The sequence below is a fragment of the Dipodomys merriami genome, unplaced genomic scaffold (genome assembly GCF_024711535.1).
Source record: "Dipodomys merriami isolate MVZ:Mamm:240054 unplaced genomic scaffold, mDipMer1.0.p SCAF_8, whole genome shotgun sequence".
Taxonomy (NCBI): Eukaryota; Metazoa; Chordata; class Mammalia; order Rodentia; family Heteromyidae; genus Dipodomys; species Dipodomys merriami.
In genome coordinates this window covers 20389490-20461578 of record NW_027206401.1, presented here as the reverse complement: position 1 = coordinate 20461578, position 72089 = coordinate 20389490, and the positions used below count along the sequence as shown (strand labels likewise).

The 72089-nt window shown below is 41.6% G+C and overlaps 1 protein-coding gene and 1 long non-coding RNA gene across 4 annotated transcripts; one reads left to right on the top strand and one right to left on the bottom strand.

The window, feature by feature from the left end:
- Positions 1 to 24190: 24190 nt before the first annotated feature.
- Positions 24191 to 58225, bottom strand: Il20ra (interleukin 20 receptor subunit alpha). 2 transcript variants are annotated; one of them, XM_070010411.1, is made up of 7 exons: positions 58078 to 58225; positions 37742 to 37877; positions 33726 to 33904; positions 31894 to 32069; positions 30945 to 31086; positions 27665 to 27804; positions 24191 to 25282 (listed from the first exon to the last, which is right to left on the bottom strand). In XM_070010411.1, exons 1-7 carry the CDS (start codon positions 58187 to 58189, stop codon positions 24545 to 24547), a joined length of 1623 nt encoding a protein of 540 aa, XP_069866512.1. In that variant the 5' UTR covers positions 58190 to 58225; the 3' UTR covers positions 24191 to 24544. The 2 variants fall into 2 exon arrangements, with proteins under 2 accessions (XP_069866512.1, XP_069866513.1); XM_070010412.1 differs by lacking the exon at positions 58078 to 58225 and adding an exon at positions 57945 to 57971.
- Positions 24481 to 33076, top strand: LOC138819133 (uncharacterized). 2 transcript variants are annotated; one of them, XR_011369322.1, is made up of 4 exons: positions 24481 to 24539; positions 25240 to 25458; positions 29960 to 30033; positions 32926 to 33076. It is a non-coding gene; the product is annotated as an uncharacterized lncRNA (long non-coding RNA). The 2 variants fall into 2 exon arrangements; XR_011369323.1 differs by having other exon boundaries at positions 32902 to 33076.
- Positions 58226 to 72089: the final 13864 nt, after the last annotated feature.

Below are 72089 nucleotides of genomic sequence, written 5' to 3'. Positions count from 1 at the left end.
GCATGGGAAGTAGGTTATGTGGTCACTTACCGTACCTCCTCTCCATTTCACTGTGAACCTACAATTGCCTAAAAAAAAATACCTTTTGGAAAAGGTAAGGAGGGCGATGGAATAGGAATCAAATAGGGTTTGAATTCGAGAGTCTCAAGATGGCGGGAGGTGGCTCCTAAATGATGACTAAGATGGAGTTCATCCCCCAGAGGCAGGCCAGAGCAGAGGTGATAGAGGTCTGAGGCTGGGGGTTTGCCTTTGGAATGTAGCCAAGGGAAGGTCAGGCATATGTTAGGCGTCTGAATAGTAAACATTTTAGGCTTTGCAGGCCCTGTGATTTCTGTTTACCATTCTAGTAACAGACAACTCAAATGAATGAGTGTGGCTGGGTGCTGGGTAAAGCTTTATTTATAAAGACAAGCAGAAGATTGGCTTTGAACCAGGCCTCAGTAGGTTATGATAGAGTTAAAGCAGATATGAACCATCTGTGGGCTTGTACGTTAACACAAAATGGAGTTGGTATCTAGAGGAGTATAAAGACAGAACAGCACAAAACAAGCCAGAGCATCAAAGAGTGAAGAAAGGTTTATTCTCTGAAGCAGGTAGGGACAGAGAGAGAGAGAGAGAGAGAGAGAGAGAGAGAGAGAGAGAGAGAGAGAGAGAGAGAGAGAGAGAGAGAGAGAGAGAGAGAGAGAGAGAGAGAGAGAGAGAGAGAGAGAGCGCTATTTCCAAATGACCTCAACCAAAAAAGAAAGGAAGAGATGTTATTTATTTGGGGATCCTATGCAGAATTGTAGGGTCAAGCTGTTTGCGGGGGGGGAAGGAGGGGACACATTGCTGGGTGTGCTCTATTTACAATCATAATTTAAGAAGATGGAAGACACATTATTGGTCATACTTGGCCCCAGATCAGGGAGCACACGGGTGAAATGTTGAACTGGTTGACAGGAACGCGTCTGGGCTTGTTCAGCTTGCATCAGGAAGTTTTAAGCTGGAAATAAAGGCAAGAAGACACAGGAGTTGTCCCTAAGGTGTCTGCCTTGCTTAGTGGCTACCAAGCCCAGGGAAAATAGTGGCAGAAGTACTAGGAGAAGCTGTAAGAACAGGTGGTTTTGAGAGAGAGAGAGATGGGGTTGCATTTCAATTTATCAAGAGAGTTCCAGGCCAGCCTAGAACTAATTCGTGAGCCTTTGTTTCAATAAACAAATAACCTATTAATAATGTCTTTTGGAGACCAAGTGTCAGGTTCTGTTGTGGTATGTTTAAAGTATTGTGGGGACTAAGTTCTTATATTTATGTTTATTGAAAAGGCAAAGCAAGTTTCCAGTTCTTTATTATTATTGTTATTATTTTAAAAGACAAGGACATTCATGTCAATGAAATTAGAGGAGAGGGGCGAGCAGGAGAAAGAGGAAGGGAGAGGAAAACCTTGTTAGGATTCAGAGAATGAAACCCCCAAATATTGGTGATAAGAAAAGCGGAGAAGTAACATCAGCCTAGTTTTCTCCTGCCTTTTCCCCCAGAAGCATGGTCATAAAGAATTCCCAGCTGAGTGTTAGTTGCTCACACCTGAAATTCCAACTAGGCGTCTGTGAAGTTGCTTTTTGCTGGCTAATTAGCTTGGGGTTTCATGGGCTTTCCTGCTTGGGCTGACTTCCAGCCTTGATCCTCTAGATCTCAGCCTTTTGAATAGTGAAAGATTACAAGCATGAGCCACTGGTGCCAGGTCAGACATGTCTTTACGAAAGCAAAAGCAAAATCATTACAGTTTCACGATTCTAGAATAATCGTATATGTGAGAGCTATTTAAATGTGCATGTCCCAGAGTCACCTGAAGCCCTGCATTCCCTTTTTAAACTGACCTGCTCCTGGCTGATGCCAACCAGATCCTATTTCCAAACTGTTCATGGAGTTCCTAATCCACAAAATAAACTAGATGGGAGAGGGTTTTTCCTTAGGCTTTGACTTGCATTATTTTAACCTTTCTCTTTCCCTCCCAGAATACCACTCATTAGCAAATGGCACCTAAGTGGCACTTCCTTTGTGACTTCACAGCTGTCATTGTTCTGCATTTATCAGGGCCCAAAGTGCTCTTCTGTGTATTTCTGGAAAGCTATTCATCTGCTTTAAACAAACGAAGCTGTTTAAGCTGTTAAGATACAGTGCCATAGTTATTTGTTTTTTGCATCTTTAAATTGCATCTAAATGAAAGGTTGGGGCTAATTGGGTCTAGGAATAGTATCCAAAGCAGTCCTAGAGAATTTCTCCTGGTGATTAAATGGAAAGCCCTGGGCTCTGCTCCTAGGGAAGGGCATGTTGGCTTGCTGGCTTATCTGCACCAGTTTAGTGGTTGTGGGTAGTGGGCTGGGTGGTGAGAAGAGGAGGAGAAAAGTTAATTATGGCACAGCGCATTGCAGACCAGAGCAGAGGCGCTTCTTCCAAGAACAGAGAGGAACCAGGACAGAACGCATGGCTTGAGCTTGACCGGAGCAAGACTGCGGAGTCCCTGTGCCCAGAAAATGGGCCCCGCGAGCTCATGCCTGCCGTTATTCTCTTGCAGTTGTGTATTGTACTCGAATTTTGTTTTTGTTTTTTGCTGGTCCTGGTGCTTGGACTCAGGGCCTGTATACCTATCCCCGAGTCTCTTTGTGCTCAAGGCTAGTGCTCTACCACTTGAGCCAGAGTGCCACTTTTGGCTTTTTCTGGGTAGTTTATTGGAGATCAGAGTCTCAGGGGACTTTTCTGACCAGGCTGTCTTTGAACCACGATCCTCAGATCTCAGCCTCGGAATAGCTAGGATTACAGTCATGAGCCCAACTTGAGTGTGTTTTAAGCCAAGTCCGATTAGGACAGAGGTGCAGCAGGGCTGGGGTGGCCTCCCTTCCCAGCACTGATGATGCATTGATCATCACCCACCCACTGCCACCACCCTTCCCTCCCCTGTCCCTACCAGCTGCTGAAGCTCTGCTCCTGGGGGGCGGAGGGTGGTGTTAGATAGTTTGCAGAAATCACCAGGGAAGAGCAAGAGAGGAACAGTGAGAAAGCATGAAAAATTCCCGAATTTTCATTTTGCACTGGGCAGAGCAAGTTAGGGAGCCAGCCTGAGCCCCTGTTGAGAGGATCCACCAAAGCAGACTAATAAGTCATCAGGATGCCCCCAAAATAACAACATCGACACCCAGATGCTCCCTGGAGGGGCACACACTGGTGAGCACAGTCTTCCCGCCCGAGAGAGGGACAGTGAGGAAATCAGGTGAGGCAGGCAGAAGCCATCACCCGATCAGGACCAGAATCAGCTGGTGGGGATAGAGGACGGGCTGCGGAGAAGCTGAATGATGGAGAGCACAGGGAAGCCGGTGGCTGTGCTCAACTCCATTTCACCAACTAATGTACTGTGGCCCCACGACCTCAGCTACCATCCGTTCTGAGGCCTTGTCTGCAGGGTGTTTACTCATCTGTTTCTTATTTTCTTTACTTCTCTCTTTAAAATGATCATAGAATTAGGATTTAAGATTCTCCAACTTAGCAATATGTATCGATTGTAATAGGTTTACAATGCCTTTGTCCTCTTAGGGATATCACCTGTTGCATGAAAGAAAATGGCATTTTTATTAAAAAGCAACTTCCTGCAAGGACTAAAAGCAAACAGAAGTGAGTACATTTACATTCTTGGGGAAGAGGCGTCCATCCATGTGTAACACCTGGTAATGCTCCATTAAAGACTGGGTCAGCACCATATTAGACAAAAGTTAGTATCAATACATAAAGAAACCATTCCAATCAACAGGAAAAGGCTATTTCCCAGCAAATTAAACTTTATTAATAAACTTTTAACACAATATTCAACAATTAATATATCATATATAAATCATATATCAGTATATGCATATATAATACATACAATAATATACATAAAATACATGATATTCAACTATCAGTATACATATATTTCCTCCCACTCCCCACCCCAGGGCTTAAAATCAAGGCCTGGGCACTGTCCCTGAGTTTTTTTACTCAAGGCTAGCATTCTACCACCTGAGCCATAGCTCCATTTCTGACTTTTTGCTGGTTAAATGGAGAAAAGATTTTCACAGACTTTCCTTCCTGGGCTGGAAAAACTGTGATCCTCAGATCTCAGCCACGTAAGCAGCTAGAATCATAGGCATGAGCCTCTGCTGATCAGCCTTATGTTTTTAAATGTGTGTTTTGTAGTTTGGAGAAGCAGTACAGTCTAGTGGCTTAGTTCAGGAAATCAGAAAGCAGACTGGTTGATGGAATCAGTGGCTTTCCCCCTTCCTGGCTTCTGTCTCTTACCCCATAATGAGTAAGTTGCTTAACCTTTGAGCGAGGGCAAGACACATGGAAGAATGGGCATGAGAAGCAAAGCTAGGATTCAAATGCAGTTCTGGACCCAGAGACTACATTATTAACCACTAGGCTATATTGAGCAAAAATAAACAAAGGGGGTAGAAAGATAAAGACAAATAGATAAATATAGGGCAGAGGAGGGTGTACACACTAAGTGCTTAATAACCCTCACAAATGTATGGAGGAATAGGCTCAAAGGCCGAATGCAGAATAGAAATTTGTCTGAATAATGGGGCTATGGGTTGGACATTCAGACTTGTAACTCAAAAGAAAGAGAAGAATAGACCAGAGACCATGCTAAAATGAAAGGGGAGTGCTGAGGCAGAGTGTGGAACAGGGCGCGTGAAAGGGTGAAAGGATCAACGTCTCACAGACCCATAACCTCTTCCCTTTATTAGTGGTTCCTGGACATCTAATTAGAATCCTGTTTCCTTCTGTTTCCTAAAGGGTTGGAGAAATGCCCTGAGGGCTTGTCACCCTGGGCCTTTCCCCCTTCTAATCAGCCAGATGGCAGCTGCAGGAAGTGGCTTCTGAAGCAACAATCACAATTGTGGTGTTGACAGCAATGCAGCTATAAGAAGCAAGCATGTGCTTGGAGTTTCTGAGCTTCGGACAGCAGAACATAATTCTATCATCTAGACTTTCTGGAATAAATAGAAATTAAAACAATAGATATTTGATCATCACCATTCACCAGCTTCAAATAGAAAGCTACCTGTAAAAAAATCCTTTTCGGTGAAAACATCCTTTTTGAACCATTTATAATTCATCTCTGTTGGTAGGAATTTCAAGATTTATAAGTGGCTCTTGGTGAATGCATGTGGTGCAGCATGGGCTGCATATTTAGTTTTTTTATTTTTATATGGAATAGAGATAAGGAGAAAATGTACTTTGACATGTTAGGAGCATTCTATACATTTCATGATCCTTAAAGAATAAGGCATGGAGAAGTATGTCCAACCACCATAGATTTTCCTGATGTTACAGGCCTCAGCACAGCCTCTGGCCTCCTTGCAAGGGAAACATCCTGTGCGGATGTGTTCATAGAAAGAGAGCAGAGAATCCAATGAAAATGCCAGTGAGCCCTTTAGGAAGTTGGCAGATAGAATGTGCTGTTTCTGTGCACTCAAGCTGCAGACCCCTTCACCGGTTTATTGTTAGAATTGTTACACAATGCTCAACCATCCTGAATTGCTAAAAGACGAACAGCTGGTGCTTAATTTCCTGGCTGTCACCTGTAAATCATCCCGAATAGTAGACAGCAAGGATTTTTGTTCATTCAGGTTCCTTCCTGTTTGTCCACTCACCCATCTATCCATTCAAAACATAGAGTGTGATCATTTAAAAGTAAATACAGGCAGCCTCTGGTGGTACAAATACTGCCTCTTGGAAGCCATGCAATGACATTGTTTGTGGTTAAATGGATTACATTTTCCTATCAAGGCAACATTATAATGGATGGCTTACATCTGCTCAAATTTTTAGGGGAATTTACAAATAGAACTCAAAATTTTTAGCTAAATAATATAAGTAAAACTCTTTTTACAAAAAGGTGTGGCTCAAGTGGTAGAGTGCTGCAAGACTCATAAACTTCATTACTGCCAAATAGATGCATAAATAAGTAAGGCCTGAAAGTTAAACACTGAAAAGATATCCACAGTTCTTTTTCGTAGTTGCCTGAGAAAAGTACTTAGGGAAATAGCAATGTGTGTTGTAAGAGCTTAATATAGTACTTTTGGACTGCTGATTTATTCATTAGCTTTCTGTATTTTTTAAACACTTTTCTTGTAGTTAGTAGGACTTATGAACTAATGGTGGGGAAAATAAAGTTATTTTAAGGTTGGCAAACTTCTGGAAATTGCCCAGAGGGGACTTTGGTAGACCAGTTGTCTATCATCTTCCCCCCCCCCCCCCAGGCTGTGGGGGAGGACAAATGGGAGGAAAGGAGACCAGATGTGAGGGAGCCTGCATGGACAGCAAGCAGCACAAAGAATATGGAGGAAGCAACCACAGTGTGCATCTTGCAGCCATAAATGCTGTCCAACAGGGACCAAGCAGCTCCTCACCAAGGTGGAAGTCTCCATCTCTAGAGGCTTCTTTGCAACCGACCTACAGACAAAGAAAGTCGCTCTACATTTGTGCTATTGGAGGCATCTGGGTTTGTTAAAGCAGCTTGAGTGGATGTAGAGAATGATTGAGAAAACGGTTGTTTATACTTCTTTCAAGAAGGGGTAATAGGATGAGGTGGAGAAAAGGAATGGAGGGAAGAGAGACTGTGGTACAGAAATTGTGCCCATACTCTGGGTCAACGCAATGCTGGCTCGTCTCAGGTGTTATCACTCTGCCACCACGGGGATAGACATTGTGCTGCAGGATTTGTCATGAGTCCACGTGGTATCTGAGATCACAGAGGCTGGGAGAGGGGAGGGGTCTGAAGAGAGGAAGGAATCTGGATGCTGCTTCCTCAGGCATGCTGGCTCCATGAATGTTTTCTTTACCTATTAATAAGTAGTTGTACAAAGGGGTTACAATTCCATAGGTCAGGTTCCACTAATAGGAAAGCCAGATGATGTACATTTCCCAACCATTCCTTGGCAGTCCTTCCGATCATGCACAGACATAAGAGAGCTGCCACAAGGTGGCAGCACTCCGTCCTTGTGCTCAGCCCAGGGGGTGCTTCTCCCTTCACTGCTGGAGGAATTTCCTTCTCCCTTACTTTGAGAATGAATCTCTCTTTGAGAGAGCTAAGGAGCTCGAGACAGAGTACTTCAAGAATCTCTCTCTCTCTGTCTCTGTCTCTGTTTCTCTCTGTCTCTGTCTCTCTCCCTTCTTCCCTCTCTCCCTCCTTTCTAACTTAAGACCTTGCACTTGCTAGGCAGATGCTCTACGCCTTAAGCTGTACTCCAGCTCTTTATGCTTTCCATTTTTTTTGTCCAGCTAGTCTGTGAGGTACAAGGCTTCGTGTGTATCTGGAATCATAGGTGTGTACCTTCACCATGCCTGGCTTATTGGTTGAGATGAAAATTTCACTAACTTCCATCTGGGCTGGACTTGAACCAAGAGTCTCTTGATCTCTATCTTTTGAGCAGCTGGGATTATAGGTGAATCCACTATGCCTGACCCTTCACAGAATTTTCTTCATGTTTCTCTTTGCTAAAATTGATGTCTTAAGACTATGAAGTCATGCATTCACGGATACATTTTTTGTCTTTTCCTACTGATCAATATTTAAATCCAGCTCACTAGATCTGTGAAGCCTGTGGCTGTCCCACAGGGCTGGGAGGGGGTGGGGGGGACAAGGAAGGTGAGCAGGTGCTCTAATTGAGTCAGGCTGTTTTGGGTTCTGGCGATGAGCAGGTGTTCTGGATAAAGTCCCAGTCCGTCTCTGCTGTGCCCCTTATCTGAACCGAGTTGATGAACTGGCTCTCTTCCAGATGTGAATGACCAGCGCAGAGAGGGATCTGGAAACCAGGAGTGACAGAAACATGTGGAGGGAAGAGGGACATGTGCAGAGGAGGAGATGACAAGACAGCTAGTTAACGATCGGCAGGGCAATCATGAAGAGATGGTTACTACCACATTGGTTGGATGCTAGCTTTGGAAATCCCACTGAAGAAACTCCTCATTTTCCAACAGAAGGAGGAAGGGCTAACAGGTGATTACACTCAGTAGCACACAGTTGGCTGGCAAGAGTTGGGCCTGCCGAGTGCTGGTGGTTTGTGCCTAGCTACTCAGGGGGCTGAGATTTGAGAATAGTGATTTAAATCCAGTCAAGGCAGGAAAGACCCTGTGACTCCTCTCTCCAATTAACCAGCAAAAATGCTGGAAGTAAAGCTGTAGTTCAAATGGTAGAACACTAGCCTTGAGCAGAGAAGTCCAGGGACAGTGTCCAGGGTCTGAGTTCAAGCCCTAAGTACCAGCACACACAAAAGCTGAGCCTGTAAAACAACCCCTTTAACTATACCCCAATTTCCTGTAAGTTGTAGGATGAGAGGTCTGGAATAAGAGGGCGATTTCTGGGCAGTGTGAAGCAGAAACTGGATGTCCAGAGACTCTTAATTGCCCCTAGGCATGGCCACAGCCCAGTCTCCTCAAAAACTCTGTGTGGGATCTCCCCAAGATTCTTTTCTTAACTGGTAATAATTCATGGGGTTGTGAAGTTTGGCTGTGCAGTCAGGGATGGGGAGAAGCTGGCCCTAGGTAAGTTCTGGCTTCTAGAAAATATGTTTTTGGGGTGGTGAGGAGGAGATTAGAATTCCCTGGTGAGCAAGGGCCACAGGCTCTGAGTGGAGCTTCCTTGACCAGCTTCCCATGGCTTCACTCTTGTCTCTGTCCCTGAATGGGCCTTTCTAAGTAACACCTGCTCAGCATCTATCCTCTGAAAACTGAAATGTGAAATGCTCCAAAAGCTAAAATGTTCTGACACCTTAGTGGAAAATTCCACACCTGAGCTTACATCACAGTATAGTCAAAATGCAGGTGCACTGAAAACATGGCCTAAAATTACCCCCACGCTATATGTATATGGTATAGGTGAAGCATAAATGAATTCATGTTTGGACTTAGGTCCCATTCCAAAGGTATTTCATCATGTATGTGCAAATATTCTAAAATGAATGACCCTCTCATCTCAAGTATTTTGGATAAGGGACAGGCAACCTTTATGTGGTGCATAATGTTCTGTCATGTTTCCAAACATTGATTGGCTATCTTTGTCCATGTCCTCATGTGATCTGGGTGTGGTTTGGCCTCACCATGTGTGGCGTGGCTCTGGATGGGAAAGAAATGGGTGCAGGCTGTTCTCCAGATCTGAAACACTACACTCATTAGCATCTAATGTCATGGGGCTTGCACTCTGGGCCTGGGTGCTGACCCTGAGCTCTTCAGTTCAAGGCAAGTGCTCTACCACTTGAGCCACAGTGCCACTTCTGGTGGTGCCACTTCTGGTAGTTTATTCTGGTAGTTTATTGGAGATAAGAGTCTCACGGACATTCCAGTCTGAGCTGGATTTGAACTGCAATCCTCAGATCTCAGCATCCTTGAGTAGCTACTGTTACAGGCATGATGTCCGGCAGCATCTAATGACTTTTTAAACAGTGACTAGGAATGGGAAGTGGTGCTGTGGCTCAAGTGGTAGAGCGCTACCCTTGAGCTGAAGAGCTGAGGGACAGCGCCCAGGCTCAGAGTTCAATCCCCATGACCAACAAACAAACAAAAAACAATGACTAGGAATGATGTAGTACACAAAGGAGAATGAGGTCCTATGCTTCATTCCACTGAAACACAGACAGGTAAGACCAGAAGAAATGACAGCAGTTAACTTTCCCAAGTGTGTCATGAGCATTGTGGGTATACTGAAATGATTTTAAGTATGAGGAATATTTTCAAATGGAATTATTATATGTATATCTTCAAATGTAATCCCGAATGCAGTTGTTCATGTATGAAACTTCTTTGTTTAGCCTGGTGTTAAAAATTTTAAAAATGAGAAAAGGAATACTGTTACTAAGTGCTGAGTGTTCATATATACTAAGTGCTTTGTATGAGGTTCTTCTTTTAATCTCCACAATATCCCTGTGAGTTGAATTCTGTTTTAGAGGAAACTGAATGGAAGCAAAGCAAAGTTGAATAATCTACCCACAATCTCACACAGTTTTGAGGGGGTACAGACCTGTTTAAATCCAGATAAACTCCTATCTCTTGGAATTCAAAACCTAGATTCCTAACTAGAAGATATGGCTCTCTAGAGCATAATGATGACTCTGAACAGAAGGGTTTTGGTCTTGCTGCTCTCCTTCTCTCTTCCCCTCCCCTCATCTCCTCCCTTCTCTTCACATCCCTTTCTCTCTTTTTTCCTCTCCTCCTCTCTCCTTTCCCTTCCCCTTCCTCCTCTCTTCCTCTCTCTCTCTCTCTCCTAAATGGTTTGTTTTAAAATCTAAATGTATGAGCTGTTGCAGCAATAAAGATAAAATATGTTGGACTAGTCTTCTGGAGGCTCCTCTGGGATGGAGGGTGTTCTATGGGTCCCTGAGGCCTTCTCAATCTTTTGAATTTACAAAGACCTTCAAATCCATTCTCTCTCTTAGATCTGTAAATATCCAGGGTTGTCTCAGTTGCATTCTCTCTGTCTCTCTGTCTCTGTCTCTCTGTCTCTGTATGTCTCTGTCTCTGTCTCTCTTTCTCTCTCCCCTCTTCTTTATTTAAGGTACATAAAGTACATTTCTGACGATGAGACCGAACACCCTTCTCTGGACACATGCACTATCCTACATGGGGAAGCATCTACTTTTGTTCTCTCGGAACCCCAAGAGGTCACTCAGTTCCATCTAAAAAAAAAAAAAAGAAAAGAAAAGCAAAAAAGGTTGAACTCAGCATTAAATAATCCCTAAGCAGAAATTTCCTTCCATCCCTATGAGTCTTTAAAATTAATGGAGCTTTTTATTGGGATATTTTCTAAACCAAGCTATGTAGAACTTTAGAATGACTAAGATCCAATGCAGAAGTGGGAGCCCAAAAGGAATGTGTAATTGAGAAAGCTCCCTTAGGATAGGAAGATATTTCCCATTGTGTTTCCTCCCTACAGGAAGAAGCATTGTGCTCTTCTGGCATTGAATTGAGAGAGTATCTCTGCTTCTTTCTGTCTGTGCCTCTCTTCCCCAACCAACCAGGCTTGGCAGGGACAGGTAATCAAATCACTCCAGATGGCTGCACTGAGCCATCTGCTCCTGACCTCAGCCCTTAGAGGGAAGTGTTGAGAAAGGGCCTCAGAGTTTCATCTTGAGACTCCTCGCCAGTTCCAGGCCCATTTTCTCAATGAAGGTATTGACTTTGGTCTTTAAAAGCAATTACCAGCCTACTTGACATCAAAGTGATGTCACAGCATCAAGATGAAAGAAAACCACGTTTAAAATAAAACTGTTAAGTTTTCTTTTACATGCAAAATGCAACTCAGAAATGTAGCTCTTAATTGTCCAACAAGAAAGGCCAACAAGATTTTCGGGAGATCTAGGAGAGGATGTGAAGATGTTCTCCCAGAGCCAGCTTCCTGCTGGAGTGCTCCTACTAATACTGCTCTGAGCTGTGCATACTTTACCAAGTATTGTTGTCATTATGATCATTATTGGCAGTACTAGGGTTTGACTCAGTCCTTTGGTTTCTAATTGGGTTTCAGATAGGTCTCCTGGGCAACAGCCTTGGTTTTCTATACTTCTTTCTACCTTTCTGCCTCCCACCTAGCTGGGATTACAAGTATGTGCCACTATGCCTGTCAACAAATACATGTTCTGTATTCTTGTGTGTATTTCATCCATCTTATTGTTATCAAGATGGGAGCATTCTCTTATACTAAGTGTACTTGTGTTATATTTAAATCAGGTAAATATATACTTACCTGAACTATCAGACTATATTGAAACTACAAAAACATTCCTGGTCTCAGTTGCCATGTGAAAATGGGTGGAGTTATTTTATACTTTCACTCCAAATGGAGGCAGAGGAAGGAGGATTGTGAGTTTGAGGCCGGGGCTGTCTATATAGAGTTCCAGTCAAGCTTAAACATAGCCAGTCCTTCATCACAGATGAACAGCAAACAAAACCATCAAATAAGCAATAACAGATTGTCTACCCAACAGTGATTTTTTTCTTTTTGAGTTTAGGAAAAGCAGTAGGCTATGTGCCTGTCTGAGGGATGGTTGCAGAACTGCTCCCTGATGATGAACCTGTGACCTGCATTGTTGCGCAGGACCCTGAGCTCAGAGGGCTCCTCTGTTTGACATTATAGCCTTATCTTGCTGGCTTAAAATTATGGATAATTTTATCTTTGGACTTGGGTATCCTACGTGAAGTCTGACTGGATGATTGTGAGAGGAGATAGGTTAGATGAACTGTACACCCTTCAGCTCAGGACCATGGCCTGGGCGTGGCCAATGCACAAGTCAAGCAGGAAGCCTGGCTGTTCCTGTAGGGGTGGGGCCCAAGTCTAGCCTGTCCTTGGCAGTGATGACAGTGCCAGAAGCCACTACAGCCCAGAAAAAGATGAAGCTCTTCATGAGGAGATCCCACTTTGACATTTGGTCCCCGGGCAACTGCATACATCCAAGCTTTTTGGTCAGAAATTGCTGTTGCTGGTCTGGGAAGGTGGCTCAGTGGTAGAGTGCTTGCCTTGCATGCATGAGGTCCTGGGTTCAATTCCTCAGCACCACATAAGCTGAAAAAGCCAGAAGTGGTGCTATGGCTCAAGTGGTAGCGCTAGCCTTGAGCTGAAGAGCTGAGGGACAGCTCCCAGGCCCAGAGTTCAGGCCCTACAACTGACAAAAAATAATTGCTGTTGCTGGTTCCAGGCAATAAAATAGTAAAGCTTGGCCAACAAAATGATTATAAAATGAAAATTAAAATGCCCATGTGGATGTTCTAAGCAATACTCAGAGGGAGTTACTGGGACTCCTCAGAGTCTAACATTTTTTGGTTTTGAAAGCTACCACAACATTGCAAAACAAATGTCCACAAGTTTAAAAACAGAAATGAAATTTAAACACCATTTCATTTGATGGCCAAGAACACTATTTTCATAGGAAGCATCTGATAAATCAATTATTAATGAGGCAGTTTTAAAATTAGATTTCTCTTGTAATTAATGATACTGTGCCAGAATGTATAAACAAATATTTGAATTATGCACAGATCATGAAGCCCTATTTCTTATACATGTTGCTCAAACTATGGGAAATGCAAAAGGAAACATTAAAATACCATTGTACACATTTGCATTTAAAATTAAAACCAGGCTTACATGGAATTGGTTTGTATGAAGAATTATATCGTGTTTAGAAAAGTCTGGAAGAATCGCTAGTCTAGATGTCCTTATATTCACATTTGAAAACAATTTATCAGAAATTTACCTACTGTTACAACCCATAAAACATAACAGTTCCAGTAACCATGGCATCAGCAGAAAGCATTTCTTCAGCATTAAAAATTACCAAACATTGTTGTAATCTTTTACTTTCCCAAGCAACTCACATCACTTTTAATTATATTGATTGTAAATAAAGTTGTATCAAAATAAATTTTGATGGCCTATTGAATAAATGTAGAGAAATGAGCCAGAAAAATCTTATGATCAGCCAAGAGATTATAAGAACAAAGTATTATGTATTATATATAATCTATAGTAAAAATACTACACCAAAATATTTCTTCCATTTGTAAGTCGATGTATCACTGTGATGATCATTTGTACGGGCTAATTTTGTACCCCTCCCTCAATCATTTTGAATTCCTACCTCCCCTCCCCCAAGTTGACTGGATTTGGAGAAGAGGTCTTTATTGAGTTCATTAACTATAAATGAGGTAATAAGCCAGAGCTTTCTCAGCAAACACATGGAGACCAGTGACATGGTGGAGGGCCATGTGTAAACTGGGAAGAAAAGTCTCAACAGAAACTGCCTCTGACAGCGCCTTGATCTTGAACCCCCTAATTCTGTCTCAGATACCTAATTCCAAATGTTTATGAGAAAGAATCTAGTTAGCTTAGACCAACCTAGGGACTCAGATCATTGGTTCAGTGTCCATGCTAGGGCTACTACACAGGTAGCACTGGTCATACAAAAGGAACTCTAGAGGGGGAGAGGCAAGAAGAAGTTTAGTGATAAATGATGCTGATGGGACACCAGATCTAGAGGCGCATGCTCTCTCTCTCTCTCTCTCTCTCTCTCTCTCTCTCTCTCTCTCTCTCTCTCTCTCTCTCTCTCTCTCTCTCTCTCTCTCTCTCCAGGCTTCCAGCTTCCTATGCAAGCACTCTACCACTTGAGTCACACTCTTAGTCCCTTTGCTTTCAGTTTGCTTTGTAGATAGGGTCCCACACTTTTGTCCTTCCAGTCTTAGACTGAGATCTTCCTATTTTAGCTTCCTGAGTAGCTGGAATTAGAGACATGCATGATCGTGCTCAGCTCTTCTTTCTTTACAATAACCTGGAGTTGAGGACTTATCATGAACTTCTCACAGTGATATATGTACAGGATTCAGAGTTTTAAAACTCAGGGCCTTCCCTTGAGTTTATAATCAAGCATAAAGACGAATACATTAACAGACAGTAAGTAACCCTGTAGCATGACAATGATTGAATGCAAAATAAGACTTAAGACAGAACAATGAACTAAATTACATTTCAGATCACCAGGAAAGAGGGTTGAAACTAAACTAAGACAATGCCTACAGAAACAGATAATGTAGAAAACCCACGAAGTCACAGGAATATAATCCCCACTGCAGGATGAGTGATTGGGTGTGAAGGGTGAGGGAGAAGAATGCACTAGGGTGTCCTTCAGAGTTCTGGTTGCTGTGAACAAGTGTAGGAAATTCTCTCTGGAGAGTGACACTGTCGTACGGCTGACAGTTGAAATGAAGACTTGAGAACCACTGACACATGGTCAGGGAAGTGTGAAATCCATTGGCAGTGATTTTCTCTGCCATGGAAGGAAACATCTCATTGTAAATGATGGGGACACAGAGAAGGTTTTGTAAGTTCCTTGAGGCAGGGCATGTATCATGCCTGTATTCTGGTCTCCTAGTGGATGCTTAATAATAATGTATTGATTTGATTTATAGAAACCAATTCATGTCACCTTGACCTTTGCTTCCTAGTTCCTGTTAGAGAAGAAGATACTGGCTGAGGAAATTTACAGATGTCTTTTGTCCTTGAGCAAATAGCAGTTAGCTCCACACATATTTCTCTTTCCAACTGTTTTTCTGCAGGGAATTGAAAAGACCATGTTGACTCAGTGGATAAGACCTTCTCAAGCAGACCTGACAAGCAGCCTCTCCTCACTGCAGCTTTATTGGTCGACACTCACTAGTTGGCTCCTTGGTTCAAAAGGGGCGTGGAGAGGGTAGGCGAGGTACATCAGGGCCCTGAGGAAGCCTTCATGCCTTAGGTAGACAGCAGGCCTACAGGTCTAGACCAGAGCTGTGGTTGCCTCAAACAGCAGAGGCTTTCCTTGGCCAATTTCAGAGAGAAAATTGTTCCCTGAAGCCCATTCATGACGCTTAGAAATTTCCCCAGGGACTTCTACTCAGAAAAGTAGCTCATCTTCACTTGAAAACATGGAAGTCAAAATGCCTTAAAACAAAACAAAACAAAACAAAACAAAACAACACCCTCAGAATTAGGTCAGGTTTGGACAAAAAGAACAGTCTAGATCACTGATGGATTTTTTTGGAAAAGAATTTGTGTGTGTGTGTGATTCTAATTACTGACATCTACTGGAACAATGGTCTTTACATTTTTATGTCAATGTTTAATTTTCAAAGCTAAGCTTGAGGAGTAGAAGAATTTTATTCTTTAACCAATAGCTGTGACTCAAGGTTAACATGTCTGAAAAAACCAGTTTTAAAATCTCAGTGGGGGCTAGATGTGGTCACAGACACACCTATAATCCCATTACCAGGAAATGGAGGTGGAGGAAACTGGTCCAGACTAAGCCTAGAAGAAGTTAGCACCTGAGAAACAAACTGACAATGTAAGAAGGAGGGGGAATGTGGCTCATTCAGTGAAGTGCTAGCACAAGTGTGGGGCCTTGCATTCAAACTTCACTGCTGCCAAAAAACAAAACAAGAAAGCTGGGTGCTGGTGGCTCACGCCTATCATCCTAGCTACTCAGGAGGCTGAGGTCTGAGGATCGAAGTTTGAAACCATCTCTGGCAGGAACATCTGTGAGACTCTTATTTCCAATTAAGCATTAAAAAAAGAGAGAGAAAAGAAAAGATAAAAACAAAAAAGAAAAGAAAAAAGGGGGAGGGGCAGGAAGTGATGATGCCGTGGCTCAAGTGGTAGAGTGTGAGCCTTGAGCAGAAATGATCAGGGACAGCACTTGTCCTGAGTTCAAGTCCCAAGACCAGCAGCAAGCACACACACACACACACACAAATAAATCTCACAATCATACAGAAAGCCTTCCCAAAATGTTCATCCTCACCTATGAAGTACAGTTTTCTATCAGCTCATGAGAAAAATCTCCGGTTGGATGTGCACCAACCCTGCTGTGTGCTGACAGAGACCTCTGAATTACGCTGGGCCCTGGGCTCTTGGTTGAAGTATGTGTACATGAAGTATGTGCACATATACGAAGTATGTGAAATCATCTTGTTGGGTTTTTCCCCCCTTCTCTTTCATTTGAATCCTTCTGGAACGGCTGTTAGTTACTTCTCTTGCAGCCTCTTTCCCAGGAGATCATTCTGGAAGTACTGATCTGGGTGTGGGGGCGTGTGCAGAGCCGGGGCCTCGCAGGAGGCGGGACCTTGGCGGGCTGTCCTGGAGCATGGCCTCTCTGGGTCTTGCTGGCCCCTGACCCGGAGCCGTGGTGACCACCAGAAAGAACTTACTGGAGTGGGAAGCCGAGCGGGCGGCCTGAAGACAGGGAGGCGCAGGGGCGACCAGCCCTGCTCCATTGGTCCTGATCCTGTAATCGAATCGCCCTATCGTCGGATCCGTGCCTCTGTGGAGGCTGATGAAGGCTTCACAGACTTTTCTGGAAGGCTGTGGGATTGAATCGAGCCATTTTTGGCGATCAATGCCTGTGGCTCTGCCTGCCGCAGTTCGCGGGAGGCGTAATTGTGGGGCGCTGCCTCGCTGCGAAGCTTTCCTGCACTTCACCGCCCACCTCCCGGTGCATCTGCCCCCAGCCTTCTCCTCTCTCCTGGCATGCGTGAGCACAGCCTTCCGGGGTCTGCACCGGCGCGGAGGATCTCCAGCCGGCACGGGAGATCAGGCGAGGGATCTGCAAGGCAAAGCACCGTCTAATGCCCAAGACCCTTCTTCGCTACAGAGATGCAGGGCCAGAGCTGCTGATTGCGGTTTGAAGCCAGCTACGGCTAGAAACACTGTGACCCTTATCTCCAATCAATCACCAAAAGTGGAGCTGTGGCTCAAGCACCCAGATCCTGAGTTCAAGTCCCAGTATGGACACACACACACACACACACACACACACACACACACACACACACATTTATAAATCCATTGCTTTCAAGCAAAATATCTTTGCTTGACATACCATGAATATTTTCTTTTGTTTTATGGTGTCCTAATTTTGCCCAGTTACGGATAAAATGAAATGTATTTAATTAATTTTCTGTTCGAGATGCAAATTACTTTAAAGTCTTTGCTATTGTCTTGGCAGTGATGTGCATCTTAGACTCGTGTTCCTGTGCAATTGCCCAGTCCTTTTCGTAAGACCCATTTGCTGGGACCCAATTTCTTTTTCACTCAGCTTTGCTCACTGCTCCAGCCCATGGCTTTCAATGTGAGCTGATTTTGCTAAGGCAGAAAACAGCATTGCCTTTATTGGATTCTTTTTATTACCTCCTCTCGCCTCCAGTATTCATTTTGTTGGAATTTCTTGGAATTTCTCACTTTGGGTTTTCCACCCTAGAGGCTATCTATCTGGGGTCGGCTCAAGTTATCTTTTTACTCTACATTTACTTCTGCCTCTCAGCATCATTCTCTTGCGCTTTAAGGACCTGTCCACATTTGCACAGTTCTGTGTTTGGCTTTTCATCTTTGTAACCTAAATTCTCCCTTAGTTAGTTCATCCTCTCATTCTGACTTATGCGAATGATTCATTCTTAAGCTTCATCCTCTTCCCTAACCCTTTGACAGATACTCCCACAAATCCCACGGCCTCTCTTCATACAACAGTGCAGGTATCTCAAAGTTTGATTTCCCCAGAATCAAATCATGCTTGACTTTAAATTCCCAGCAAAAAAAAAAAACTGAAGTTGAACATTAAAACAGACAAATGGGCACTGGTGGCTCAAACCTTTAATCCTAGCTACTCAGGAGACTGAGATCTGAGCATCCATGTTCAAAGCTAACCCTGGCCAAGAAAGTTTGTAAGACTCTTACCTCCAAATCCAGCAGTGGAGCTGTGGCTCAAGTAGTAGAGGGCTAGCCTTGAGCAAGAAAGCTCAGGCAGGGACAGCACCCAGGCCCTGAGTTCAAGCCCTAAGACTGGCACATGAATTTAAACAAGCAAACAAAAAACAAAACAACACAAACAAAAACAACACCTCCACAAGCTCAAACAGCTCACTTTTCCTTTCTGTGTTGTCTTTTTTTTTTTTTTCAATTGAGCATGTCCTTGGATGCACTCTCACAGAATTAGAGGAGGTGACACTCATTGACAGTATTGCATGATATCTGTCTCCTGGATAGAACTCTCCAGTATCTTCCCACTGCCACTAACCTCCTTCTGGGGGCCACAAAACTCCTGGGACCAATCTGGCTTTTGCCTGCCCACTGTCTTTCCCACCTCAACTTTCTCCTGATTAGCTCTAATCAGCTACCTTCTCTCTAACCTCCCTCCAGAGTATGGCATAACCATGCAACTCAAAGACTGTGCACCTATCTACCTGGCCCTTCTCTTCCTCAAGGAACTCTCTGGATTGAACTTTGGCATTGGCACTAAAAACTCACTGCAAACCCTAGGTAACCTAGATTTTCTGCTGTAACTTCTCTTTGGCAAGTTTTGTGATTTACATTTAGGTTTATGACAACTCATTTGAATTAATTTTCATGAAAAGAATATCTTTAGATTATATTGGATGTCTAAGTAGCCTATCAACATCTGTTGAATAGCCTCTCATTTTTTTCCCATTGTATTACTCTTGAACCTTTATCAAAGATGAGTTAAGTATATTTGAATGGCTTTGTGTTCTGGCACTAAATCATATAATTTTAAAAGGTCAAGTTACTTGTACATTCCATCAGCAAGTATTTAATTGAGAGATTACTATATCATAAGTACTATGTTTTTGTTGTTGTTTTGTATTTGTTTTTGTGCCTGTAGTGGGTCTTGAACTCCAAGGCTTTCACTCTTATTCTACTTCTTCTACTCATGACTAACACTTGAGCTACACCTCTACTTCTGGCTTTTTGCTGGTTAATTGGAGCTAATTATCTCATGGATTTATTTTCCCACACCAGGTTGGCTTCAAATTGAGAGTCTCAGATCCCAGCCTCCTGAATACCTAGGATTATAGGTGTGAACTTTTATGCTTGCCAGACTTGCTCTGCACCACCCCTTCAATTCTTTCTCTGTAGTTTTGGTTTTTGTGTGAGCAGGTTTTGGATTACCAGGCCTTATTTGTTCTTTGATATAGGATCTCACTCATCTTTTTGTCTGGGCTGGCCTTGAACCATGAGCCTCCTATCTCTGCCTCCCAACTGGCTGAGATTAAGAACTGCTCCTAGTTTACACTCCAGGTTCTTTAGTGTTTATTTGATATCAAGAAATGCTTCAGTTATACTTCTGTTCATACAAACATCTTAATTATACTTCAGTTTATACTTTTAATCTTTGTTTTGCAAAGATTAAATTTCTCAATTTCCTTATTATATCTGGATTGAAGGTGTTTCTACTTGCTACTCAAATCTGTCATGGTGCCAGTCTTTCATTTTGGTGGTGGCGGCAACAGGCTGGCAGGAAATATGAGACACAGGAAAAACAAACACATTCTGTTTGCTAATGGTCCCTAGCATGTGTTACCAAGGCAAGCTTATTACAGAAAGGAACAGTTAACCTCAGGGTAAAAGACAAACCATTCAAAATCCTTAACCCCCTTCTCTGCTGACCAAAATCAGTTTGTAGAGGCTGGGGATTAGCTGCTTCATGAGGATGTGTTCAACACTGGTGGTGAACATTGGTAACCAAAGAGCAGCAGAGGCTGAAGCAAAAGGCTCATGAAGAGTTTGAGACCAATCTGAACTAGATGTATAAAAAAGGGCAGGATGCAGTGGTAGCTCACACCTGTAATCCCAGCTGCACAGGAGGCTGAGATCTGAGGTTCATGGTTCAAAATCAGCCTGGGCAGGAAAGTCTGTGAGGCTCTTATTGCCAATAAATCACCAAAAAACTAAAGTGGAACTATGGTCCAGGTGGCAGAGTGCCAGCCTTGAGTGAAATAGCTGAGGGAAAGTACTGAGGCCTTGAGTTCAAGCCCAAGTACTGCTCCATCCTTACTCCCCTAAAAGAGCTGGAGGAAGGGATGTATTAACACTAGGTAACTTTTATCTCTGGGCCTGTGTGAGTGAGATCTTATTACCAATTCACCAATACCTGCGAGTAGCAAAAAGACACTGGCAGCTCAGAAGTTTGTGTGACTCATGGGTCAGTGACAGTTCTTAGGCCAGCCAAGGTGTCAATGCTCATACCCATCAGTCAGTAAGGAAACTCAGCCCCTTCTATTTCTAATCTGCAAAGAATAAGTTTATATCCATGTATCTTAATATATAATTTCTAGAATGAAAATATGAACATATCTATGTTATTTGTTTCATTAGCTTAACCATACTATTATTGATTTTTGAGCCAAGTCTTTGAAAAACAACTGTAGGTAGAGGATTTATGGTTAATACAATGTAGGGAACCACAGAGAATAAAGAGGAAAAACAACTGTGAGATAATTGAGCTTAAATTCATCTGTAAGATGTGCGGGTGGTAATGTGTGGGCCGGGGAGAATGATTTATGACCCAGGTGCGCCCAGCCGTGTTGATCAACCCTCTGTTGAATGTTCTCATTAGATTCGTCATCCAGGGCAGACTTGTGCTCCAGGCTGTACAAAGACTGCGTCTTTGCTGCACTGATTTTCTTGGAGTGAAGCCTGGGGATACCACATCTTTCTTCTGTTACTGGCTGTGGGGTCAAATTCCCTTCACCCATTTCCTGTCCATAGGCAGTATGCCACACTCATTTCCTCTTACCAGGGTGGCATTGTTGAGGATTTATGGGCATGGAAATAGAACCACTAAGAGAGGTTTTCATGAAGAACATTTTCATGAGGAACATGGAAGTGAATCCTAGAGTTGGATGAGGCAAAGAGATGGGATGGCGGGGTGGAGGGAGTTTCTGTCAAAGATGGCCACTCCATCCAACTCCACAGCTCCATTTCCGCTTTATACTTAGGAATGGACTGAGGATGTGGAAGAGTGCGTGAGGTCTGTCTACAAAAGATATGGTACAGAACATCTGCTCCACCCAGACATAGTATATGAAACACACAACTTTCCCTTGACAAGAATGTCTGTGATACACTCATGTGTGACAGATGTGCCTTGACTCCTGATGGGGTTATATCCTCACAAACCCATCAGCAGATGAAAAAAATGCAACTTGGAAATGCACTCAGTGCAACTCTAGCAGTCAGCGTCGCATCACCGTAACAAAACACCCGCCACAAGCTATTTATGAAATAAGGAGAGTTTTACTTGTGCTCACAGTGATGGAGACTTAAGCCCAGCTATGGGCAACCTCATGGATTTGAGCCTTTTTAGAAAAGGGGACATGTTGACAAGTATGCATGTGGGAGCTGGTATCTATACCACAAGCCAGGAAGCAGAGGAAGATGCAGGGATTCACATCCCACAATTCCCTATGACAGCACAGCCCAATGACATAAGGACCTCCCACTAAGCTCCACCCTTAGGAGTACCACCTTAGGGACAATACTTAGGACTTAGGGTAGATCACCCTCATCATAGCATCCACTAGCTAGCCTACTGAATATGGCAACGCAACCGGTGATTTCCTGATCACTGGGCTCACTAGGGGTGAGTGGTTCACTGAGCCACTCAGCATGAGGAGAAGGATCCCCTCCCATCCCATAGCTCTAATCTAGCCTGAGACCAGAATTCAAATTTCAAAGTACAGTTTCTCCTGAATGTGTATGGCTTTCACACTATGGTGAAAGTTGAACAATTTTAAGTTGACCCTTTGTTAAGTCAAGGAGTGGCTGTATAGGAGCAAAAATTGAAGAAAAATGCTCAACATTTCCGAGGTGCTTAGAATGACAAGATGGAAAAGCAGCTCAATTGGATTCCTTTGTACAAACCCAGAAAATGTGATTGCGCTGTGGAAGGATTCCAGTCCCAAGGCACAGAGTAAGAAGCAAATTACTATTGTACTTTCAGCTGAGAAAAACGAAGTCAAATTCTATATTCGAATCAAAATAGTCAAATGTCTAAATGGCTTCTCTTTCTGATGCTAAAATTGTGATCTGACAACTAACAAAGAAGTCATATTTACATAGTCCCCATCAGGTGCTGGCATTGTTCAAATGCCTTCTATAGTCTAAGTCTTCATTTTCAAAACAGCCTTAAGGAAATCATCATGAATATTTCGCAGACTAGAAAATGTTCAACAAATATTTTGCGAATGGCATCTATAAGCCAAGCTATCATAAATTATTTTCTTTGATATGCTTTTATTTATATTTATTTTTTTGGGTCCAGGCATGGGGCCTGAACTCTGGGCCTGGGCACTGTTCCTCAGCTCTTCAGCTCAAGGCTAGCGCTCTACCACTTGAGCCACAGAGCCACTTCCGGCTTTTTTCTTTTTGCTTATGTGGTGCTGAGGAATCGAACCCAAGGCCTCAGGCATGCAAGGCAAGCACTCTACCACTGAGCCACCTTCCCATAAATTATTTTCTTTACTCCTGATCACAACTCTTTCTCTCTCAGTCTCCAGCTTCATTTATAGTTTGTGTTGTACATTTGTTCTTTAAAGCCAGCAGAATCATTTCTATCAAGATCAAGAACAGAACACTCTGATAAATATAATTAGGCTCTAAATTAAACCATTAAATCAGAAACTGTTTGGATCTGTGGATAATTGCAAAAGACTATGACCCCGGATCTATCTCTTCTACCAGGCATGTCTGCCTGGTAATAATAATAATAAGAAAGATGATGTCTGTTTTTCTGAAAGCACGTCAGTGGATTAGAGTTCATGATGAAAACAAATATATATTAAGATAAACCATAACAGTTTCTACAATCTTACATGGATTCTATTACATGCAATGTGACTGTAGGATTTAATTTTCTTAAGTGGTAGTGGATAAGAAAATAGCTAATGGAATTTAATTAGGAAGGTTATCTTTCATGGTATATTTCAGTGTCCACCATAAGTTGTTTTAGATTTTAATAAACTCTCCCTTCCATATTCATTTTTTTCTTCCTTCTTCTTCCCTCCCTCTCTTCCTCCCCCCCTCCTTCCCTCTCTTCCTTCCTTCCTTCCTTTCCTCCTTCCTTCCTTCTTCTTTCCTTTCTGCCTGTCCTGGAGCTTGAACTCAGGGCCTGGGCACTGTCTCTGAGCTTTTTGCTCAAGGCTAGCACCCTACCACTTGAGCCACAGCTCCACTTCTGGCTTTTTGGTGGTTAATTGGAGATTAGAATCTCATGAACTTTCCTGCCCACACTGGCTTTCAATCATGATCCTCAGCTCTCAGCCTCCTGAGTAGCTAGGTTACAAGCCACCATTTCCTGGTCTTATTGCTTTTCTACATCCTGTGTTTACTTACTGATATTCATTCCTAACATCTTCTAAAGAGTCCCATCCCTGTAGAATATTTAATTATAGTAACAACATAGTTCAACTACTGAATATTTCCAAGTTCATAATTGTGTAAATGGCTTTTTAAACACCACATTTTCTGAAATAAATGTGATATTTGATTATAAATATGTCATTTTCTTTTGTGTCAGTTTTGAAGGACAACAAAATGTCCCTACTGAATTATAGAGAGGGCATTTCCTTGACACCCAAAGAGCAATTATCTAAGTTCACACTCCAAAAGTACTAATAAGGTCTGAAGGGCAGGCAAAGCACATGATGTCTTGAGGGTCATGCGTGATGTATCCATCTAAACACGGATTATTATGGTTAAATAGTAGGTTGAGGCCTTTTCATGTGGCCCGCTGACTGCTGACTTAATGACATTTGCTTATTTGAAGTATTTCATTGTTCTCATAAACAAAAGTTCTGGAAAACCAATATGTATAAAATGAATGCGCTTTATGAAATATTTTTCAGTGTTATATACACATAGAATAACCAGAAAAATAACTGGAAAAGGCATGCTTATTAGAATAAAAAAGTAAGCAGAGTGGTCATAGTACACCTTTGCAAGTAAATTCTGCACACAGCCTGGCAAATACTCCCTGACCTCCCACTCTCTGTCCTGGCCAGAGACCTGCGCGAGTATCTCAACCACCGGCAGAGGGCAGCACCACACAAGTGCAAAGAGCCGAGGGCAGCAGCGCGCGCGCGCAGGTGGGTCGCGCGTCTGAACCGTCCCTCCCCGCGGGCCCTCCAACGCTGCGGAGGGGTCGAGCGAGGAAAGCGTGGTAGGTTAGCTTCCCATTTGTACGTACAAGCCCCATTCCTCCATGAACTCCACGAGACAGTCTCCACACCCCTCTGCTGGCTGGTCCGGGGCCTGCTTCTCATAGAGTCGAGACAAAAGGCTCTGTTGTGGGAGTCCGTCCCCGTCGCCGGGGGCGCGGTCCTCGGGCTCCGGGTCCGAGCTGCACAGGGACGGGATGCGCAGCCTGCCTGTCCGGGGGTCCCAGTCCACCAGGGTCCTTGGCGGCTCTTCCCCCGCCTCTTCCGGGACGGTGTGTTCCCGCGCCACGTCGCAGAGGCGAGGGGTGTAGCCGCACAGCAGCGCCTGTTGCACGGGTAGGGCTCCCGGTCTGGGCCCCTGCTCACGGGCCCCCGGCGGGTGGCCTGCAGGCCCCCGGGGGAGCTCAGCCCGGACGTGGTACTGGAGGGCAGGGGCTGCCTTCTCCGTGGGCGTGGCCGCGCCAGGCCCCGCCTCCGGGGTCAGGGCCGCCCCTTGACCGCTTTCCTCAACCTCCACCACGTGTTCGGCATACCCGGAGGGCTGCACCCACGCGTCCTCCCGACGGGGCGCCCGGCCCCAGCTGCGCGCAGGCGCACGGAGGGGGGGTCCGGCGTGGACGCTTTCCACTGTCTCCTTCGGAGGAATTCTGGAATCATCCCTAATAGTGAGGGTGATGAAGTTGACCACAGTTTGCTCGGCAGGCGCAAAGAATCTTTGGTCCAGTTCACTTCCATAGAGCAGAATCTGCCACGAGAGAAGAGTGGGTTTCTCACGTTAGAGAGAGGTTAAAACCAGCTGTCAAGTAGAACTCCTGGGTAGCAACTGAGCAGCTCAGGCAAAAGTGGAAGGCACGCTTGGAACACGTGGAAAGCCAGGAGCCACGAAAGGTGATTGGAAGGGAAGAACTGTGGTTCACACAGGTGAGGCCATCCCTCCCCTTCATGTCCAAGACAGTGCTTAAACTCTTGAGTGTGTGTGTGTGTGCTGTTATTGCAGCTTAAAATTAGGGGCTGGGCTCTGTCCCTTAGCTGTTTTACTCAAAGATAGTACTCTATCACATTTCTGTCCCCCCCCCCCCCCGCAGTGGTTAATTGGAGATAAGAATCTCACAGACTTTCTTGCCCTGGACTGGCTTTGAAATAAGATCCTTAGTTCTCAGCTTTCTTGGTAGCTAGAATTACAAGTGTGAGCCACTGGTGCCCATCTATTGAAAATAGTCAATTCTGCAAAATCAGAATTTCTGCCACACACAGAGTGGCAAAGACTAAGAGTCTGTGAAATTGATTTGGAGTACAGGGTTCAACTATGTATTTGTTGATAAGCTAGGGTCATGTGGATACCATTCCTTTCTTGCAATTATGGTGGAGGTGAAATGTAGGCAGATATGAAGACTGAGAGTAGAAAGCAGATAATTACCTGACTAGGGATTTTCCCATGTGAAAATCATGCTAGAATAAGGCCAGAAAAGGAAATGCATCTGCCAGCTGAGGACAGATAGGGTAACTCTAAATGAGGGATTTGAATTTAAGATTAAAATTTGGTAGGGATATGTGGAAGATGCCTATTATTTAAGAAGACATCGGTTAGTAATGTCACTTTAAGATAGGCTGTAACTTAGCATTGCAAAGTAGGACCTTCAACCTCATTCTTTTAAAAATGTTTTGATTAAAAACATTTTATGCAATCCTCCTGTGAATTTTTCTCCAAGCTAAAGTCTCCCTGTGCCATTAAGAAGCTAATACCAGCAGAAAAAAAATAGAAAAATGTTCCAATTGATCTAGGAAAACACATGCATGTACAGTATTGTGTAGTATACATATACAGGAATGCATCTTTTAATAATTCCCATGGGAAAAATGTTAATGTCCATCAGATGCTGCTTAGCTCTCTCTCATGTGTTAGCAAATGTTTAGTAAATCAGGTTTGTTCCTTCTACTTGCTTGCTTTTCCTTGCCCTGAATGGCCAAGTCTGGCCTGTGTCTCTTAACTGTGGTTCCATTCCATCTCAATCCTGATGCTCTACTCTCTCCTTCTGGACCGCCATTGTCTCTCCCCTCGACAGCTGTCATAGCCTCTTAGCTGCTTCTCTTGTTTCTAGTCATATTCCTTTTAAAGTTACCCTAGAACTAATATCTAGTTGGATCTAAAAATTCAGAGGTGACTATGACACTCAACTTGATGAGCACATGGCTCAGGCAGTAGAACCTATGTAGCAAGGGTGAGGCCCTGAATTTGGAACCCTACCACTGTAAAGAAAAAGGTACACTAAATTTAAATTAAAATCTTAACTGAGATTTCTCTAACAAAGCCCATACTCTTTCGAGTATTATCCTAGGTTTCCTAGTACCTGCCAACATGTGCTTTCCAGTTCAACCGATTATCAGGAACCAGATGGGCTGCTCATGAGTGGTTTCCCACATGTCTTCCCTTACCCTTCTCCCCTTTGCTCTGCTCTTTCTTCTGCCCAGAGTAAGTGTCCTAACTCTTACTTTCATAACCAGACTTGGACATGAGATTTGATTCCTGCTCTCCCCCACCAAGCCACCAAGGGCCTGTGTTTATCATCCTTCCCAACTTATTTTGAAATTCAATATGGTGACTAAGCAGAACCTCAAGAAAGGTAGGGATTGTGTCATAACTCATCTATATATCCTAGGATTATGCAATCTAATCATTAAAGATAAAGTCTTTTCAAAGCTAAGGAAATTGTACTTTATTGTTTTGTGCTTGTGCCAGTCCAGGTGCTTGAACTCAGGGCCTCACACTCTCACTTAGATTTCTTACTTATAGCTGGCTTATTGAGCCATACCTAGAACCATGCCTTCAGTCTTATCTTTCATTTCTTCCCTCCCTCCCTTCCTTCTTTCTCTCTCTCTTTTGTAGTATTGGGGACACAACTCAAGCATCATGTTTGCCAAACTAAGCAAGTGTTCTACCACTGAGCTATATTTCCAGCCCATATATATATGTATATATATATATACATATATATGTATATATGTATATATATTCAATCCATCAACTTTTTAAGTTTAAATCAATTCTGCGGTTAACAATTGTATCGGTTGTAGCATTCTGCTGGAGTTTGCTGCTATAAAAGAAATTCTTGCTGTGTCAAGTACTCACCAAATTCTCCGGGTGTTTCTCTTTGCCAACATGGATGTATCGGTAGATGGAGCAGCCGATCACAGAAAAAAGAAACAGGACAACAGATATGGGCAAAACATACCAGAAGATGATTTTAACCTTCAGTGTTGATGTTTGATCTGTTAACAATACAAAAAAAGAGAAGTGGTGAATAGTTACGATTTTGAAAGGGTGAGAGAAGTGTTAGTTTTCTCATTTGTACAGTGAGAAGCTTGGGCTCAGTGTAAGGGGGGCGGTCCCAGGATTCTTAGTCTTTCTGACAATAGATGGTCTTACTCTAGACCCGCCTTACATTTTGACCTTAAGGATGCATTAATAACTCAAGTCATTGGATATTCCAACAGTTTATGTCTAGCCTTGAGATTCCTGATGGTTCCTATATTTGAAGGTGAGGTGTCTCAGATGGTGGAACTCACCAGCTCTTCAAACCATTTAAGGCTGCCCCACTTTTCTGTGCTGCCCATGGAACTCCATCTTTTTCATGCCTTTAACAAAGAACATGAATGTCTAGGTCACCACTAACATTCCCATCCTGGCACTGGTCAGCTCATGCTTCTGGGTATGGCTGGAGCAGGGGAATGTGTGGAGAGGGGGCTCATCTTCCAAGTGTGTTGATGCTCTAGGACCTGGTATGATATAGGCCTGTGCTGTTGGGAAATCCACACAAAGAGGAATGATGAAGAGAAAAATTTTGAGAAAAGTAGGGTGCCTGCCAGTAACGACACCTTAGAACTGATGTCTAGGTTCCGTTGTTACTCGCATATTTGTTAAGCCTCTGAGCTGCACTTGGATATTGGGATGGTTAATGTTGCATGTCAACTTGGCCAAGTCATAGTACCCAGATATTGGCAAAACATTATTCTAGATGTTTCTGTGGAAGCATTTTTTAGATGAGATTAACATTTGAATCAGATTCTGAATAAAGCCTTAATAAAGCTCTGGATAATGTAGTTGGGTCTCATCCAGTCAACTGAAGCTCTTAATCTAAAATAACCAATGACCCTTGGGGAATTCTGCCAGCAGATGGGTTTTGAACACACATTGGAAATCCATTTCTCACATGGGGCTCAAGCCTGATAACTGCCTTACAGAGTTTGGACTTGCCAACATACACAATTGCAAGAGCCAACCCTTTATTCTCTCGTATCTGTCCATTCTATTGGTTCTGTTTCTCTGGAGAATTCTGGCGAATACAGCAGTAGAGAAAGGAAGCAAACAGCACAAATGACAAATGCCCTAGACTCTTCTTCACACACTATTAAAATCACCAAGTGAGGCATGAGAGCATTCCAGTCCACGTGTACCATCGAATGCTGCTGATGCCCGGGCCTGAGACAAAGCAGCCAAGTCACTATTGAGTCTATTATTCAGTTACACATAGAAAACAGAGTTATCATGGACAGAGAGGGTTCTTTCTTCACTGAGGGGGGACGGGGGAACCATTGTAGGCTCTTCTATCCAGAACAGGCCCCAGAGAGCATGTTCAGCAGCAGGTCCTGCATAATAATGTACAAAAGATTGTGCAGAGATGTGGCAGGTATGTGAATTCAACTTACTGTAGGCTGCAGCTCAGTCTAGTCCTCTTCATACAGCCCCTGGCCTGAGCTCATTCTGGGTTGTGATGACAATGACTATGGCATTTAGTGTGATCTAGCATGTTTGTTACTGTATAGCTAATAACTATACATAATATAATATATATCATAATATATTATAGCTATTTATATATATTGCTACAATACAGCCAATGCACTTGAATTTAGGAGATTGCTCAAAGAATATTAAGCAGAAATATTCTTTAGGCATAGCCTCAAAGAAGTCAAACTAATTTTCTCAGAGGTAGTGTCTCTGGTGACGTCCTATGAAGGATGTCCGGGCAAAGCTCAGAACCAGAATTGGTGGTCCTTTTACCTTGCCCCCTTTCTTATACCGGTGAGTGAGCAGGCTCCATCTGCTTACTAGAAGTAGCTTGTTTAATCTGCTATTGAGTGGCTTTAGCTCTGCCAATGCAGTCCATGATTTCCCCTGGAAATTCATTCCTACCATTTGGCACTGAACAAACTGTGTGCACAACCAACTTTCCCCCCAATATGAAAATGATTTCTTCAATCTGCTTTGCTTTTGTTTTCCCTTCTGCTGGCTTGGCACTTCCCTTTCATTTGTAAAGTGGTAGCAAACCCTTCATTTCAAAGGAAAAGTTATGGTAAGGATGGGGATTCAATAATAAAGCTTTAACCTTTTTATATGTATTCACAGTAGTCTCCTTCTCCTCAGGAAAGTTTTCCTTTAAAAGATGGGAGGCCCGAGGGCATGTGAGAATGGGAATGGAGCGAGGGCCTGTGGCCAAGGTGAGCATTTGTTGAAAGAAAGAGGCAGAAAAGTATTGGATGAAAAGCCAGTGCTTGTGGGCAAACCTTAGGATTCTTTTCTTTCAGTTTTCAGAGTCTGAGTTCAAGCTCTCCTCACTCCATGGACAGAAAGATTATAAATGCTCTGTTTACAAAAAAATGCCCTGTTTACAACTCTACAATTCCTCATAGGATTGAATGACTTCACTACTTAGAAAAAAAATGACAGGAGTTATCCAAGAAATAAAAATAGAAAAAGGAAAGAAGGAAAGAAAAAAAATCTCACAAACAGTACAATAAAAAAAACCTCTTGCAGGCTGGGAAGGTGGCTCAGTGGTAGAGCGCTTGCCTTGCATGCCTGAAGCCCTGGGTTTGATTCCTCAGCACCACATAAGGAAAAAGCCAGAAGTGGCTCTGTGGCTCAAGTGGTAGAGTGCCAGCCTTGAGCTGAAGAGCTGAGGGACAGCGCCCAGGTCCAGAGTTCAGGCCCCATGACTGGACACAAAACAAAACAAAACAAAACAAAAAAACCTCTTACTTCCATTTCTTGGAGTTCATTTTGATAAGCATCATTCTATATGATCATATGAACATAGCTATTGAGCCCTTGTGATCCCCTCCTAAGAATATCGTGTTCTTGTGTTAATGTTTAGAATGCTGTTTAATCATGTCCAGGTGTAATGAGTTGTCTTTTACTATCCATTGGGTTTACTTGTAGATTTATAGGCACATTCTGATGATTACAAATGAGGGAAGCCATGCAGCCTATGTTTCTTTGTGTCTGGCTTACTTCACTTAATATAGTTTTTTCTTAAGCCTTTCCATTTCCTTAGGAATGGGGCAATGTCATTCTCTTTGATGGAAGCATGGAATTCCATTGTGTAAATATGCCACATTTTCTTGGTGCTTACCTTTCAAAGTACTGACACACTGCTGCGATGGCTGAGTATGGCCAGGGAGCCCTGGGACGAAGGACTCCACAGTGACACAGTACAGAGTGTTTGGCTCCAGCCAGCTGAGCACCAGTGTGTGGTTGGTGACAAACTGGGACCACTAGGGAGGGAATTGCAAACAACAGTTAGAGCCAGAGGTCCTGGGACCACCCCAGACAATTCTAGGAGGAAACAAAACACTGAGACACCATTGAATCCTTTACCATCATTGTATGCTTTTTACCCCTTTCTTCAACAACAGTTTCAAAATACCTTTTTACTTTAGCCCAGCAGACCACGGTTGGGAGTTGGCCCAATTCTAGGACAACTCTAAAATAACACAGGATGTCTTACTTAATGTTTTTCCTATGTTCTTGTTGACAATTTTGGCAGTACTGGGATTTGAACTCAGGACTTTGTACTTGCTTGGCAAGTTCTCTACCACTTGAGCCACACCTCCAGCTCTGCTTTTAGTTATTTTTTATATAGGGTCTGCATTTTTGCCTGGTCAGGCCAGAGGCTTTAATGCTTCTGCCTATGCCTGCCCTGTGGCTGGGGTTACAAGCTTGAACACCACCCCAGGCTTACTGCCATTTAATAAACCTGTTGTGGAGAGTGATTGATAGATGGTATGCAAGTAAAAGCTCTTCTTCCAAGTGAAGTGTACTACTGCTCTATGCTCCCAGAGCAACATCGTGCATTATTAGAGGGGTTCTATCAGCAAAATCTAAAGTCCAGGAAATTGATTCCATATCAGCTTCAACTGTATCTTGCTTAGTATTTGTTTCAAGTAGCATAAGATTCTGGATTTTCACACAGAAAATCAAATCAAATCAGATTAATATACAAACTAATGCTTTAGATTCCAATGCATGTCCCAGAATCAGCTACAGAAGGTGATACATGCCCTATCCCATTTCAGGCTTACCATTCTTTTTGACTTAGTGTTATACACAGAGATGTTGTAGTTCAGACTGGAGTATATTTGTTGCATGGAAACAGTAGGGTCTTCTGGATTTCTCTTCCATTTCTCTGGTGCCGTTAGGACAATTGAAATGGACTTTTCACTAGCAGCCAGAGCAACCTCTGGTGGGCCAATTTGTGCTTAAAAGAAAGGGAGAAGGTATCATTATGTTTAGGTATGAAAAATTAGCTTAGAAAAGGCTGCAACTCAATCCCATTTAGGTCAAAGACCTGAACCCACCTTCTCTTCTTTTTTTTTTTTTTTTGTCAGTCGTGGGCTTGAACTCTGAGCCTGGGTGCTGTCCTTAAGCTTTTCAGCTCAGGGAGAGTACTATACCACTTAAGCCACAGCGCCACTTTTGGTTTTCTGGTGGTTTATTGGAGATAAGAGTCTCACAGACTTTCCTGCCAGGGGTGGCTTTGAACTGTGATCCTCAGATCTCAGCTTCCTGAATAGCTAGGATTACAGGCATGAGCCACCAACACCAAGCTTGAACCTACCTTCTTATAATTCAGAATATAGTAAAGTAGGCACGAGTTGTATTTATTTAATTCCTAGTAACAAAGTCAGTATAAGATGGTGCTAAACACAGTCAAATGTGTTTTAACTTTATTGTGATTTAATAAAGTTGGTGCTAAGTAACATTAACATAGTTTGATCAATGGAAAAATCAGAGATGGGATTAAAATGACCCTGAACAGAGGCCAGTAAACTTTTATCACAAAGGTCAGGAGAATAAATGTTATAGGCTTTGTAGTCCACAGCATCTCTATCTCAATCAATTTTGGATATGGTGTAGAAACAGTCATAGGTAATTATATAAGCTAATGAATCTGACTGTTGTCCCAATAAAACTTTATTTATAAACAGACATTCAAATCTGAATTTAATTTTCATGTGTCACAAAATATTCTTCTTTTGATTTTTAAAACTATTTAAATATGAATACCATTCTTATCTCTTGGCCTGTAGAAAAGTGTTGGATCTTGTCCACAGGATATAGTTTGATGACCTCTAATCTGGAAGAGTACTGAAGAAGGCCAAGGTCCCAGGCCATGCCAATGTCCTTCATGGCTGAGTCAGCCATCGATTAAAAGAAGGAAAATTATAAAAGCAAATTAAAGAAATACATTGCTTTAATTATGAATTACACTTCAATACATTACCAAGTTCATAACAATAAAAGTCTTCCTTATTTGGGCAAACAAGACATGTTTTGTGTGTGTGTGTGTGTGTGTGTGTGTGTGTGTGGCACTGAGGATTGAACTCAAGGCTTCATACTTGCTTGTAGGTACTCTACACGTGAACCACATCTCCAGTCCTTTTTCACATTTGTGTTTTTCAGATGGGGGTCTCACGTTATGCTTGGGCCTACCTATGTTACAATCCTACTTATATGTTCCCATGTTGCTGAGGATGACAGCCATGGATGTGTTTCTCTTGTAGCTGGTATAAGAGTTATCTACCACCATAGCTTGAGATGGAACCACGCAAATTTTGAATAGCTCAGCTGGTCAGGACATTTCATTAAACAAAATCAAAAGCTGATAATATTGGCATCTGTCCTTAGTTTTGGATCTGGAAGAGATCTTAGAGATCCCTTGGCAGAAGTTTTCACCAACTGATGAGATTCTGAAGCCCAGCACTCTGGCTGGCCACTATACCTGCTGGTGTAGAACAGAGCCAAACAGACCCTTTCCTCTGGGACAAGGTTGTCTATGGAGCCAAGACCATCACACCAAGGGTCAGATTAATCTGAGATCAATCCATATGCAACAGACAATGACATTACTTACTTTCCAACAAAGGATAGAATCGCTCGGTTTCAGCCCACTCAGAACAGTTTGCTTCCCAAATGGCTTTAACTTTGGCATAATACTGGTGTTCATAGTCAGAAGTTTCAGCGGAAAGATCACAGTAAGTCCTGTTGATTTGTCTGCATTCAGATTTACTCAGCCATTTCTTTTGCCCATATCTGCTCAGAAGGAAACTCTGAGTTAATAAGGAGGTGCCCTCCATGCCTTACAATTAAAAAACCAGTCATTATTTAAAATTGAATGGAAGACCTTTTCTTCTGAAAAACAAAAGTGCCTGTCATTGAGATTAAAAGGAATTCACTTTTGCTGCTGGCAAGTTTTCTTTTTCTTTCTCTTTTTTTTTCATTAGCTGTCAGGAACATGAGTCAGAGTTTCTGTAATCGCCTTTCTTTCCTCAGAATTATAATGAGGATAGTACATTTTGAAAGCATGTATAATATTTATTCTTCAGCTACAGTAAAGTTTATATGAATTATGTGATCAGTTCTTCTAGCAATTATCTAAGTTTTTAGTCCACTATGAGGCTAGAAAAAGTACCATGACATTTTCACAAAATTTCAAACCTGATAGGTGTTAGAGTTTAGGGATAATTCACTAGGTTGGACAGCACAAGAAAATCTGCATTTTCTGTGATCATAATGATGACTGGTGACATTGACTAGGTTGTTCATACTTTTCTTTTCCTTTGTTAAAAACACAACATCTGGATCTGACATCTGAGGATTATGATTCAAAGCTGGCCTGGGAAGGAAACATTCACAAGATGCTTAACTTCAATTAAAAAAAAAAAGAGCCAGAAGTGGAGCTATGGCTCAAGTGATTGAGTACAAGCCTTGAGTGAAAAATCCTGAGTTCAAGTCCCAGTACTGGTATTTCCTCCACCAACTTTCGTAGTGCTTAGAGAGGGGGGAAATACCTTCTGCATTTTCAGAAGAGAGAGAGACTCTAGTATAAAGAATTTAGTAACATGAGGAGTTAGTGGAAAGAATGGGATTGCATGGGAAGATACTGAAGAGACTGGGGCCAGAGAAGGGGCATGGCTTAGATATCATAGTTTTGCATGGAGAATGTGATGGGTTATGAGTGACAGCTTGGAAAGCACTGGGGAGAATGCTGCAGTGGTCTGGATAGATGATTCAAGTGCCTTAGACAAAGATGGTGGCAATGGAATGGCGGGGGTGGGGGTGGGGGTAGGGATGTTAAGATGGGACATAGTGGTTGAGTGTGTGTAAGTAATAGAACAGGATAAAATTACCAGAATAAGGAACAACAAAAAAGAGTGAGTCTGGAAAATGGGTAAGAGTGGGACAGGAAGAGGGAAAGGTCAGTCTCACATTGACATGTTGATCTTGAGGTGCAGAAGAACTACCCCAGTGCAGATGCTCAGTGCTGGAGAGGTGAAAGTGGAAGGAAGCTGTTTAGGCATAATAGGCAGGAATGAACTTATCTGGGGACACAAAGCGAAGTCTGGGCTCAAACTGCAGGAATGTAAAGATTTGAAGACTAGGTATAAAATCGAGTTGCAAACAGCAGCTATAGGTGGGTAAGGGTAGAGGGGAGAAAAACAGGCCTCACAAAAATATATCTTGATAAAGTGGATATGGCAACATCCAAAGTTTGAGGATGCCTTTCCTATTCAGATATAGCAACAGTTCTGAATGCAAAGATCTCCTGTTCCAAAACACAACAGAGGCACAGCCAGATCTTGCTGCTCAGGTCTCCCAGGGAACAATACTCCTAGGGACCTTCAAACTTTTGGGGGGCTGTAACTAATGTATATGTGTGTATACATATTTATATGTATATATACATATATATTGTGGCTCAGCTCACCTAATACATATATTTAACCTACAAAAACCAAAGTTTTATAAGAGAATACCCAAGCTTTGCTACACGCTGCATGGCTGGTTATTTTCTATTCCATACCTCTCCACATTATTCCACTCCTTTCCATTAGCCATAATGCTAGTTGTATGAAGTCACTCCCAATTGATTTCTTGACCTACCGAGTTTTGACCTTGTGGTTTGACCTCCCCTCCTCACACTTTTCTCAATGTGTCAAGAGAAGGGTACCTCCACCCCTCCGCCTCCACCCACCATGGCTGCTGACAAAGGAGAAAATGTCTCTTTTCTAGATTCTGAATGAAAGATATCGAGTGAATCATTCAACTACTATTTTACCTATAACACTTATGAGAGTCAAAAGAAGTCTTGAGGGACCTAGGTGTCTGTTTCTAGTAGCAAGTGCTAGTATCTGCCAAATGCCCATCATGCTCTGAGACAGTGCTCAGGATTTGCAAACTTACTCCACTGAATGACATAACTATCCTAGGAAGTAGCTTCCATGATTTTCATTCTACTTTACAGATTAGCAAATTGGAGTTCAGCAAGACTAAGGGATCCATTCAGATTCACACGACTATTAAAGGCTTATCTGAGATCAGAACCACCTTTCTCTGATGCCAAAGCTTATGTTTTTGGCACGACCCACTACTGTCTGCATTAATTTCTTTGGGTGGATATAATTTAATCTTTCATTAAAATATCCCTTTGGAAACAAAGTACTCAAACAATATACAGAAATATATAGCCTGCCCAGGCTCATCTGGCTCACTTCACAGCCTGGCCAGGGACCGAGGGCTGGCTGACTTTAGAGCAGCACTGGGAGACTTCTGGTAGTGGAATCTGGGCCTGGATTCCTTCAGGCCCACCTTCCACACCTGGGAGTGTGTCAGCACTCTCACCAGGCAAGCTTCCTTTTAGGCACTGTTTTAATGATGCATAATCTAAATTATTTGTTCTCACAGAGCAGTAATGAATTATTTCTAAGCCTTATACAAAACATATACAAATATAAAGGACAGAGCAAGCTCTTCACTCCATCTAATGAATAAAGAAAAGAGAGTGCTCACAAGCCATTACCTTTGACAAAGTTGGGCTTACTTTCCTAAAATACCAGCTCCTGAGAAACTCCTGATCTCCTGGGATGGGATTCATATAAATAAGGTGGTGATGAACAGCCTTAAAACCTTTTATTGGTTTCATTTTTATCTTTCTTACAAAGACAAAACCCCCCAGAACTAACTTGATCCAAGTGCCAGTGGCTCATGACTATAATCCTAATTACTTAGGAGGCTGAGATCTAGGGATTATGGTCCATGTGACTCTTATCTCTAATCAACCTCCAAAAAGTTGCAAGTGGAACTGTGTCTCAAGTGGTAGAGCAGTAGCCTTGAGCAAAGCAGCAAAGGGACAGTTCCCAAGTCCTGAGTTCAAGCCCCAGTACTGGCATACACATACATAAAAAGTGTGTGGTCCCTTCTCCTTTCCTTCCTTCCTTCCTTCCTTCCTTCCTTCCTTCCTTCCTTCCTTCCTTCCTTCCTTCCTTCCTTCCTTCCTTCCTTCCTTCCTTCCTTCCTTCCTTCCTCCCTTTTCTCTTCCCCCTCCTCCTTGTGGAATTATTTTGTGAAATTATTTTGCTGCTGTTCAGACTGATGTCAACTTCTGCATTTGTTTTACTTCTGATTCTACAGCTGTTGGTTGAGTTGCATCACTTAGTGGTCTGGGCTGTGGCTATTTTTCTTCTTTTCTGGAAGATAGAAATTGCTTATCTGTCCTGCATTCTTTCTCACCTGCAATGAGTTTTGATGGAGAGGTGAAAGGTCACAATGTAGGACCAATTTATGGCACAGAATTCCACACTGTTTTATTTGCTCTAAAAAGGTCTGAAACTCCAATAAGCTGTTGAGACTCAGCGTTGGTGAACTGCCTTGTTAGCTTAGCCAGTGAATAATATTCTGAACGACTTCTTTTGTCCATTTAAATAACTACCCTTGAATGAGCATTCATAAGATAATGTGCCACAGAAAGTTAAGACAAAAGATCCAAAACTTTTCCAACCTTAAGACCATAAATTTTTTTTTATTTTTGCACAATAAGCAAGAGTATGAGTGTCATGTTTCTAAAGTAGAATAAAAAAAGAACCAACTTACATGAAATATTGCACAGTGTAGGTAAGTTCAATTCCGTGTAGACCCTCTGGTGGATTCCACTGTAAAACATTCTTCATGTTAATGGAGAAGAAGGTGATATTTGTAGGTTTCGGCACACCACTAGAGACACAAGGCACTGAAAAAGGAGTAGAGAGGATCTGTGGTCTATGTGGAAGAACAGTAAAACTCTATCCCTGGAGCAAAAAGCTGCTCTCCAAAGATGGGCCCCAAGAGCCATGTCTTCCCAGACACAGGCTGTGTACTTAATTCCACTTGGAGCCTGAGCTGGCTGTGGCTTCCTTGTACAAGACATGTATGTGGCAGAAGTGGCTCTAGTACTAAGCTGGTAAGTGGTTGAAAGCTTTTATTTTGGTGCCTTTGAGAGCCCTGAGTTGCCATATAAAACAACAGCTAAGTTGCTGGAGAGAGTGTAGCAGGAAGTCAGGTGAAGGAGAGGCTCCATGGTCCAGTGTCCCAGCCGAATCTAGCCTTCCAACCAAGGGGCCTGAATGCAGTTATTGTGGTCATCCCAGCCCCTACATGAAGGCCTTACGTGAGACCAGCAGAAGGACTGCTCAACATCATTACGTTTTGGGGTAGTTTGTCATGTACCAGCAGATAACTGAGCAATCCTATGTTTTAGGGGATCCTGCATAGGAGGTTCTACTCTACACCTGGGATATATTTTGGTATTTGTACACATGAATAAATTGTGAAAAAATCTAACTTACATGGTTATGAAAAAGAAAATTGGGGACAAATGTTTCTGAAAAGCTAGAGTTGAGCGTTGGATGTTGGATTTGGGTTGGATTTATTAACTTATACAATAAAGCAAAATAAAACACCAGAAAGTGGGTGATTGAAAGGGGTGGACAAACGAAGAGGGGAAGAGGGGAAAATGCAGATGAGAATTCAATGTTAATTCTAAATATCTATTTGCCCAACAACGGAGCACCCAAATTTATCCAAGAAACACTACTTTCCCTCAAATCCCACATAGATCCAAAAACATTAATTGTTGGGGACTTTAACACACCACTTTCCCAACTAGAGAGATAAACTGGGCAAAAACTCAACAGAGACACTGCAGATCTGAACAACTGCATAGATCAACTAGATTTAACAGACATCTACCGAATATTTCACCCAGCAGCATCAGAATACATGTTTTTCTCAGCAGCACATGGAACTTTTTCCAAAATAGACCACATTTTAGGCCACAAATCAAACTTGTCCAAATTCAGAAACATTGAAGTTATACCTTGCATTCTCTCAGACCACAAAGGAATAAAATTAGAACTCAACACCAAAAGCCACCGAAGAAAGTCCTGGAGAAAGTCATGGAGGCTGAACAACACACTGCTGAAGCACGAGTGGGTCATGGAAGAGATTAGAAAGGAAATTTAAATGTTCGTGATATTCAACAAAAATGAACACACAAATTACCAGCTTCTCTGGGACACAGCAAAGGCAGTACTCAGATGCAAGTTTATAGCTCTGAGTTCCTACATCAACAAATTGGAGAGATTTGAAACCAACAATTTAATGAGATATCTGAGCCTCCTTGAAAAAGAGCATCAATCGGGGCTGGGAAGGTGGCTCAGTGGTAGAGTGCTTGCCTTGCATGCATGAGGCCCTGGGTTCGATTCCTCAGCACCACATAAGCAAAAAGAAAAAAAAAGCTGGAAGTGGCGCTGTGGCTCAAGTGGTAGAGTGCTAGCTAGCCTTGAGCTGAAGAGCTGAGGGACAACGCCCAGGCCCAGAGTTCAGGCCCCACAACTGGACCCCCCCCAAAAAAAAAGAAAAAGAAAAAGAGCAGCAAGATAAACCCCAATCCAGTAGATGGAAGGAAATAATTAAAATTAAATCAGAATTAAATGAATTAGAATCAAAAAAACATAGAATCAATAAAACAAAGAGTTAGCTCTTTGAAAAAATTAACAAAATTGACAGACCCTTAGCAAATCTTATCAGAAAAAGAAGAGAACACACCCAAATAAATAAACTCAGAAATGAGAATGGAAACATCACCACAGAAACAACCAAGATTCAGAACATTATAAGGGAATACTTCTCAAAACTTTATGCTAATAAGTTTGAGAACTTGGCAGAAATGGACCTTTTCCTAGCAAATACTGACATGCCGAAACTAAACCAAGATGAGTTAAACCATCCTAACAGGCCCATATCAAGCATTGAAATAGAAACAGCAATAAGAGACCTCCCATCTAAAAAAAGCCCAGGACCAGATGGTTTTACAGTGGAATTCTACAAGGCATTCAAAGCAGAGCTCACACCAATACTCCTCCAACTCTTCAATGAAATTGAAAGAGAAAGTTCACTACTGAACTCATTCTATGAAGCCATCATAACCCTCATCCAAAACCAGGCAAGGACTCATCAAAGAAAGAGAACTATAAACCCATTTCTTTGAGGAACATTGATGCAAAACTTCTCAACAAAATTTTGGCCAATCGACTTCAACAATTCATCCAAAAAATCATACACCATGATCCAACAGGATTCATTTCAGGGATACAAAGCTGGTTCAATATACGCAAAATCAATTAATATAATTCATCACATCAACGGAGCAAGGATAAGAACCACACAATTATCTCAATAGATGCAGAAAAAGCATTTGACAAGATCCAACACCCCTTTATGATGAAGGTTCTGGAAAAATTAGGAATCCATGGAACACTCCTCAATACAATAAAGACTGTATATGACAAACCTACAGCCAGCATTATACTTAATGGTGAAAAACTAAAGCCATTCCCTCTTAACTCAGGAATGAGACAAGGATGTCCACTCTCTCCACTTCTCTTCAATCTAGTATTAGAATGCCTAGCTACAGCAATAAGACAAAATGCAAGCATAAAGGGGATCCAAATATGGAAAGAAGAAGTAAAACTCTCCCTCTTTGCAGATGACATGATCTTGTATTTAAAGAATCCCACCAACTCCACTCCCAAATTACTCAAGCTGATTCAAAACTTTGGCAAAGTAGCAGGGTATAAAATTAATCCTCAAAAATCAATGGCTTTTCTGTATGCCAACAATGAGAAAAGTGTGGCTGAAATTAGGAAAGCAACTCCATTCGTAATAGCCCCACAAAAAATAAAATACCTAGGAATTAACCAAAGAAGTGAAGGACCTCTATGATGAAAACTTTAAAAACTTGAAAAAGGAAATCAAAACATAACTTAGAAAGTGGCAAAAACTCCTATGCTCCTGGATTGGAAAGATCAACATCGTGAAAATGGCAATACTTCCCAAGGCTATCTACAAATTCAATACGATACCTATCAATATTCCAACCTCATTCTTCAAAGAAATAGAAGAGGCAATCTAAAAATTCATATGGAATAATAAAAGACCCCGAATAGCAAAAACAATCCTCAACAGAAAGAACAGTGCTGGAGGAATATCAATACCAGATTTCAAACTCTACTACAAAGCCATAGTAATCAAAACAGCTTGGTACTGGCACAAGAACAGACCTCAGGACCAATGGAATAGAATTGAAAATCCAGAAATGAACCTACAGACCTATAGCCATCTAATCTTTGATACGGGAGCTAAAAAAAAAAATAGAATGGAAGAAAGACAGCCTCTTCAGTAAATGGTGCTGGCAAAATTGGTTAGCTACTTGTAGAAAAACTAAAGCAAGATCCTTATGTATCACCCTGCACCAGAATCAACTCTAAATGGATCAAAGACCTCGGAGTCAAAGCGTACACTCTGAAATCATTACAGGATGGAATAGGAGAAACCGTAGGACTCCTTGGCACAGCCTGAAATTTTCTTAATAGAGACCCAGAAACACAACAAATCAAAGAAAGGTTGGACAAATGGGATTGCATGAAATTGCAGAGCTTCTTCATGGCAAAAAACATAGCTAGCACGATCAATAGAAAGCCCACAGATTGGGAGAAGATCTTCACTAGCCATATTACGGAGAAGGGTCTCATATCTAAAATATACCTGGAACTCAAAAAATTAAATCCCCCAACAACAAATCTTCAAAGAAACAACTGCCCAATAAATAAGTGGGCTAAAGACTTAAAGAGAAACTTCTCTGAAGAGGAAAGAAGGATGGCCAATAGACTCATGAAGAAATGCTCAACCTCCCTAGCCATAAAAGAAATGTAAATCAAAACAACATTGAGATACCACCTCACCCCAGTTAGAATGGCTATAATCAAGAACTCTAATAACAACAGATGCTGGAGGGGATGTGGACAGAAGAGAACCTTACTGCATTATTGGTGGGAGTGTAAACTTGTTCAACATCTTTGGAAAGCAGTATGGAGGTTCCTCAAAAGACTCCACATAAAACTCCCCTATGACCCAGCAATCCCACTTTTGGGCATTCACTCAAATGTTCACAAACAAGACCACACTAAAGCTACCAGCACGACTATGTTTATTGCAGCATTATTTACCATAGCTAAGATATAAAACCAACCCAGATGCCCCTCAGTAGATGAATGGGTCAAGAAAATATGGTATATATACACAATGGAATTCTATGCCTCTATCAGAAAGAATGACATTGCCCCATTTGTTAGGAAATGGAAAGTGAAGTAAGCCAGGCCCAAAGAAACATAGGTCCCATGGTTTCCTTTATTTGCAATAACTAGTATATGTCTGAGTCAAGCAGAAAAGGTCAGTAAAGTTGATGTTAGGGAAATGAACCCTAAGATATGTATTCAAATGGTTTTTTTCTTTCATGCGATTGTTTCTAACACATTTATAAGATTATTTCTTTGTTGCTTTGTATGGTATAATTTGTGGAGGGGAAGGGAAAAAACAAATCGTTTAAATAGGGATACAGGTGGACCCATTGCAACAATGAGATGTACAAGTCATTATGTTGAAAACGAACTTTACAACTTTGGTGGTGGGGGGGGAAGAAGATTGGGTGGGAGGCAGGGGGAGGATGGGAAAGGATGGGAAGGGGAAACAAAGGAGGAGGCTACAATGCTTGATAAGAAATGTACTCATTATCTTGCCCATGTAATTGTAACCCCTCTGTACAGTATTTTCACAATAAAAAAAGAAAGAATTCAATGTATAACCTACAGAATTAAGAGTGAGGGAAGGGGTGGGTAGTAAGAGATGAGTAAGAATGTTGAAAAGGGTGACATTGAAGAAGATATTATATTTATAAACTGCTTTGGTAAATGGCAACTCCTTTGTATAACTATTTAAAAAAGATAATAATGAAAGAACTAAAAATAATACACAGGGAAACCAATGAATGAAATAGGCCAATACAATTAAATATTGATATGTTTATATAATCACACTGTAAGGAAAATTGTGTCCTAGGAAACCAATTTGTAGAAACGCTCTGGAAGAAATGGTAAAGGATTGAAAACCTATCAAAACATTAGAAAAGGACATGGAGGATATATATATAGATAGATTGAGCCTTTTATTTTGGTGTCCTGAGGATAGATCCAAGCCTTGGTCATGCCAAACAAGCTCTCTGCCACTGAGCCACTTTCACACCCAAGGCTGATCCTTGAATTAAAAAGAATGAAAAAGTTTTGTGGGAAATATAAGAATCAAAATATTCATGTAACACACTGGAGAGACCAAAGCTCCCAAGTAATAATCAATCTGATTTTATGAATAACACATCTGAACATATGCATATTCTATCATTAGAATACCAGAAAATCCAGAGTCTTGATATTGCAAATCAAAACTTAGGATAAAATTTAGTTCAGTCTCTGAGTCCCTTCTTGGCTAAGACCTGTAATTCTTATGTAAATTAGAGGGAGTTAATGTCAGAGAAAGGAATTAACTTGGAGCTTGGGTAATCCTTTGCTAATATTAGAGATATATAATGTATTGTATTACCACAAGGCAAATACAAAAGAAAGAATGATTTTAGAATTAAACTTTGCAATATGATCCTGATTCTGAGCAAAAGAAGCTCTTAACATCTAGGTGGTTGAGCCTGTGTGTGTGTGTGTGTGTGTGTGTGTGTGTGTGTGTGTGTGTGTGTGTGTGTGTGTGTGTGTGTGTGTGTGTGTGTGTGTGTGTGTGTGTGTGTGGTTTAGTTGTAAAGTTTCCTGCATTTTACCTTGATCATTAAAAAGAAGAGAATTCTTAGTTTTATCTCTTCTTTTTTTGGAACTTATCCTGGGCATCATCTCTGAGTTTTGTTTTGTTTTCCTCAAAGCTAGTGTTCTACCTCTGATCCATAGTTTCACCTACAGCTTTTTTGGTGGTTAATTGGAGATATGAGTCTCTTGGACTTTCCTGCCCTGGCTGGCTTTGAAATGCATAGTTAAAGATTACAGGAGTAGGGCTGGGAAGGTGGCTCAGTGGTAGAGTGCTTGCCTTGCATGCATGAGGCCCTGGGTTCGATTCCTCAGCACCACAGAAGCAGAAAAAGCCAGAAGTGGTGCTGTGGCTCAAGTGGTAGAGTGCTGAAGAGCTGAGGGACAATGCCCAGGTCAAGATTTCAAGCCCCATGACTGACAAAAAAATAAAAATAAAAAGATTACAGGAGTGGCCACTGTCTTGGCCTCAGTTTTAAGAAGAAAGTGAGATACTCAAAGAGACACACTGTTAACCCAACTTCTCACTGGTGTTCAGCACGAGTTTGGTAGGAGTACAAAGAGTCTCAAAAAGCTATAACCAGCCATATATCTTTGATTTTGATTCTTCTAGCTTTTGGGTTGTATCATGTATTAATTAGTATTGGCACATTCTGGAGAACATCTAAACCAATCATTTGCACTGATTCAATACTGCTTTGTGTTATTACTAGGTCCTAATTTTTTAAACCAGATTTTTGAAGTCAGCACTGAAGACTGTAATAATTTTCAACCCTTTGTAGCTTTAAAATGCAACCCCACATTTTTAGATGATCCTAATATGTGCAGAGTAGTTAGCATCTTGCAGGAAATAAAATAAAAATAGTGCATTAAAATATCATAGATGGGAGACATTGCCAAAACATGGCTTTTTAGAACTGATAAGGAGATGAAATATTCTGGTTTGTTGCAACATGAATTTGGAGATAGAAATCACAAGTAGTTTTAGATATTAGAATCCAGACATGTTTTCCTAATGTTTAAACTACACAGATATCTTCTATAGCACTGATTTCTTTCTTTCTTTCTTTTCTCTTTCATTTCCCCTCCCTCCCTCTCTCCTTCCTTCCTTCCTTCCTCCCTCCCTCCCTCCCTTCTTCCCTCCCTCCTTTCTTTCTTTCTTTCTTTCTTTCTTTCTTTCTTTCTTTCTTTCTTTCTTTCTTTCTTTCTTTCTTTCTTTCTTTCTTTCTTTCTTTCTTTCTTTCTTTTTTTCTGGCAGTACTGTCATTTGAACTCAAGCTTTTACACTTGCTAGGTTGCTTTTTCACTTGAGCCTCACCTCCAGCCCTGCCTTTTGCTGATTACTTTGGTGACAGAATCTCATGAACATTGGTACCCAGGCTGGCTTCAAATTGTGATTGTTTGGATCTCTGCCTTCTGACTAGCTAGGATTACAGTTGTGTGCCATCTGTGCATAGTGGATAAATGTCAGCAGGAAAGTATATCAGTTTTGGATATCTCTTCAATGAATCAAGTGTTATCTAATGGCAGGCTTATAAAGAGCAAAGTAGGCCAATCTTATCTCTGCCTCTCCCCAGGATACTCAGTCTATTCTCTTTATTGTGACACAATCTGCTTATTTCCCAGCCCCCCTGTCCTTTTTTAAATTAAATCAGAGCAAATTAAGCCATTATAGTCATTTGCCTTGATTCAGGCACAAGCCATTTTGTCTCTTGTTTAGTAAATATTTTGTTTCAAAAATAGATATTGATCACCTTTGGTGGGTTGGCAGTAACTTGGCTAATATGCATCAGTTTTAATTTTTTGTTGATTATGGAATTCTATGATTTGCTTTAATCAGTGGGAATAATGGTTCTTACTACAGTGAGAGTTGGCCATTCTTCAGAACTATAAGAATTCTCACAAAGTTGACTCCCTGCCCTCATGGACTAGCTCTTGTGTCAGTAAAACCTAGAAGGTCTTTGGTATGATTAAAAATGACAAGCTAACTGCTGGGCACTGATGGCTCATGTCTGTAATCCTAGCTATTCAAGAGGCTGAGAATCTCTAATTAACCACCAAAAAGTGGTTAAAAAGTGGCGCTATGGCTCAAATGATAGAGTGCTAGCCTTGACACACACACACACTCTCTTACACACACACACACACACACACACACACACACACACACACACACACACACACACTAGCTAGCTAACTGCCAGTGACTTATGTCTATAATCTTGCTATTCAGAAGGCTGAGAGCTGGAGATTTGAGGCCAGCTGCATAGAAAAGTAGCTAGCCCAAAGTAGGTCGGGCTCAAGTGAAAGAGCACCAGACTTGCCAGGATGAGGACCTGTGTTCCAATCCCAGCACTTCTTAAAAAGCAGATAGCTCAAGAAGTTCTGTTTTAATAATGGCTAGTGTGTATACATCAAACTCAATTTGCACCACATTCAAGAACACAATATACATATATAGTTGGTAGGAGGTGAGTTGGCTAGTATAGAAGAAAATAGTGGCTAGCATTTGCTGAATCCTTCAGTCAGTGTGGATCTACATGGGAAGGATTCAGTAAATGTTAGGGAGTCGCCCAATCTTCACAGCAGCCCCATAGCAGTTATCGTTGCGGTCAGCTGCACTGTATAGATGAGGAAATAAGCATTGCAAAGCTGTATAAGCTCATGCTGGGTCAGAACAATTTTTAAAAACACCATTGAGGTAAATTCAGGGTCTTAAGCTTGCTAGGCAGACCTCTACCATCTGAGCCACACCCTCAGCCCTTTTGCTTTAGATTATTATCTTTGGTGGGCAGAGGGCAGTTATGAGACTTGAACCAAGGGCAGAACCCTGCCCCTGAGCATTTTTGTTCAAGGCTGACACTCCACTACTTAAGTGACAGCTCTAATTCTGGCTTTTTTAGTGTTTTACTTGGACATAAGAGTCTTACTGACTTCACTGCCCAGGCTGGCTTTGAACTGCTATCTTCAGATCTCAGATTCCTGAGTAGCTAACATTGCAGATATGAGCCACCAGTGCCTGGCTTTTAGATTATTACTAGATAAGGTCTTGTTTTATGCTCAGGTTGGTCTGAAACCTCTGCCTTCCTACTTCTGTCTCTTGGATAGCTGAGATTACAGAACTAAAGCATACCATACCTGTTCATTGAGATGCAGTCTTGGTAATTTTTTGCTAGTACTGGCCTCAAATTGTGATTTGCCCCATCTCTACCTCTGGGTAGCTAGGATTGCAAGTATGTGCCACCACTCTAGCCTAGGACATACACCTTTAACCTCCTTACTTGTCTGCTCCCTTGCACATTAATTATAATCTAAACAAACACAAGGCAAGGCTGATGGGAAAACATATTATTCTAAGATATTAATATATAAAATAATCTAAGAATTAAATATACTCGATACTGATCTGGCATCAAATTCCTTTTGAATCCTACCACTTCTTATAGTAGAAAGGCCTTTCCTTTCTCCTCTATTTTCTGTTGTTTCCTTCCATACCTGGTCCTCAAGCATGCATGCAGAAACTCCACTCAGTCTCCAGACACATTCCCCAGCCAATGATGTGACAGCAAAGTAAGGGCTCCTAGATCTTCCAGTCTAGTCTGGTTTCTTTCAAGTTTGTGAGTATTGGACTGCTGTTCATTTGAAACCAGCATAAATCTTAGGGAAGATGGACAAACCTTAGGTAGATGGACATGTTTCACCTTCACCTTGAACCTTTACTATAGTAGTGTATACCAGAGTCAATACTATCTATGACTAACTAGGAAAACCTTAACACTGAGGGCACCATGCCCAACTTGGCCCAGGGAAAGACTCCAGATTCTCTAGTCATTGAAAAATCTGGGAAAGACTGGACATTTCAAACTCGCCAATAAAATAATGATGCCTGTCAGCAGGGGGCACCATGAGTCTGCATATTCACAGTGAAGGGGAGAAAGTTTAAGAAAGTCATTGTTGTGAGATGCATACCTACATACCTGCATACGTGCATACCTGCCCCAAATGCCTGCTTAGAAAGACTGGATGGGCCCTAGAACAGAAGTGGAAAGTGATCCAATGAAACAACCCCCGAATGGGGAGGGATTGGGCCAGAATGTCGGTTTGGAGACAGCCATGGGCTTCCTTCCTTCCCCCTCCCTCTTTCTCTCTCATTCTTTTTGCAGCAACAGGATTAAACTCTGGGGCCTTTTGGCTTGCTAGCAAGCATTCTACCCGTTGAATCACACCCATCATCCTTTTGCTTTGTTTGCTTTTCACATAAGTTTGGTTTTCACTAGTTTTGCCCAAGCTTGATCCTCCTGCCTCCTCCTTCTGAGTAGATGGGATTAAGGTTTGTGCCACCTCATCTGGCCTCTTTGATCTGTTTTCATGACTCAAAAGAATGATAAAATAAGAATTAGCATTCTTTTTAAAGGAACAAAATGACTAAGTTAAATTAAAGAACAACAACAAAATAATTTGGCTAAGCACCCAGTGGTGGCTCAAGCCTATAATCCCAGCCTATAATCCTCAGGTCTCTTGTGGTTCAAAGTCAGCCCAGGCAGGAAAGTTTGTGAGACTCTTATTCCTAACTAATCACCAAAATGTCAATAGTAGAGCAGTGTTAGCCTTGAGCAAAAAAGCTCAGGGACAATGCCTAGGCCCCGAGTTCAAGTCCCAGGATCAGCATGTGCAAGTACATACACTCTAAAGTAAACATTTCGATCATTCGTATTCTCTGGTTTTAAAGATATTACAGAAATGTTTGACATTTTAGGCAACATTTCTAATTTGAAATCTATAAAGACACTCCTAAATAAACATTCTCATTTTGATAAGTCATTTTTCCAATCTGGTATTATTGATAAGATAATCTAATCAATATCAAAGTGAAATTAAGTCATTCCTACCTTGTTATCAGGATTCACATGACAATTTATGGGTAAGAAAGAAGCATCTTTGCTCCCATTGATTGATGGCCTGTGAGCACAGCTCTGACTCTGGGATCCTTCCACACCAAAGTTTTTGTTTTGGTCTTAGAGCTTGAACTCTAGGCCTGGGCACTGTCCCTCAACTCTTCAGCTCAACGCTAGTACTCTACCAGTACTAGAGTACTAGCCACAGTGCCACTTCTGGCTTTTACTGTGTATGTGGTGCTGAGGAATCGAACACAGGGGCTCATGCATGCGAGGCAAACACTCTACCACTGAGCCACCTTCCCAGCCTCCCACACCAGAGTTTTATCTGCTCTTTTAAGCCTTTGCAATTTTGGTGCCCCATGCCTGCACTCTTCCTTTATGTGTGAGCGTCACTGAACATATTGGCCTGTGTTATTTTTGTCAGTATGATCACCGGGTACTGTTGTGTAGGGGAAGAGTGGTTCAGGGAAGTGAGGATTCTTGACTCCAGACATCTGGGTAGGAGCCTGGTCTTTGAAGAGAAAGTGGAACTCTTAAGACTCAGGAAAGGGGAGGAATGCTGCATTCCTTTAGAGGGTTTCTGACACAGTCAGCTCTAGGTCCTTTTCAGTGGTAAAAATGGCCTCTGTCTCAACCAAGCTGTGAAAGACCATTAAAGATGTGTTCACAAGGTGAACTTCCTTGCCAGGTGATGAGAGGTGACATATCTCATGAACTGAAGCATTTAGACTTGTATCTGTTCTCAGGATTTATTTCTCTTTTGTTATACTTCGGTGCTGTGAACTGAATCTGTGCATCACCATTCACATGTTCAACTCTAAAGGCCAGTGTAGTGATCTGTGGATGTGGTGCCTTTGAGAGTTAACAAGGTCATTAGGGCAGAGGCTCATGTATAGAATCAGCAGCCTTTCCCAGAGAAATCTATCCTCCCTTCTACCATATGAAAAGACAGATCAACCATGAACTTGGAAGTCTAGTCAGGCTAGAAACCATGTCTAGTGATACCTAGATCTTGAACTTCTCCAAGTCTGTGAAAAATGGATTTCCATTGTGTATGAGCCCTCAGTCTCTGGCATTCCATCATAGCAGCCTCAGCAGATACAACTTTTGGCCTTTGGGAGAGTCTTCTAGCAGCTTCATCACCAACAGTAGGAAGTACTGAGTCTATTCTTGGGTTCTTCCAGTAGGAAGAGAAAGAAAATGGGAAAATGAGATTTAACACGAGTGAGTCAAAGCAACTTTGTTGGTGGAATTTTATAAAATGTGACCGCTTCACTAGTTCTAAGTGATAACTTTGAATACAGAACTTTAGGTAGACCAAAATGATAGGTGAGACTTCTCTAATGGTCTCAAAGTTAACATCAAAGTTATCTAAGTAAGCTGCCGTTTTCATTTTATTGCTGAGCATAAAAGGTTATTCTGCAGAAAAGGACTATGCACGGATGTGTGCCTGCTGAACACACCTGTAAAAAGGGGTGAGGTTCTGGGAGTGAGCTCACAAGGAGGAAGGGAAACCAGCTTCTGTGGTTTCCCACACCTCCCTCTTGGGGGCTGGGGCATTCTGACTTTCCAGTTAAGGACAGTGTGTTCGTCACCCAGTGGCACAACAACCAGACCACAGGACAGAACAGCCAAGTGAATCCACTTATGAGAACTTCCTCTTTGGGACTATTCAAGTTACTCAAGTTCATGACTAAGAAGGGAAACAGTATTGAGAGCATGTTACCTTGCCTTACCCAGAGAAAGTCTCTGGATTCCCTAGCCCACTCTGCCCTCTAGACTGCAGCCGTGGAGGCTCTGAGCTGTTTAACATAGCGGTATCATGTCTTGCAGAGCCTTTGTAGCCACAATGTTTGACAAATAGATACTTTGGAACTGGGCTAATTGGGGACCCATGGGGCATATAGCAAGTATGGAAATGGGACAGGAACCAGAATCCCATGAGCATCTCCACTTGAGTAGGAAAGCTGGAATCACCAAATCTTTTTTGGGGTAGGGGGGTACCTGGTCGTGGGGCTTGAACTCTGGGCCTGGGCGCTGTCCCTCAGCCCTTCAGCTCAAGGCTAGCACTCTAACCACTTGAGCCACAGTGCCACTTCTGGCTTTTTTTTCCCCCTGCTTATGTGGTGGTGAGGAATCGAACCCACCATGCTTGCCTCATGCATGCAAGGCAAGCACTCTACCACTGCGCCACCTTCCCAGCCCCACCAAATCTTTATAGTTAGAAATCACCTAGGCAGGAATCCCTGCTGCCTGCCCCCCACCCAAGGTGGGGGTCAAGGTGGACGGTGGAGATGAGAAAGTGCTTTTGAGTAAGAGACTGCCACCCCAGGAAAGTGATTGCTGCTTATTCCAAGCATATTTCTCAGTGGCAAAATACCTTAATAGGCTTGGAAGTAAAACATACCTTCCACCCTTGGGTGAGTATGCTACGGTGGGAAATGAGATTAAAAAGAACTGAAGTACAGAAAGTACCAGAGGGTGATTAGCCAATTTCAGGAAGTCAAAGTCATAAATAACTGCATCCTAATCCTCCAGGAAGAGCAAAAACATGCATGACTGCCTTCAGTAGATTATCTTAATGTGGGTTTAACTTCATCACACTGGAAGCAAAGACACATTTTCTTCTGTCTCTTTTTCAAGAAACCATGTCACTTGAAAAAAATATGAACTGTCCTCCCTTCTTCCTAATTGTATATTAAGCACCCTTGAAATGGAAAAATCTAAATAGCGCTTAGAACATGATTCAGCAACCACTTACCTGAGAAGCAAGATCATAATGTCTAAAAGGAGAAAATAGGGTTTGGTGCTAACTTATTGTACTTGATTTCCTCCCCTTGCTACCATCCCCACTTATGATTCACTGATTAGTTGCTTACATACTTATTTTGCTGCCTCAGTTTCTCTGGGATGTCGATAACCTAGTATTCTGCCACCAATCCTTTCCTGTTGATTTCTACCAATTGTTATGTGAAAGATGTGAGAGAGGTTTTGGAGACACACTGGAACCTACTCTGTCTCACCATGAATTACATATGTGCCCTTAAGAAACTTACTAAATGCTGTGTCTCCGTCTCCTTATTTGACAAATCAAATAAGATTTCCTGTCTCTTAAGCTTGTTGGGACAATTAAATAAGATTGTTTATACACAGCTCTTGGTTCAGCACTTGGTACAAAGAAAGACCTCAATGATTGTTACCTTGCATAGCCACCCTTATTATTCTTTTTGTGCTATTCTCATTTTACAGCTGAACAGAGGAAGCTTAGGGAGGTTGGATGGCTCAGTCCCTTTGGCAGATGCTCCATCCTAAGCATTCTGACTATAGCAGGGAAGTCTCTGCTGGAACACTCAGCTATTGCATCTAGGAAATGCTCCAAAGAGCAGGGCTGTGGAGAAGAAGGCATTATGCAACCATTATGTTTAGCTTGCTATGGATAGAAGAAATCCAGTGATAGAAAGCAACTACTTATTCTGTGAAACTTTTCCTGGTGGAACTTTGCACAGTCCTATCATTCATTTGATGGAGAGTGACAGGGCACCTATGATTGTTTGAAACAGAAATTATGGGATGATTGGAGACAGAAACATGTAGAAGGCCAAGTGCATTTCCTGAGTTGCACATGACCCATTAGTATACACTTCATCAGCCAGGAACATGCATGCGTATATGAATAAGTGATGCATAAATCATGCAGGAAAATCAATGCTATTTCTTTATGACCACACCTCAGTATGTATGTCTATGTGCCTAAACACGTTCGTGTCTATTTTGCTGTTGATGCTTGCTAGTAAGACTTCAAAACAGAGACTAATTGTCACAATAAATACATTGAAGTTTATCCACCAAGGAGAGTGTGACATTGATTCCTTTGAAATGTCTTCAGAACTAGTTTATTAACATGCTGATGATTCAATTTCATTTTTTATATTGCTCTTTGCCTTATCTCAACACAGAATTTTTCAGCTTGATCCCCCAAGGTGGCTGGAAGTTTTGAAAGCTTGTAAAAACAGAATTCACTTCCCATGGATTGTTTGCCACTGACCCACCTGTGCCAGGCTCTACTGCAACAATGATAAAAAGAAATAGTTTAAGAAAGTCATTGTTGTGAGATGCATACCTACATACCTGCATACATGCATACCTGCCCAAAATGCCTGCTTAGAAGATGCTATTATTTATGTGAACATGCCAGCTCTGTTGTTGATTCATGAACCAGTCTCATCATATAGGAAGGACAGTCATCTCTTACATGACAGTCTTCCCTGCCCTTTGAGAAATGAAGCCTTTGAAAAGTAGATTTGAAAGTGGCCTGTTTCTTCTACTATTTGATAATATGCCTCAGAAAGAAAAGCATACAAGAAAAAACTCGATCAAGAACAAGTCACTGAAGTATTGGAAAGAATTGCAATTAAAACTCCAAGTTCAGTCGATAGATATTTATTAAATATCAACCTACACGTTTCATTTTACTTTTCAAATTATTCCCATAAGTTGTACTTCTTTCTCTATTCCCAGAGGCGATACAATTCTTCCAGTGATATTTCTATTGCTTTGAAAAAAATCCAGAAACTCGACAAGATAAAAAGGTGAAAAGGAATTAACACAAAGAAAAGTAAAGGAACCTTAAAACAATTGCATATTGGAGATTTGGAAGTAAAATGATAACTGCTGGTCAAAAGAGCAGTAGAGAGGGAGAGAGGGAGGAAAATGAAGGATTGCCCTTGCTTTATTCAAAGAATTACAGCGAAGAATGCCAACAGCTTGTGAACTTTCAATCCAGAGGTGGTCTGAACATCCTTAACCTGAAAATCTGAATCTGAAAGGCCACAAAATTGCAAACTTTGCATGTGCATATGATGCTGAGTGGTTCATGTCTCAAGTAATAAGTTGCAGTTACAATGTAAATACATTAAAATACTACATAAAATTATCTTCAGGCTATCTGTATATATAACAAAAATGAGATTTATGTCTAGACCTTGGTCCCATATCCCATAGCCATTTCTTTTTTGTTGGTCCTGGGGCTTGAACTCTGGGCCTGAGCATTGTCCTTCAGCTCTTCAGCTCAAGGCTAGTGCTCTAGCACTTGAGCCACAGCACCACTTCTGGTTTTCTGGTGATTAATAGAGATAAGGTCTCACGGACTTCCCTGCCTGGGCTGGCTTTGAACTATGATCTTCAGATCCCAGCCTCCCGAGTAGCTAGGATTACAGGTGTGAGCCACCAGTGCCTGGCTCCCATGGACACTTTTGTATGTGCATTTTTTTTTTAACTAAAAAGGCTTATGGAAATCCAGATGCAGTGGCTCATGCTACTAGCCACTTAGGAGACTGAAAGCAGGAAAAATCAAGTTTTGAGGCTAGCTCAGGCAAAAGTTCTTGAGACCCTGTTGCAACCAATAAAAAGATGGGCACTTTGATATGTGTGTGTAATCCCAGCTATGTGGAATATGAGAATCACAGTCCTGGCCAGACAGGGCAAACAGAAAGATACTACCTCAAAAAATAACAAGAGTGAAAAGGGCTGGGCGTAACCCCAGTGATCATTTACCTGCCTAGAAAGAACCAAGTCCTGAGTCCAAACCTCAAACTGTCTTCCTTTTTAGTTTTTGTAGACAGTCTTGCTATGTAGCCCAGATTAACCTTGAACTTTTGATCCTCTAACCTCAGCTTCCAAGTGCTAGAGTTTCAGCAGTGTGCCACAATGCCCAGCCAATATTTTTTAATTACATAAAATTATTAAAATTGCATATACCTATATTCCAAAATATGAAAAGCTGAAAAACTCCAGAATTGGAAACACTTCTGGTCCTAAGCACTTCACATCAGGATCCCTCAACCTATAAGTGTTTCAGTCAGTTGAGAAATAGCGGCAATGCTATTTAGCAAAGAATAAATGAGCTTGAGACACTGAAAACAGAGTAGCTCTTTCCCTCACGACACATATTTCTATGGGGCCTCCTTCATTCATGAAGATTACATGTCGCTGAGACCATCTTTCCTTGATTATTATATTTATTTATTTAGTTTGCACTTTCATTTGAGACATTATTTTCCTTATGAAGGATAGTCATAAAGACAAAAGAAACATATGGGTAAGATTTAATTTTATGAATCTCTTGACAAAAGAGTTAGTCATTGGTGAACTCCAAGAAATGGTTATGTTTCTTTTTAGAGGGGAGGAGTAAAGGAAGGTTAAGTAAAACTTAAATTTGATCACTGGATCCATCCATGGGTGCTTCGAATGGTGTTTAACTCTCTACTTTCAGTGCATATTCAATCTTGTCTTTCTCTCCATTCCTGCCATCATCCCATCTGTCCTTCTGCAATTACTTCCACTCAGACATCCATCCAAATAGTTGCTATTCATTGAAAGCATTTGCTGCCCATTATTACTCATATTAACTATTATTGTAAAGATAATCAGCATTGCCATCAGTAACAAATATGGCCATGACACAGGAAAATGGGAGAAAGGCCATGGCATGGGAAGTAACTGTCCACAGAGAGGCACTGGGAGAGGAGGGGCTGGAACTTCCACCTCTGACTTCCTGTCCACCATATTGCCCCCTTTTCCTTGGCATCCTAGGCTGCAAGGACTTTATTGAGAGACTAGATCATGAAAATAGAAAGGCAAGCCTTAGGGGAAAGGTATTTACAACATGCATACTTTCTCAATGCTAATACTTACCATTGTAACAAATTCTTTCAAACCAGTTAAAATACAATAAAAGAAAACCTAACTGAAGCCAATCTAGCCAAGAAATTTGAACAGATCAATGACAAAAGATGATCTCTAAATGGTAAATACATTTACTAAAAAGTCTCAATGTCATTATTCCTCAGAAAGATGCAAATGAAACCCCAATGGATATCACTGTATACTCTAATAAAATGGGTAAAACTATGAGGCATTTTGAACAATAATTCAACATTGTGTTTCCTCTTAATTCTCGAGGAAGTGATCAATAGAATCTACTTCTGTTTATTGTTGGTTTAGATGGCAGCAAATGGCAGCCATCAGTTTCTCTGGCTGGCTCTCCTCTATACAAGTAGATGCTTTGGTGGTTTTCTTGATGGCCTCTTCAAGTTTGGACCGTGCTTTGAGAAAGCCAGGTAAGTAAATGCTATAAGATGAACAAGGATTCTTTATGTCACCCAGGCCCTGTAGTAAGCTGGCTGGAAGAGGCCCTGTAGTTTGCCACAAACTATAAAAAGGGAGTGGTCAGGATGAAAGCAGAGCAACAGTGAAGATGTAACTCAAAGGGAAGAGTCAAAGGCACCTGTGGTAGTTCACCAGGGCTGCCACAATGTGCCACAAGCTCAGTGGCTCAGAGCAGCATCATTGTATTTGCTCACTATTCTGGAAGTAAATGTCTCAAATAAAAGTGTCTTCAGAGCTGTCATCTCTCAGAAGGTTTTAAAGAAGGCTCCTTCCTTACCTCTTCCAAGTTCCAGGGTGTGGATAGGGGTCTTAGATGATCCTTGACATGTGATAGCATAACTCACCTATTTGTCTACTTCTGTCTTTTTTTTTGTTGTTGTTGTTGTTGTTTTTGGTTGGTCGTAGGGCTTGAACTCTGGGCTTGGGCACTGTCCCTGCGTTACCTCTTGAACCACAGCGCCACTTCCAGTTTTCTAGTGGTTTATTGGACGTGTAAGAGTCTCATGGACTTTCCTGCCCAACTGGCTTTGAACCAGGATCCTCAAATCTCTGCCTCTGGAGTAGCTAGGATCACAGGCATGAGCCCCTGGCACCCGCCTCTACTTCTGTCTTCACATGACCTGGATCACTCTCTTCTTGTAGGAACTCTAGTCCACTCTAATTCTGAGATGATTGCATCAGGAAACCATCAACTAATTACATCTGTAAAGGACACACTCTGAGGTTGTGGACAGACACAACTGTATATATGTATACACACACACACACATATACATTTGAGATACTGTTGGATGTAATGCTGCATTGACAATATTGGACCTTCTCCAGAAACAATGCAGAGGCTGGACCAATCAAAGCATCCTCCTAGCTCTTGTTCATTGAGCAGAAACTTGAAAGAACTACATTGACTCAGGAAGTGGGAGATAGCACCTCTAGTAGAAACCACAGCGTGAAGTGACTGCCCTTTCAGGACCGCCTGTGGTTTGAAACTGTGTGGCAGAGAGCCACAGGCCAAAGTGACAGAGGCTGCTGGTGACCCCGAGGTCAGTCTGCAGCCACAGACAGAGCTCCTGACTCCCCCCCCCTCCCCATTGTCACAGGACTACACAGGTTCACACAGCTTTTCTCCCACATTCACCAGGGCTATTCATTTCTAAGTCTGAGCCAAGTGTATACACGCTACAGCATTCTGAGAAGCTATGTGGTGGTTGTCTCTAATCAATAGCTTAACCAGATTCCAGATACCTTGCTTTTTTGAAAAGTTCATTTTTACACATATGCCAAAAATACAGAAGAAACAAAAGAGAAATGATCATGAATCACCCCATTTTACTGGTTTCCAATAAAGACTATAAACTTTTTTTTGTTTTTGATCAGTCATGGGGCCTGAACTCTGGGCCTGGGCGCTGCCCTTCAGCTCTTCGGCTCAAGGCAAGTGCCCTACCATTTGAGCCACAGCCTCACTTCTTTTTTTTTTTTTCTTTGTTTCTGCTTCTGTAGTGCCGAACCCAGGGCCTCATGCATGCCAGGCAAGCACTCTACCACTGAGCCAGCTTCCCAGCCAGAGACTACAAACTTAAATAAGCAAAGAAAGCCTCCTCCATGACTGGATGGAATAACTCTGAAGTTTAGTTTTTATTTTCTCTCAAAAACCAACGAGCACCTGTCTGTACCTGGCTGCTACGCGAAGGAAAAGCAGTGCACGGGACTGGGGGTTCTGGGGGCACGGGGTGCGGGGGGGGGGAGGGGCGGTCTTAGAAGCAGTTCCTCTCACCTTGCGTTCCCTTCCGAGCCCACCCTTTCCCAGAGTTTGGCTTTTGTAAGCGCAAACCTCACTTGGCACCTGGCACAAGATCACAGGCCCCCCAGGTCTGCGCGCTGGAGGCCGGGGCGCGCGGGGCTGGGGCAAGCTGGCCAGGCACGGTCGGTCACCATGGGTCGCCATCACCGGCCGCTGTCACCTGCCACAGGTGGGTAGCGCTCAGAGCCACCACTGCCCAACCTCCCCTCCCATCTCCCATCCTCTCCTGGAGCCGCGCAAACCTGAACTCGAACCTGGGCGCACAGGGTAACAGGTTTCTCTCCACACGCCCAAAAACCAGCCCCGAAGGAGGCTGGACGCTCAGTGCCCGGCGGGGCGGGCCGTAGGTTCGCGTCCTGTCCCGCCCCAGGTGGCGCGACCACCTACCTGCGCGTCCCCACGACGGCGCGGCCACCAGCAGGAGCAGCAGCCGCAGCGCCTGGCGCCCTGGCGCCGGGGTTCCCGGGGCGCGCTCAGGGGCGGCGGGGCTGGCTCTCATATCAGGGACACCAGGCTGCAAAGGGCGCCCCCGGCGCAGACCGTGAGCGAGTGCACGGAACCCCTGGGGCGCATGGGCTCCGCCCCCGGGGGCCAAGGTGTGCGCAGAACCAGGTGGCCGCGCGGGGGCGGCTTCGCGCAGCCGTATAGTCTCAGCCACTCCGGGTTTCAGTTTGGAGAGACCGCGAGCGGTTCCACCCCCCGCCCCCAGGTTGCCCACAGGTCACCACTGCGCAGGTGACAGCTCACTCCAGGAGGGAGTTGACGGCGCGGTGAGAGCTGCTGTCTGGTATTGAGGTTTATCTGAAACGTTGATCTGAGTAAGCAAACCAGATTTTATTCCAGAAGGAATCAAATGGAAGAATGACATGTGCATCCATTCCCCAGAGGACTGGAGGCCTTGTGCCATACACTGGACTGGATCAAGTCCAGTCAGAGCCGCCTTCAGTTTTAGGTGTGGTTCCATTTTACAACAGTCCCGAGGTCACCCCGGGGCTGGGCCAGTGAGCACTTGCACGCAAGGCCAGATCTAGGTCCGTGCCCTTTATAATGGGAGAGAAAGAAAGGAAGGAAGAAGAAAGAGAGACAGAAAGAGAAAAAGAAAGAGAGAGAAACAGAAAGGAAAAGAAAAGAAGAAAGAAAGAATTTAAGAAGAAAAGGAAAGAAAGGAAGAAAGGAAAGAAAGCTAAGAGAAAAAAAGAGGAGAATAATTTGTGGAGGGGAAGGGGAAAAACAAATCGTTTAAATAGGGATACAGGTGGACCCATTGCAACAATGAGATGTACAAGTCGTTATGTCGAAAAACGAACTTTACAACTTTGGTTGGGGGTGGGGGGTGGGGAGGATTGGGTGGTGGGGCGGGGGGTGGGGAGGATGGGATGGGAAGGGGAAACAAAGGAGGAGGCTACAATGCTTGATAAGAAATGTACTCATTGCCTTGCCCGTGTAATTGTAACCTCTTTGTACAGTATTTTCACAATAAAAGAAAAAAGAGAGGGGGAAAAAGAAAGAGAAGAAAGAGGAAAGTAAAGCAAATAAATAAATAAGGAAAGAAAGAAAAAAAGAAAGAGGAAAAAGCAAGCAAGCAAGCAAGCAAGAAAGAAAGAAAGGGAAAAACGTTGAAAAAGTGTGAGAACAACCTCGAGGCTGGTCTCACCACTGATACTTACCTAAGTAGTTGTAAAGGCTGAACACAGACTGAAAATAGAGAAATAAATGATTTACATCAAAAAGATTCTGTCCCTTTCTCCATAAATGTCTATTGCATGTGACAAAAGCAAGTTGCAGTGGCTTAGGACAGGAATAACTCAGGAGGGGGAGGGAAAATATATATATTCTATGGTATGAATATATGTACCTATTTTCAAAGTGCTGGCTTAGTACATTCATTTTGTGATTTACTCATCTACTTAATTATTGCTTTTATTTTTATTTTCTGCTTATACTAGGGCTTGAACTCAGGTGCTCACTGAACTACATCTTCACTTCCTGTTTTTGTTTTTGTTTTTAATACTAACTGAAGGTAAAGTCTCTCAGATTTGTCTTTCCAGGTTGGCTTCCAACTGAAATCCAGGTCCCTGGGTCTCTAGGGTTACAGATAGGAGCCAGGCACCTGATTGGCCAGGTACCTTTACATTCTAATCTCCTGCTTATCTCCATTAAGTTCAAGTATTAGAATCCTAGTCCCTCTTGGGTCAAAATAAATTTCAGTGTACCCTACAAAGAGTTTTTGAAGTAACTCAACTCACTGAAACCCATGACTTCTATTATCAACATGTTAGCACTTTCTTTTTTGGTCATGATATACCAAATTACATTCTTAATTTTGTTGAGCCTGACATATTATAATTTTCTACACTTTCTGGTCAGAGAGGCCAGAAATCGCTACTTTCTTCACTTACTGTCAAGCATTGGAACCACAAATGAAAATTTCATTTGTTTCGATTCTAGTTTAATTCTAAAATGGCTTCCAGGAATGAGATGCAGCAATGATAAAATGAAATACTGAATTCTGACTTTGCGCCAGATGCTATGCTTATTTCTTTTTTAACCTTTCCTTCCTCCTATTTAGTCCTTACAATTGTGTGACTTACTTACATTTTCAAAACAAGGAGACAAGCTTGGACAAGTGGCTTACTTAAGGAGCAATAGAACTGGAATGTGAGTTCTGGTGAATCTAATTCCAAAGGCCGGGCTTTTAATAAAAATACAGCAAATGCATTTGAGTGTGAACTATAAATCACCACATGTATTAAATTTGTACGGATTCATTTATGGAAAACTCCACTTTGTGTTTCATATAGTATACAACATTGTAAATGAGAAAGAAAATGCTCATCTGGGTCATCCCATAGTCAGGGTCAAGTTCATTTAAAGTGAACTTGTAAGCTAGACTTGTAGATGAGTCTCTTTCCTGTTCAGGCTGCCTTCAAAACCATGATCCTCAATAGCTAGGATTACAGGCAGGCACCTATCTCCAATCACTTTTTGAAGGCATTAAGATTCCCAACTTGAGGCTATTAGCAATTGGACTTCTTTCAACCTGTCACTCATGTAAGTACATTTCTCTCAGCCAGATATACCTAGGAATGTAATGATGGGTCATAGGCTAGATGCAATTTTGGTTTATACTTAAGCCAAACCTGTTCATGCCAAACCTGTTTTCCAAGAAGCCTTACCAGTTTGCTCTCTTATCAGCTGTGAGAGACAGTTCTTGCACATTTTTTCTGCCAGTTCTTGCTATTTTCAGGCTTCATAATTTAAGCTATTTAGAAAGTATGTAATGGATAATATTCCCTGTGGATTTCACTTCCATTTTTTCTGATAACTGATGACACTGAGAGTTGTTAGTAAATTTATTAGTATTCTTTTTTTGTATATTCCCTTTCTGTAATAGATCTTAAATTTCTTGACTAAATTAGATGGACTCCAGTTAAATTGTTTTTTTACTTTATTTTTAATTTGTTTGAAAGAATTTGTCACATATGCTGAATATCCATTGAGCCTTTATCAGTTATGCACGTTGCAAATACATGTTCCCAGTGTCTTGCCTTTCTATTTTTAAATAGTGTCTTTTAAAAAAAGAATGTGTTAATATAATGATGTAATGTAGTCTAATTGGTTTCTTTTGCTTTCTCCTCCTCGTCCTCTTCCTCCTCCTCGTCCTCTTCCCCCCCCCCTCTTCCTCCTGCATTTTCCTTTTTTTTTCCACTCAAGGCTGATGTTCTATCACAAGAGCCACACTGCCACTTCCAGGTTTTTGCTGGTTAATTGGAGATAATTGTCTCCTGGACTTTTCTTCCAGGGCTGGCAACCATGATCTTCAGATCTGAGCCTCCTGAGTAGCTAGGATTACAGGAGTGAGCCACAGGTGTTCATCTGGTGTGTTTTTCTTTTGTAGATGTTCTTTATTTTTTTGTCAAGGTGATGCACAGAGGGGTTACAGTTACATAAGTAAGGTAATAAGTACATTTCTTGTCAGACTAGTTACTCCTTCCCTCATTTTTCTCCTACTTTCCCTCCTCCGCCCCCCAAGTTGTACAGATCATTTCCAACATATTGTCTTGTTTTATTGCTGTTGCATTGGCTCCCCCCTTGTCCTTTGTCTCACCATTCTGTTGTTCCCCTTCCCTTCCCTAATTCAAATAAATGTATATACAATACCAGGGAACCAAAATCAAATACAGTGACAACAGGGGATATACCATAGGGAGAAGAACATATAAAAGAAACAAACAAATCACATAGTACACTAACAACAGCACCAATAACAACAACAAGAACAACAACAACAACAAAGAAAAAAACCTCTGTGTCCATGTCTTGGAGTTGATTTTGCTTAGCATCATCTTATATGGTCATATGTACATAGCTATTGAGCTATTCTGCCCTAGATATTTTTCTTTATGTCCTACTTAAAACAAAATCTCACTCTGCTCTAAGATCATGAATATATTCTTATAAATCACACATGGAAGCATTATTCTTTTATATTCACATTTATAATTATGATCTATTTAAATTCATTTTTATAAATAGATAAGATAAAGTAGGAGCTCATGTTTTATTTTATAATATGAAGTCAGGCAACCTAACGTTATTTATTTAAAGTCAGTCTTCCCTTAAAGTTTTGCTTTTTGGTCTCATCTTTGTCATAATTTCAGTATCCTGAATGAATGGGTCTGTTTTTGGACAATTTTCTGTTTTCTATCTATTTGCTATGTAAGCAGCACTACAGTACTTAACTGCTTTGTTTGTTTGAACAGCAAGTCCTCTTCCCCTTGTTTTTATTTGGATCACTCAGCTATTTTTCATTATTTGGATTTTCATAATAAATTTTAGAATCACTTAAAATTTTCCACAAAACAGTCCACGGAACTATTTTTTTTCTTAAGAATTTTTGTTATTTTGGGCTGGGAAGGTGGCTCAGTGGTAGAGCGCTTGCCTTGCATGCATGAGGCCCTGGGTTCGATTCCTCTGCACCACATAAGCAAAAAAAAAAAAAAAAAAAAAAAGAAAAAAAGCCAGAAGTGGCGCTGTGGCTCAAGTGGTAGAGCGCTAGCCTTGAGCTGAAGAGCTGAGGGACAGCGCCCAGGCCCAGAGTTCAGGCCCCACGACTGGACCAAAGAAAAAAACAAAAACAAGAATTTTTGTTATTTTAAAGTTGTACCAAGGGGTTACACACAGGGATTTTTATTTTTTGAAAACTTCTTTTGTTTTGTTTTCTGGTGGGTCTTGCTAGTTCTAGCCTAGAATCCACTGTGTAGCCCAGGCTGGCCTAGAACTCAAGATTCTCTTTTCTAATCCTTCTGAGTGCTGAGATGATAGGAATGAAACATCCTAATCAGACAGAATATATTACAGTGAAGGTATAACACACATAAAAACACAGAGACCAGAGTTAGTTTTGATAGCCATAACTACCCTTGTTCCCCAGACCCATTCTTCTCCCTCTTCTGAAGGGATGGGATGAGCCAGAGGATCCTGGACACACAGTACAGGGACAGGAGCCTGCGAAAGATGAATATGGGCTCTATACAGGTGACATATTGCTTAGCGGCTATGCTCTTATTCTGAGAGAGGAAGGGACATCTTTGCTCTTTAAGGTAAACAAATTGTATGGAAAGTTGATCAGTTCTCTTAGGCAGAAAAAGGGAACGTATCTAGCCTGGAATGAAAACCATTCAGTTTCTAAGGAGATAAATTTTATTACCTTTTGGATGGGAACAGATGGCTTCATGTGTAACACCTTTACAAAGAGGAAAATGAGTCTGTGGAAAAAGGAGATATCCCACAGCATACCAATTTGCTTTCTCAGAAAGACAATGCAGCAGAGATAAGAACATAAATCCCAATATTTGAACTTATTGTATCCATCCATTCTCCTGTTAGTAGGCTTTTGGATTGCTACGTCTGATTGGACAGTGAGTGTCCTTCACATATTCTCCATACAAGTCCTTTGCAATAACTCAGTTATATGTGCCTTAGTGCTTTGTTCATGCCAGGTAAGTACTCTAACACTGAGCTACACCAATAAACCACTTAGCTGTTGTTTAGTTCTATAGTTTGATGTAGGAAAGTTTTCAAAGGCAATGTAGAATGTCTGTATTCTCTTCCTCCCCTTAATAGTACTATGGAAAAATTTCAAGATGAAGGAACTGTTAACCATTACCACTTGGTTAGGGAAGTGTCTGGCAGGTCACTATACTGATTTTTTTTGAGGGGGGAGGGTAAGATCATGGGGCTTGAACTCAGGGCCTGGGTGTTGACCCTGGGCTTCTTCGCTCAAGGCTAGAGCTCTACCACTTTGAGCCATAGCACCACTTCCAGGTTGCTGTACTGCTAAGGTACAATAGTACCTTTTTCTATTTGATATGAAATAGATTGTTTTACTTAGGTCTCAGAAGGCTCCAGTCTTGCTGCCAGCACCTTTATGTTTTGACTTGTAGCCTATAGAATGGAGGGACCACGTTCCTGTCACTTAGGGCCCCCCCCCCCGCTTGTGGTACTTTGCAATGGAAGCCTCTGCAAACCAGCCAAGAAGTGAATGTGAAGACAGACCTAGGAAGAAATTAGAATGTCCATACTAGGATGTCCATATGACCCTTTTGGGTCACTTCTTTCTTTTTTGCATAAGTGGCTTTTGTAACACAATCAGTCATGGAGACTGATTTATGGAGAAAGATATACAGCAGAGATGAACAGTGTGGCATGAAAGTAAATATAAAACTTAGCTAAAGTTATTGTATGGAAAAGTAATTCCATAGCCTGATGGCCTTTAAGCACTTCTTAAATACAAAAAGCATAGTCACAAAAATATGATAGTTAAGTTTTATCACATTAATATTAAACATTTTTGCTTATGAAAAATATCAAAAGGGAGTAAAGAGGTAAACCATAGACTAAAAGAATACATATGCATTATATATAATCTACTTTATGCAGATTTTTCTTATATATAATTATGTCCTAGATATTGACCACCACATATATAGGCACCATATATATATGGCAGTTTATATATATATATATATATATATATATATATATATATATATATATATGTCCCGTATGTTTGTATATACACATACATGTATATATATATATATCTCCCCTAGATATTGGGCACCTTTTATTTGTTTGTTTGTCGGTCATGGCGCTGGAACTCAGGGCCTGGGCTCTGTCCATAAGCTCTTTTGCTCAAGGTTAGTGTTCTACACTTGAGCCACAGATCCACATCCCATTTTTGAGTGGTTAATTGGAGATAAGAGTCTCATGGGGACTCTTCTGCCCAGGCTGCAGTTGTCACATCTCAGCCTCCTGAGTAGCCAGGATTATGGGTCTGAGCCACTGGCACCTGACTTTTTACTTAATTTTATAGAAGACTCTTAACTAAGGGATGTGTGATGTTGGCTTGGTCATCTCTTACCTACATTGAGGTTGAACCTCCATGGGAAATGCAGCATACTTCTCACAATGGAAATAGTGACTTTTGGAAGGTTTTGTAAATAGCCACAGAAGTTCTTCAGTTACTACCATAAACAATGGTGGTAATAAAAAAGATGGAAATCCTAAGCAAGCATTGAATGACCTTGGTATTCATGATCAACAACAAAAATTCCTGATGCAACAACTGTTGCTAATAATTCAGCTGGTGGCTGTATCAGCCAGGCATTCTAATTAGCCCGAGTGTGTGAAAAGAAACTCAAGATTCTTCTTTTCTAGGTTGGAGAAACAAAGAGCAATGTTCAGCATCTGCTTGGGTCCAAATCTAGCAGTTGCTCTGGCATCATGTTAAGACATACTTTTCTCTTCTAATTTAAGGAATTGGCTATTGGAAGAAGTTAACACATAGGTAATTTTGGAGCTCTTTATTTCAAGAAGGCCTAGAATAACCAAGACAATCTTGAAGTAGAATAAAATTGGGTAACTATCATCATGAAGATGTGAAGACTTACTCTAAAGCTACAGGAAATTAACTTTCATGAGAATTAACAACTGATACCATTTAAAACAATACCACGAAGAGAGTGAAAGAGCAGATACATACAAGAACTTATTTGCAATATGTATGACAAAAGGATGCAGAATGTATACGAAAAAGAGAATCCAATATGAAAAGAGTTGAAAAAATACTTTATTGCAAAAGGCATCAAACTAGAAAACAGGCCTTTCAATAGACATTTCAATATTGGTCAAACCATACCTAGTACACTCCTATTTTGATGGTAAACAATATCAAGTGTAGGTGAGATGCTGGAGGAGCTGCAACTCTTATACATGGGAGGTGGAAGTGTTACCGATGAAGCTCCTTTGGAAAACAGATTTTTCAGTGCCAGCTTCATGCCCAGCATCATGACTTATTGCTCCAGACGCCACATTCTATGAAGAACTCTGGGCATAATTCATTGTGGGGTAGCCAACATCTGAAATTCTTAATTTTATCTTTCTATTTGCTCCTTAAAAGTGAAATCTTGTGAGACTGTGGAGCCTGGAACTGAGCAGAGGAGGTAGGTGCTTGGTATAACCTGCCATTCTTCCTTGCTACTCCATTCTTTATTTCCCATTAGGACAGAATTCTGGGGGAACCACAGGAGGGACTGAGGTTCAGTAAAGTTTAGTGGAGTAAGTGGTAGGTGGGAATGTATCTGAAAGCTACCAGAGACTTCATTCTTACTCAAACCATGTGGAAATTAGAGCTAAATGATAAACATATGTGAAAACATATACAGGGTCATATGAATATATGGTATATGCAGAGGAAGTTCCAATAGTGTAACTGCTTTGAACAACTAACTTACAGTTTAACAAAATGAATACCAGGAGGCTTGAGCATGTATTGTCTGGGGGTAGGGGAGGGCAAGGAGAAGGGGATAGATGAATGAGGAGAAGGGTGGATGAATGCAGTTCTAATATTCAGTGTATATGTATGAAAATAGAACCAGGTGACTTGAGGAGAGTGGTGTTGGGATAGAAGGAGAATGATGGAAGGGTGACACATTATTGTACTCATAAACTGACGGGAAGGGGGCTGGGAAGTTGGCTCAGTGGTAGAGTGCTTGCCTTGAGCTGAAGAGCTGAGGGACAGCACCCAGGCCCAGAGTTCAGACCCTACTACCGGACCAAAAAAATAAACTGATGGGAAGAATTGAGACCCCTTTGTACAACTACTTTAATTTAGAGATTGAAAAAAAAATAAGGCTGTGTAAGGTTGCAAAAACAACCCTGTAAAAGTAGGTAACAATATCATTTTGAATTTTTTTACATTTTCTTAAGAATTGAGCATCAGCCTTGAAACATTTTGATGCAATTTAAAGCATCCTACCTCTAGAGAGGAAGAGCTGATTGTCAAAGACAAATGCCTGGTGGAGCATTCAGACAGGAAGTATTATCTAGAGAATTTGAACTGAAAGCAGAATCTTCCTGGAGTGGTGCAGGATCTCAGACTTGCCAGGGCAAAACTCTGCCCCGCACAGTAGAAATGTGGCCCCTTGGCCACTAGAGGTCACTCTTCTCTCACACTTCTTAGTCCTGGCAGGTAGCCATGAATATGCATTGTCCCAGTTTACAACCTCACAGAGGGCAGAGCCTCACCTGTGCAGGCCTTTGCAATCTGGATCACTTCTGGTCCCTGCATAAAATTGATTTTCAGTTCTGAACAGCTCAAAAAGGTTCAGAAGACATGAGTGGCCTCAAGTGGGGCTCTCAGCTTTAGTCTCGGCCCTAAAGCTATGTGCAGAGGCTCCTGATCACCAGCATATTTCCCTGTCACTCAAGAGTGGTAGACTCAGCTATAGCTCTAGAAGCAAAGACTGCATATTATTCGGGTCTTAAAGTTGGCTTAGGGTAGATTCAGATAACACTTACACCATTCCATTAAAAACAAGACACAGGAAGTGAAAAAATGGCCAAGGGTCAGTTTACAGTGAAGCATGACAGTTGCTCTCATTTGGAAAAAAACCAAAACCCCAAAACCTTTATTATTATTATTTTTATGGTACTCAAGGCTTCTTGCTTGCTGAGCAGGCACTGTACCACGTGAGGTACATCCCGAGTCCTATTTTATGTTAGTCATTTCTGCCAGAAACTTTATACAGACTATTTCATAGCTGTATGTAGGGCAGAGAACACTGCTCTGATTTTAAGGACAAAGATTGTTTTGTTTTGTTTTTGTCGGTTGTGGGGCTTGAACTCTGGGCTTGGGCGCTGTCCTTGTGCTCTTCAGCTCAAGGTGAGCACTCTACCACTTGAGCCACAGCACCACTTCCTTAAGGACAAAGATTGTGAGGCTGAAGGGTTACAGAACTTCCTCGTGTCCTTGCATGGTGCTATGGTTTGGCTGAGTGTCTCCTAATAGTCCATATTGAAAGGGTTGGTCCCTACAGTGTGTCAATGGGAGATGCTATGGACCTTTAAAAGGTGGGGCCTATGTCAGGTCCCTAGGTCATTGGAAGCTTGCTTTCAAAAGAGGGGGTGGGGAGAGCCCTGGCCCCTGCCCCCCCCCCTCGGCCTCTTACTCTCTACTTCCTTGGTTGAGAGATGGGCCTTCTTCCTATATGGCTTTCTGCTGTAATCTGTGCTCCTCCACAGAGGCCCAACCATGTAGCTGTCTCATCTTGCACTTGGACTTCCAAAACCAGTATTTTCAATATTTTCTTATCTTGACAAGAAGCTGACTAATACAGCTGGTAAGATCTGAGTCACAAGTCACACCTAAGCTCTTTAGATTTCCAAGCCTTAATGTTTTCCATTACACCCAAATGGACTCTCAATTAATTATAGCTGATCACAGGTAGTTATAGCTGATCACCCTGATCCAGGGTGAGTTCTGTTCCCCCCCCTCATTTATTGTCCCTTTTAATTTCTTTCAAAAATCACCTCTGGGAGTATCCCTTAAGATTTTAGAAGGGTAATGGTTATCGTTCTGATAACTATTTATGTTGTACAATTTATGTTGTTTCTCATGTTTGTTTTACTACGGAATCTGAAGCCTAAGATATATATTAGCACTACAAGGTGACATATATTTTTCTGTATCTAATTTGAATCCTTAGAAAGAAGAAATAGATTTGAGGATACATATCACAGGTCAGTTCCAGAAGGTTCCAGAGGTGCAAATGAGCTGAGCTGTTGATTCAGCTGAAGTAATTTTGATGAGCACATGCTTGCATGGGGCTCTATAATGTGGTTCATTGCCATAAAATCCTAGGGTTTATGGGTTTAAAAGCACTAACTCATGTCTTAGGAACATCTCACATAGATTATTATAATTCTGAGTGTGCTGCCTGACCATCTGCTTATCAACAGGAATTACAATCAGACAGAATGGCCCTGCTCAAATTTAAGCTCAGAAAAGAAATATGAAAGTATGTCATTTTATTGAAGAATCACTGTTATTTTATGTCTGGCCCAGCATAATTTTTGAGTTTTCTTGTTTCAAATTGGTCAGCAAGATATTTGAACAAGCTTTCCTCCTTGTTGTATGATGAGAGCATTGCACTGATCTCATGAGGTTTGACAATGAGCTGATGATGCTTGGACGCTGTCTGGCTTGTATCTTTTCACAGCTTCTACTAAATTTCAGTTTGCAGATTTTAAAAAAATCATAGGGAAATGTCTCCTACTGAAAAAAATTTTATTTATTACCTTTAGGTAGTTATATGAGAGGGTTTCAATTCAATAAATATGTAATTAAATATTCAGTTCAATTCATAAAGATTTATGAATACCATGCATCTTGATTCAAATGTCACCCCTGCCATCATTCTTCTCATCTCTTCCAACTCTGCCTATCTGTTCAAGTTAAATGGTCCTGTTTTCTCTTCCTTGAACAGAACAATTGAGAAGAATGACTTAAAGTAACTTGAGCAAACCGTTGTCTGCTATTTCAACTAAGGACTTAATTTGTTTGTGTAGAGGTGAGAAAGAGTACTGTCCTGAACTATTCAGTTTAGTTAAATCAATAAAATCCCCCAACTCTTCTGCTTTTCTAGCATATTTTACTTAGCAATGGTCAACTTAAGTACATTAGAAATGCTACTTGAAGGAAGGTAAGTTGGGTTATCAAGCACATATCTAAAAATGAAGCCAATGGGACCTCAATGATGGCTGAACTATGAGTGCTCTATGGAAAAGACTGGTTAGAATACAGTGAAAATGAAAGCGATGCCATGGTTTAATGCTGATTGAATTAATCACCTATTGTTCTGGCCACAGATTATATATTTAAGCCAGGTAAGGTCATACAAATCCATCATTACTCTGGGAAAACACCAAACTTAAAAAATAATTTCTTCTTTCCTTTGTTACTATTTTTTTGATGCTAGTCTTGAGAACACAAGGTGAACTGGCAGACAAAGCCCTTTCTCTTATGAAGGTGACATTGTAGTGGAAGAGACAAAACAAATTAACAAGAACCTTGAGATTCCAATCATGCAAGTCCATTTCTGCTGACTGGCTACTGGGAGGATAAAGGAGGGGAAATGAAGAACAACTTCATATTAGCATTTCCTTAAATGAGTTTTATTTTTAGTTATTTTGCTGTTAGAAATAGTATAGAATTCATCAGGCTATCTTTCACTACTTCTTTCCTCATGTCCATTGTTACCATTCTAATGTGTCTGTTGGTATTTTAAGCAAATACAGTCTTAAGCAGAAAAAATTATAGTTGTAACACTTTCATTTAGTCTGAAAAAAACATGATATAACCCCAAGTTGACATTTTAAACTTACTTTTTATGACATCATTAGCAGGATTGGGGTTTGGACTCATGGCCTTGCAGGATTTTAAGACTACATGTTTAAGAGGAAAAAAATTTGATTTGCAAATTAAAACTTAAAATTCAAACATTATTTTTAATAGCTATAAAATTGAAGAGAACTTTTATTATAGCAAAGATGTTTTTGTGAAGAAGTGAAATCCATTTGTTCTAACTTAAATTCTGCTTGTGAGTTCTTGGGTGGCCTTTCCCAAGCTCCTCTTACTCCTACAACAGCCAACTCTCCATGTGTGAAGGTCTCCCATAGCACAGAATTTAACAAGTCATTTATTGTTCTTCCCCATTTTGCTAAGCCCTGATGCAATCAAGCTTTGTTTTTAAGTGCTCTAAAATCTTTTTTACGAAGCATACCAGATTAATAAATTATTATAAGCCATTTGTAAATGATGAGGCCTTGTCTAAACATTACATAATGATGGAAGGGAAATGGAACGTAAGATCATGTCTGCTCCAGGCTGTTTTCATTTACAAGCCGTGATCATTGGGTCCTACTTCTTCAACTCTTAGATTGGATTTTTCACTCAGTTCAAATCAGTCATTTCAAATGTGGGAGTTCTTCCTTTCTTTCTTTTTTTAAAAAATTATTTATTTATTTATTTATTTATTGTGCCAGTACTGAGGCTTAGATGCAGGTCCCTGGACTTAGACTTGCCTTTTTTTTTTTTTTTCTCAAGACTTACTCTACCATTTAAGCCACATCTCCACTTCCAACTTTTTGCTCATTGTTGGCGTTAAGAGTGTTACAGATTTGTCTGCCCAGGCCGACTTCAAATCTCCGTCCTCAGACCTATGCCTTCTGAGTAGCTAGGCATGAGCCATCAGTCTCTGGCCCTTTTTCCTTTTTATTTCTTTAAAATATACAATTATTTATCATCAGGAAATAATCCTGGTCGTAATTTGTTGACTTTTGAGATGTAAAGAAAGGCAGACAACCATTCAACAATTATGTAGATACTGTATGAGCTAAGTAGAGAGAGCATCCTCTCAATGTTGGGAGGCAGTCATGGCTGAATGGTTGAGGAGAGAGCTGTGGTGTGCCAGAGCTGTGTTTAGAAGGTAAGGACTCAGATAATTGGATATAATTAATCATTCAGTGTATCAGGCAATCTATGTGAAGAGTCAGAGCTTTGAACATTGTAAAATGGAACTGAAGTTAAATTATTAAGAAGGATTGAAGGCCTGGATGATTCCCTTGGAGTGTCCTAGAACAGACAAAGGGATTGTATAACAAAGGCCTGAGTCTGGGTCAATTCTGTTCTGCTGTTGGACTTCAGGTATTCAAAGATCTGGTCATTCCTGTTCTGAGTAGAGGTGTTTGTTAATCTTGGACTGTAGTTGAAGCAGTTCATGAGCAATCCAGGATAATGTTAACAATGGAACTCCATGGTTATTGGAACAGGGTGTTTTACAGAGATCTTTCACAGCTAGGGATTAACTTAACCTTCTTTCTTCTATAAGAGAGAAGGCTATGGTCAGCCAAATATCATATAAACATCTAAGAATGGGAGTGTTGGATCATTTGACCATTCCCTGTTCTCTCCTTAATCTGTTAGTCTTAGAGCATGGATTATTAGATTACAACCTCAAGAATGAATTTTTTGTTGTTGTTGTTGGTTGTGAGGC

Bases quoted from the DNA above. Each gene is read 5' to 3' on its own strand.
- Il20ra (XM_070010411.1), bottom strand. From the start codon at position 58,189: ATGAGAGCCAGCCCCGCCGCCCCTGAGCGCGCCCCGGGAACCCCGGCG. The intron at 37,878-58,077 runs GTAGGTGGTCGC...CTCCTTTTTCAG, and splicing joins GCCGTCGTGGGGACGCGCAG to TGCCTTGTGTCTCTAGTGGT. The intron at 31,087-31,893 runs GTAAGCCTGAAA...TTCCCTCCCTAG, and splicing joins ACACTAAGTCAAAAAGAATG to TGGTCCCAGTTTGTCACCAA.